Here is a 72,089-nt window from a genome sequence, read left to right on the forward strand (position 1 = left end):
ATGCATTTCACAGGGAGAGAAAAGAGAGTGAGCTCATTTCAGTCAGCGATGGAGAAAGATAAGAAAGACAGGACAGGAGAGGAAGGAGAAAGACTTGATAAATTGGAAATTTAAAGCTTACATGTAAGTCCTCATGTTTTTAAATCAGATATTGGGTCTGTATGTGTCACATTAAGTTTTTTCATATTGTGAAACATGCTGTAAATCAAACTGAGGTAGACTGACTGTGTTATATGAAGGTAGTAATACTCTGCAGGTTAGTGTAGGATAAACAGGTTAGTTTGCTGTACTGTGATGGATTTAAAGTAAGTGTGCAATTGGTGCACAGTGGCTGTGGTTTCATGGTCAGAGTTAGGTTACATCACGTTGCTTAGATTCGTTCATTGAATTCCATCTTCGGACCAGCTTTATTCAGTATAATGTTAATAAAAAGAATATTCTGTTAGTGTAGAGGATGGACAACTTATAACTTACATCTCCTTGAATTCAGTTGTGTAAATCTACAAAGAGCAGTAAACCTCAGACCAGCAGCAGCAGCAGGTCAGCTGATCTCAGTCTGTGCATTAAGAAAATCTACTGGAGTGCTGAATAGAAATGATCGTGAGCTGTGATTCTTTTCACCATAATGAGCCATTACAACTGATTTTAGGGTTCCCCCACCCCCACCGTCATTTAGACACAAAGTCACTCTCTACAGCGTAGGCAACAGAAAATAGAGTTACTTTTATTTTCCGTCTTTTTCTTTGCTCATGTTCTATTTAACAAGTTCAAGCTCAGTACAATTAGAAATAAAAATTAGTTTAAATTAAAATTTGTATTCCTATCTACTAATATTATTTTATTATTACATTAATATAACACAAGTTTCGGTTAGCTTTACACAAAAATAGCTGGTAGAAACGTCCTTCAAGGAGCTACTTTTTACTTTCTTTATTTTTAACATAGGTATCTGTACTTCTACTTAAGTACAGAATTTCTGTATTTTTGCCACCCCTGCTGCACACTATTACACAATCCACCAAGCAGTTTTGGTGCCTGTGGTGGAGACTAGTGCTCAATTGAGGTGATCAATGTTTGCTTTCTAAGTAGCTCTTTAACTTGCTTGGCACGTGAAGACCAAGAAGCAGCCATAAGGGTTGGTGAAATTTCCAACTTGATTTAACATACATTGTACAGCCATGGGGTGGCTGTAGCTCAGGAGGTAGAGCAGGTCACCTACTGATCGGAAGGTTGGTGGTTTGATCCCCTGGCTCCTCCTTGTGCAAGAAACATCAGTGAATGTGTGTGAATGTCGTCAGAAAAGCACTCAGTTTAGAGTCAGTGCTTGTGAGAATGGGTGTGATTGGGTGAATGTGACATGTTGTATAGTAGAGTAGAAAAGCAGTCCATTTACCATTGTGGCTAGACCTCTGCTTGATTATATGGTTAGGTATGTCACATTATATGAGGATATTTTGCCGACTATTTGACCATGACCAGAAACTTTGATCTATCGTGATCACATAATTCCCACCAAATTGCCACTGGAACACTTTTTTAGGAAGATTGATGTGGATAACAAGTTAAACGTGAATTCATAATATTTGATCTAATTACACTAATGCTATACAGTTATTGCAAAATCCCATGTCACATCTGGCCATTGGATTTTGGCCTCCTCCTCCAGGAAACTGTTTGGGAACCTCTGTTAGAGATATTATATATACTGGACCCTTAGCTTAAGGGCCACTCAGAAATGTCCTTACATTTGAGTGGCTAAAGACAAAGGAAAGATTGCTGTTTTTAAAGCTTTAAAATCTTACCTCCATGAGGAAATTATGGCTGTAATAATCATTTCAGCCTCTAGAGGGAGCCATTAGCACTTTACACCGACTGTGAGATTGTACCACTTGACTGGAGAGGATTTGTGACTCTCATTTTCAGGACCATTACATCATCACTGTTTCAAAAAAAAAAAAAAACAACAACAACACACACACACACACACACACACACACACACACACACCTCACTGTACAGTCTTTCTGGCAGGCACTGCGGGTGAGTGAGGGGAGGACAGATTAATGTGCCTCTTTGCTGTTTGTATCTGAATAGAGCGTAAAGTTATGTGCATTTGAATTTGGGAGGGGGTGAGGTGGAGGAGAAGGAGGAGGAGGAGGAGGAGGAGGAGGGCAGTCTGTCGGCTGCAGAATTCCATCACTCTTGGCAACCGTTGTTGGGTTACCACGGAAACGCACTGCAATGTTCTCTGCTTCTCTTTTGTACTCCTCCATCACTCCCCTCTCTCTCTCTCTCTCTCTCTCCCTCACTCTATCCCATCTTTATTGCTGGTCGGCTTCCTCCTTGCGTTGCTACGGCGATGCTCTGGGACATTCAGTGGGATCATTTTGTCACTGCAGTGTCGGCACACAGAGCTGGCACTGCGCTCCGAGATCTCTGTGAGACGTGTTTTGTTGTTTTTATGCTCCCTTCTCGTGACCTTTAACCCCTCCACTTCCCTTACCAATCAGTCCGAAATCAGTGATTTGGACTGGCCGGGCTCATCAGGTGACATCACAGAAAGTTGGCTGAAGTTTCGCTGAACTGAAGGCTCCGATCAGTGTTGATGTTTTCACGACTCTGTCGGACTGAGAGACGTCCGGACACTTCACAGAGACTGAACTCTGCTCGGTGAGCTCTGCCACAAACCGAGATGAACGAGGACGCGGAGGAGGCGCAGCTGCCTGAGAAGTTGCTGGAGGCTGAGGAGCAGGAGTTGCAGCAACAGGAGGGAGAACATGAGATGGAAGAAGAAGTGAAGGACCAGGAGGGAGAGGGAGAGAAGGAGCAGGAGGAGGTCCATCTGCTGGAGGAAGACCTGGAGGAAGAGAAAGTGCAGCAACAGGATGGAGATACTGAAGATGTGTATGGGCAGGAGGAAGAGCTAGAACAAGAGGAGGTTGCAGCGCATGAGTGGGAAATACAAGAGAAGGTGGAGGAGGTTCTGAAGCAGCAGGAGGACGGGCTGTCTGAGCAGATGCTAAAGCCAGAAGGGGAACAGGGGCATCAAGAGGAGCAGGTACAGGAAGAAGAGCAGGAGAAGGAGGAGGAAGAGGTAGAGATCAAAGAGGTGCAGGAAAGTGAGCTACAGCACCTTGAAAAGGAGGAGGAGGAAGAGACTGAGGAGATGCAACAAGAAAAGGAGGTGCAGCAAAGTGAGGTGTTACAACAAAAGGAGGAGGAGGAGGTAAAGCAGACTGAGGAGCTGCAGCAACAGCAGCAACCTCGAGAGCAGGAGGAGGAGGAGGAGGAGCAGGAGGAGCAGGAGGAGGTGCAGCGTGAGGAGATGTCACGGACTGAGGAAGAGCAGAAGGAGCAACAGCAGTCTGAGGAGGTGCAGGACTTTGGGGACGCTCTGGAGCAGAATCACAACAACCAGGTCCTGATCCGGCTCAGAGGAATGTGAGTAAACACAGATCACGCAGTCAGCTGGCTGATGATGTAATGTCAGTGTGTTGATGCAATAGCACTATCGATAATTGGTGATCACGCTGTGAGGATCCGTGAGCTGCTGTAAGACTGACAGCCTCAGGGACGGCATCAGTGCGGTCGACCGGTTGCCTTGGTGATGCTGGCACGGACCGACGATGGAGGGGAAGACAAATGACAGAAAATGAGCGGGGAACGGTGGGCATGCAACATCACTTAACACGGGAGAGAGCGCGTGCGTGTGTGTGTGTGTGTGTGTGTGTGTGTGTTTGATGAAGTCACAGCTTCTCGTCTGTCTGTCTGTCAGATTCTTTTTTAGCGGCTGACTCCTACGCTGCAGCGGAACAGCCTCGCCACATCTGTTTGAATTTGAGGCGATCACACACACACAAAAAACAAATCAAAAGCAGCAACAACAACAACAAAAAAGAGCCCAGCGTGGTTTTTTTTTTTTTTTGATTCTCCATTGTTGCCATGGTAACAACTGAGCGTTGCGATGCAGCAAACTCTCAGCAAAGAAAGACACATCAGCAGGGAGATGGACGAAAACAGTGACAGAGATGAAGGCAGGGCATGCGAACACAAAATGTTTGAATGTCCTGTTGATGCTTCAGTCTGTTTACATGTGAATTACAGCCTCATTCATCACACGACGCTCATCATCACTCGTGGATCCTTTCTTTGACAAATCTGACAACACACTTTGAAATGCTCCTAAACTGAGCATTTCAAACCAGTGAATGCCCTGTAGGCATGAAGCAATGAATCCTAGTAGTCCAAGTAAGGATTTTAAGTGACTGCTGTTTAAAGTTGCCAAATTGAAATATGTACACTTTTGTTTTAGATGTGTAAATCGTCCATATAACACACAATAAACATTTTTATTATTGTAATATATAAAAAAAGCTACGTGTTTAACCACATCTTTGCTATGGCAAGAACTGCAACTCACAACAGGAAGTTGCTGGTTTGAGCCTCCTGTTGAGCTGTGATGAGTTTGTATGTTCTCCCTGTGTGGCTTTTCCTCCTAGAGTTTATAGACAAGCACGTTAGGCTAACTGGTGACTGTAAATTGCACCCCTTGGTATGAACATAAGAGTTGGCAGTTATCTGTCAGTCTGTTTTTATGTATTACGGCATAAGATAAATTTTCTACTTCTTACTAGATGTTAAAATGAGGTAAATTCAAGCTCAAATGAACAGCAGCACAAAACATGTCACACAGTGTCGCTGCTGTTTTAACAAAAGCCAAAATTCAGTAGCTTTTAGAATTACTCTACTCTTTCAGTTCACTGAAGTTTGCTGGCACAGTTTTGATTATAACCCTTCTGCAGATGGTGGCTGAGTAGCCATTGCTATTATACTTTTTTTGAAGTCTGCCTCCACAGGCCCATGTGCAGTTGTCGCACTGTATTGTAAAGTCTATGTGGATGGGTACACATGGTCTCAAAAACAGTGGCAGGCATTCAGACATCGGCACAGACCTTCAAAGTGATTATCTGATGATGGAATTTCCGTCACTCTGACCTGAACGGACCCTTGTAGGCTCACGGATGCGGAAAGTATAATCAAAGCTTAACGCTTCAGCTGCAGGATTTCAATCAGGCTGAGCTCTGGACTTTGACCGAGTCTTTGCAACACCTTGATTCTTTTCATTTTCAGTCATTTTATTGTACATTTGCTGCTGTGCATGGGATGATTGTCATGCAGCATGATCCAGTGTAGGACAAGTTTTAGCTGTTGGACCGATGACCTCACATTTGACTCTAGAATACTTTGGTAAACAGAGGAGTTTGTAGAGTAACTGACTCAGTAACTGTAAGGTGCTCAGGTCCTGTAGCTCCACCACCACCTTGCTTGACCAGTGGTACGAGCTGTTTGTGTTGATATGCTGTGTTCTGCCCCGATGCTCCAGACCAGCAAACTACTGTCATGTTTTGTAGCTCATCTGGGGTTTTATTTGCCTAATTTTAAGATCTGCTGAAGACCAGATTATTTTTTATTGTTTTCTTGATATGTGTTTACTTTCTTTTTACCTTGAACGTGTCTTGATCAGCATTCACGGTGCCTTCACAGACATCCAAATATCTGTGACTGTTACCACTGATGCATAATCGTACCGTCAGATCAGGCTCTGATGCATGCTCTGGATAATCCTGCTCCCACCTTTTCCAAAAACACAGAAGGACATAATTTTCTGCTTAATTCATCCAAAATGTTCTTTTTAGTTGGATAGATGGCCAAAAAATCACAAGTATTCACATCCATTCAGCATTACTTTCCAACTTTGTAACTCCCACACAGAAACTCCTCAAGCTTCAGAGACTTAATGATTTATTGACTGCAGATTACAAAAGAAGTCGTCAAATTCTTCGCAGTTTAGTTGTGACATGCTCCGTCAAGAATTAGTTTGGGTGTTTTTTTTGTTTGTTTGTTTGTTTGTTTTTTTACATAACTTTCCCAGTCTTTTGTGTTTGTTTGCCTGCCGTCTTTAAAGGAAGAAAGCAGCACATAAATGTGTCTAAGACGAGTGTTCTTCTTGATTCTTTCAGTGACTTGCAGCTCACACGTTCAGTCTTCGACTGCAATTTCACCAGAAACATTTGTCACATACAAAATATCTGGACAGTGCTGTGTTCAGTTTAGTTATAGCTCTTCGTCTGGTTTGGTCCACTTAAATCTAAGAACTTTTTACACATTTAAAGTAATAGTATAGACTAAAAAGAGTACTAATGCATATGTTTTAAAAGCTGCTGTATCTCCAGAATGGCATGGCTACAAGTGAAAAAAACACAGGTGCGTTGTGCTCTGTGAGGTTTCATTCCAATAACGTAGGTCCCCAAGGAGGAATAAATAACAAATAAGGAGGAATGAGGAAATGATAGCTCTGTTTTTTTTTTTTGTTTAAACTGGCCATCAGTGTATACTCTAAAGCATACACTGATGTTTTAGTCAACAAATCTGTTTCCCAGCAGAGATCCTGACTTGTCACAGTAGGAAAAGCATTGATGGACCCGTTGTATTAAAGCATACCTTTACATCTCCCTGTTGTGACAAGTCTGTATGTCTGATTGAAGTGGTTTGTCCCTTTGTCTTGGTAGCATGACATGCCCATGACAGGCAGTCAGATCTTTTTCAACCAGGTCACCTTTTCCACCTTAAGCTAGTTAAAATTCTAAATCGTTTCAGTTTCAGATCTTCCTTTAGTCTAAATGGTAAATGGACATTTTCTTATATAGTACCTGAGCACTCAAAGCACTTTATACAGCATGTCTCTCACCCAGTCACACACAAAATCACTTTTTTCTATGTCTAAGTGCTTTCTATCTAACATTCACACACATTCAACCCCAGTGAACACAGCAGATGCAACTCAGGGTTCAGTATCTTGCCCAAGTTCATTTTGACTTGCAGACTGAAGCAGTCAGGGATTGAACTGATTAGTAGATGACCAGCTATACTTCCTGAAGCACAGCCACCGTCATTCTTTCTAAGAATTACTAAAACTGAAAATGCCAGTTTGTTTTTTTTCAGAGGCTTTCTGATATTTGTCAAAGAGGTTTGGAAATTAAAATAGGGATTTGTTAGGAAAAGCTAGCTAACTTATGATCCAAGTATCCACAAAAACATCCAAGCAGTGATGCAATCAAGAACAACCAGACTTCCAATATTTCCTGCATTGGTTGTCTTAACTTCACTGCGTGCAAATACCTATGTATGTCTGGAAAATGTAGTTTATTAAATAATTTCAGCAAATAAATAGCACATCGACCAGGGAGATGGACTGTCTGTTCCATCAGCAGCGTCCTGCCCCCCTGAGCAATGCTGGTGACTCTTCTGTCTTTAGCCTCTGGCAGTAACAGCGTGGATTGTGACTGAGCAGTGGTGCTTTGATCAAAAGTTGAATCATTTACGAACATGCTACAAGTGAGCATTTAAAAGATTAGATAAGATAGCCTGGTGCCAAGGAATTTGCTACATCTATTCAACAGAATAAATATATAGAACAGTAACAATAGACATTATTATCAAGAGATTATATAAAGAAGGAAACAGAATATGTACACATTTTACACATATACAGTGGTGAAATATTGCACAGATGACATTTGAATCATTATTAAATCACAAAACCTCACATTAACAGACACTGTTTGACATCTTCAGTTTAATAAATAGTAATCTAACAATTTTGAAATTGTAGGGAACACAAGGTAAAAAACAAGAACATTTTACACTTAGGTCTGTTTCTTTCTGACTTTTCCATTCTGTTCGCAAATTAGATTAGACAAAAAACATTTAACAACAAAAAGGGAAAATATATATCAAGGAAATACATTGTAATATGTCATCATTCAAACACAACGAAGAGGACATTACATAATAACCATGGTAGCTGCTTCATTCAAAATTTAACAGCCCATTATAGCTAATGGGCAAATACAGACTGATGCATTTGACTGGTCTGTTTTTCCAGCTTCTCACATATGGTGATAGTTACAGAACGCTAACTTAGCATTCTGTAATGCTATCGTAGCATTAGTGAAGCCACACTGGCATATTTTGAAACAGCTGACTTTTCATCTGCCGTTAGTGTTTGTTTCAAATGGGAAAATTATGTCCAGAAATAAAATTAATAGATTTAATGGTGTTAAGAGTACGTTTGCCATAGTATTTTTTTGACAGCTAAAGTTAAACTCTCCTTTATTTTATCAGCTTCTGTTCACAAAAACATTTAATAACAAGATGCCCAGTGTATTGTGTATGTCTGTGATACTTCTTCTAATTTACTATCTTATGGAAGACCAGGTCACCACCACTATTTGGTTTACTGACAGTATCTCTCATCAGCAGTTAAATGAAATGTGCACGGCATCATTACCATTAAATACACACATTTAATTTATGCCCCTTGGCTACTCTTGCTCTGTTTAACAGACCCTGCTTGCTATACAGCATCTTGTGTTGGTAACCGGCTGGCAACAGAGGAAAATATAACAGAAAAAAAAAGAAACAGAAATTTATCAGCAGAAGTTGGTGTGTTGGTTGAAGAAACTGACGCCAAGACAAGTGTTTCGTTTTTGCCAAATCCTCTAATAAACATTGGCAAGTGAATGTGTTCTCTGTCAACAGTGAGAGAATGAGAAACGCTAGAGGTGTAAAAATAAAGATGCAGAATTCAGCTTGTCTACTAACCTGACAAGACTGAACTCCGAGGTTAGGGGAACTCCGTCACGGGGAGTGAACACACTCCGAGGTTTGTTTAGTTTTCCGGAGTATTCTTCTGCTCAGTGAGAAAAGGTCTTAGATAAAACAACAAAGCTGGTTTTATTTTGGGTAGTGAGTAATGGCAACAGGCATCTGTAGTTTGACAGTAATGTTGCTTGTGCGTAAGCAGAAGCTCTGCATGCCTGTGTGTCCCCCCTCAGTGCCTGTGCACCTAGTAAATAGATCCCCTGCTGCACCTGAATGCTAATCACACTCAAGAATTGTTGGCACCTCTGACCTAACAACTCGTGAGGCATAGTTGTAAATAAAGTAACACTCTGGGTTGCAAAGTAGCAGTGACTAAGGAGAGACCATCTGAATGAACAGTTCTCAATGATTTATTGAAATATGGAGCTTGATTAATAATTGTTTGGCAATTAGACTCCGATCAGTCTTTGTAGTAGAACAGAGTCCAACGATGGTAGGAAGGATGGCAGCGAGGTGAAGCAGGTGAAGACTTGGAGGATCTCTATTCTGGCGAGGATGAGGAGGAGATTTGGAGGAGGCTGGTTGCACGAATGAGGATCTGAAAGGCAGAAAAGTAGTAAGATTTAAAGCACACAGGACAGAGCTCGCAGAAGACGAGCAAGAAAATGTTTGGGCCAAAGTGATGACAACAAAATTAAGTTTGACACCACAGGAAAGTGGAAGTAATGTGAAGAATAGACTAGCAGCGCCAAACCCCGAGGGATGCAGGCAGACGAGTGGATATAGAGCTTCCCCATTGAAATTAGCATAATCATTATTATATGTTTCAGTCTGTTGAGTGGTGCACCACAAATGGAAATATCTCAATAAGTATGGGCTGAGAGGTTGTGAAAAACTCTATGGACATTCTCATGTCACATTCCTCCCTGAATAACAGTATCTCTGAACCTCCTGTCTCCCTCCCCTCAGCCCTAAACAGTCATGGCAGATGGATGCCCCTCACTTAGTCTGATTCTCCTGGAGGTTTTCTTCCTGCTAAAATGGAATTTTTCCTTCCCACTGTCACTAAGTGCTTGCTCATAGGGGGTCATGTGATTGTTGGGGTTTTCTCTTTACCTTACAATATAAAGCATGTTGCATATATATAAATAGAATAGAATTAAATTAAGTTTGAGTTAGTTCAGACAGACCACAAAGCCAAGCTTACCTGCAATCCATATGATGTAGGAAGGGTGGTGAGGTTCTCAGACAAGAGCCATGCAACCGAATATAAACAAACGAAAAGACAATCTGCTTTTGAATATAGTCGTTCTGACTGAGCCAAGGCTCACCCAGACTTTGAGTCTCTTCATATGTGCAGTTACCAAAAATGAAAAGAAAAAAATAAAATAAAGAGAAGCCTTGTTGTTACATTTCTTTTTCATAGACTGCAAATTTTTGTTTGATTAAAAAAAAAAAAAGCATTAAGGTTACTTCATCATATTACTGCCGAGTACATTTGTATCGCTATCATCAGAGCAGAGCTGCTGTTCCATTTATAGACATTCTGCCTGCCACTGTTGACCTTTCCAGGCACAACCCTCCCTAAGTTTGGGGACTCTGTATTTAGAAAGGCCTTGTGACATTGACTTCTCTATTATAACCTGTGACACCTGTTAAAGCAAGTTTCTGAAATGTACAAATTATCATGAACTTTGTCTAAATTAAATAGAGCAAGCATGAATGAATACAAGATTAAGACCCATTCAAGTGGTCACAAAACCAGCTGTTTCCTTTGTGTGAGCGATTGTGTCTTTGTGTTCATTACAATATTATTTCTTCCTGGCAGACATAAAGTTCATCCATAAATTAATCACAGAGCTTAAAGCTGTTTGACAAGAAAACAAAAAAGTGTGGAGATATTTATTTATTCGTTTATTTTTGAAAATTTCCCCCAGTTTCCGTGGTAACAGCAGAACATTTCGATGCAGTAAACTAGAAAAGGACAAAAAGAGAATAGAACAGCTTTTCATTTACTTTTGTTTTTTTACACATTGAGATGCATAATTTTTATTATCAGTAGGCTTTGGTGAGAAGCTGAGTGGAATTACAGAGGAAGTGTAAAGTGTAAAAACAAAAGCAAAAAATAACGTTTTTTTTGACACATTAAAGAGCAGAAATCAGCTGAGAAAGCTCAGCTATGAAAAAAATGTTCTGCCATCTGAGGATGTATTAAAAGAAGTACCAGACTGTCCAGGTCAGATTAAGCAGAAACTAATCTTTATAATGGTTTTTGCATGTCTGGCTTGTTGTCATGCTTCAAAAATTAAATTTAGGACCAATCTGAAGCCACCCTGATGAGGTGGTTAAGAAACTAAACAACAAAAGGCTGATACTGTGTAGTGTGTGTGCACTGCTTCAATTTAATGGAGGTTCAGCTTTTTTCTCCAGGACACTTGGTCTAGACGTGGGCGGGTTAGATGGAGTTAACCATCAAACACACACACACACACACACACACACACACACACACACACACACACACACACACACACACACACACACACACACACACACCCTGCAGTGATGCATTGCAAACAGAACAGTGCACAAAATAAAATACATTCCACAAGCTCAGTGTTAATGATGCAGAGAAGAAAATGTGTAGGTGAAATCACAAAACAATTGGTACAAGGACAAAGAAAAAAAAAAAGAGGTAAAGACGCAAAATGCAAATTCTTTCGCTGAAGGCGTCACCCTGTAAAAGTCATGATAGGGGGGTGAGTCATTCTCCAGAAACTCTCTGTCCTCACCTGTCACTATTGCTGCTGCCGCGTGCTGGAGAGTTTTCTCTGACTAAGAAAACAATGCAGCGACCTGGCACTGATGAGCGTGCCTTATACAGCTTTGTAATTCAGCTCTGATCCGCCCACGCAGGCCGGCGTACAATTACCATTCGACCATGAAATAACAGGTCTCTACAGTCACATTTCAAAGCTGAGACGTGTCAGAGCTGTGATTAGCTGCTGGGGTCAGATTCCAGAGCTGTGACTGGCTAATTTCAGACCAAATGGAGCGTTTAGATCGTCGTCATCTACTTGTGGGGTAATCTGCTGTTCAAATTTACATTCCAATAGGTGTTTAGGTTCGGTGACGCATGATTTAATGCTTGCATTTTGGTGACATTGACTTTGTTTTGCATGGTTTTAATAGTAGCAAAATCAGGTCTATTTTGTCCCCTTTTTTCTGACCTCATAACATGTAATGAAGTGGTAACACTTTCCAAATTGGATTTGGGCATATTTATCAAAGGTGAGAAAACATGTAACCTAACATTAAAATCTTTCTACTTCACCAGTACCACCTCTTTGGCCTGATTTGGAAAGAGTGATGTTGTGTAAAAAGCCCAAGGATATTTGGCATGCAGACTGGGGGAGCCAGGGATCGAACCACAAACCTTCTGATCAGCAGATGAAGGATGTATGGGCACCTTTAGATTTATTAATCATGTAAATTTCCAAAATTGGAACACTTATCTATCGTTAGTAGACGCACAAAAAAGTCTATTATGGCCATGTCCTAAACACAACAGGAAGTCCGCCATTTTGGATTAAATGTCACATTTGGGCTCTGATTTTACCATTTCCACGCCTTGTACTTTCGCGAACTCCTCCTTGGGATTTGATCATACAAGCTTCATATTTGGTCAGTGTCAACTACACACCTGGGCCATGTTAAATTGTGGAGCTTTTGAGTTTTCACAATACGGTGAGGCCGTGGCGCCACGGCGAATTTCGATGACTCGCCATGAAAATCTTATTGCCTCTCATTCTGTCATACATTGTTCGATGTGGACCAAAGAGCACACATATGAAAAGGCTCCACCCCTGAACATATTTCAACTGCTATATTTGACATCAGGGAGAGCGCCACCTAGTGGGAACAGGAAATGTCATGTTTTACACTTTGGGGTACAGTATTGTGATGGGTGACATCTGCAGCCTCAAATTTCTCCAGGAAAGCCTTAAGGAGTTGGTCTTGGGTTACAGTGAAAACTGTGAGTTTTCGTGAAAGGGTGTGACCCCAGCAGCATGGCGAACTTTGATGTCTCGCCATGGAGAAACAAATAAGTATAACTCAATGAAATCCAGTCTGATCAGAACCAGACTTTACAGGCATGATGTCAGACCCGCCCTGAACAGATTGATGTGCCCATTGTCAGGAATACGCAGAGCGCCACCTAGTGGCAACAGGAAATGTCATGGCTTTCACTTTGTTGTACTGATTTTCACAGGTTCATCGTGGCCACCTCAAAAGCGCTGAATATCACCATCAGTGCCTCATGATGCTTCAGTGCGAAAATTGTGACTTTAAACTGAACGGCGCACCCTGGTGGGAAGGCGGTTCACCATGAAAAATGAAGTGGCTTTTGGAAAGTTTAAAAAGTCTTGAAATTTGGCCCACACCTCCAATGTGATGAGGGCTTTGTTGTTATGTGATCATTTTCATTGAATAGCGCAAAATGGCTCCACAGCGCCCCCTACAAAATTTTAAAACATCAGCCCCTGCTCTGTGTTTCATCTATGAGTCTGAAACCTGGTAAGCTTATAGGAGATATCAAGATGTACAAAAAAGTCTCTTGGAGCAATATCCCAAATCCAACAGGAAGTCAGCCATTTTAAAATTAATGTGTAATTTTGGCGACATTTTCCCCTCTTTTCAGGCACCGTACTTTGACAAACTCCTCCAAGGATTTTCATCAGATTGACCGGATCTCCAGTGTGTGGAATTTAAAGATCTTTGTGATGTTAAATTGCGAAGCTTTTTACGTTCAGGGAAACGGGGTGGTCATGGCGGCACGTGGTTTCAATCACTCGCCAAAAAGCAGTAATCTGCTGTCACTCAAAAACACAATGTCCAGTCTCTCCCAAAGGTCGCAGGTGTGATGAGATTCGAGCTCGGAAATGTTTGTTATGCCATTTGTCAGTAATGGTTAGAGCGCCACCTAGTGGGACGAGTATAATCATGATTGAATGAGATGAATTGTTAGCTGGTGGTTAAATGCATGAATTCCATCAATGTGACATCAGATCGGACGTGCTAGTTGTAGGAGTTGGGCGTGGCACGACACGCCAGGGTGCGAGGGCCCTCATAACGCTGCTTGCAGCTTTAATTTATGAGTTTTTTTTACTCAGAAGTACCACTGCAGGACTTGGTTGTGCATTAGCAACAAAAAGTTTAATTTGAGCCTGAGAGGGTTAAAATGGTGGCAAAAAATATCTGCAGACTCACGAGACATCAAAGACAAACTTTAAAGAGAAGGGAACCGACCACAAAGAGATATATAATAAAAAATGAGACAAAAATGACTGCAAAAAGACACAAAATAAGCAGAAAAATGACAACAAACAAACAGCAAAATAGCTAAGAGAGGCGAAAAAGAAAGAAAAGGAACCTTAAACTTCTTTTTAAAAAGTCAATATTTATTTAATATGTGTTTCCATCCCATCATGTCAAATACTGCTTGTGTTCTGTTTTCTCTCCCTGCTCCGTGAGCTTTAGTCAGCAACAAGTACTTGGTTTAATTTAGGCAGCAAAAAAACTTAAAATTTGTCCCCTATACATCATTGACCTTGTGTGGTGAAAATGTAACAAAGGTGATCTTCCATACATGACACATTAGTTGTAAGAGAGCTTTTTTATTATTAACAGAAATGTGTGTATCTGTCAGATGTCAGCATTTGCATCCCTAGGAATTTGGTCATTTACTTGAAAATCCATCCCAGACACGCATACAACATATCATATGTTTCTTTACATGTGACACAGCTTTAACCTGCACGCCCAATATCACGATTGGAATGTCAGATTCTTTAACCTTTCATCGCTGCAAAAATCTGCAGACTAATATTTCATCCAGCAAATCATTTGTCAGTACAAAGTTATATTTAGGCACCCTGTTCATTAATTTGGCCTCTGTCTTTATCAGAGAACAGTCTGCATGGACTGGCTTTGCTTTGCATCCTTCACCACATAACAGCGGTAAAATGTAATCATGTGCAACAGCTTCACAGTTTCACAAAATTAACAATAAAAAATCATTTAACAGGTGCTGCTTCCCCAGATTGGACCTTACTATGAGGCATCTGTGTTTTAGAGGGAAAGGGAAAGGTTGTCTGCACTAGCACATTTAGAAGCTTCCAACCATTTTATTGATGCAACTTTGTTGGGAAAATATTCCCGCCGCCTTTGGCGTAAGACAGGAATCAACCTCAGTGAATTCAAATGTTGAGCTGGAGGCAGTGACATCATTGTCAGCCATCACGCTCAGAGAAATTAATGAGAAAAATGGAGTCTGAAATGGAGTGTGACACTAGAAATATATTCAAAGAAAAAAAAAAACTTGATAGGGTATGTGCGATCCCTGGTTGATGTAGGACAGAAAAAGCTGACAGTAAACCCCTGAACTCCTTTTAAGTCATGATTATTCTTTGTGTAGGGTTCTAATAATTTGGTTTTTTTGGTGATATAAACATGAATTGTGTTGTAACACAGAGTCAGTCATTCACTTAAACTGCTGTAGTTTTTTTCATTGTTAGCAGTCTATCTGCAGTTCTTCTTTGGCATGTGCCTATTATAAAAGGAAACATAGAAATGTGAGGATTCTCAGGCTGCTTATCAAGAACATATTCATTTATGATGCCTGCAGAATATGCTACTATCCTCTGTACACTGAATCTAAAAGGAGGTGTATCATATCTGTGTGTTCATATTTGGCTGTGTTATGACTCATAGGAAGCTCCATGTTTGATGCAAATTGCTGCAATCTGCTACTAACGGGTTTAAAGTACCTAAATTACCTCCATGAGCCACTGCTGTTGCTGGAACCTCTGACAGTGTTGAAAAGCAACCAAATCAGCCACCAATCTCCACAAAATACCCAGCATTCATGGGTTCCTTTCACCTCCGCTCTCCATGTTCAACTCTTTGACACCCTGCTGGGACGGCTCAATTCCCAGAACGAAAACCTCTGCTCCAGTGCTTTGGAGTGCTTGTCTGAGCCACCCTTGCACACAAAATGGGTAGAAAACATGATTTACTAACCGGTCTCTTTCAGACTTTTCAGATTTTATTGGAATGAGGGACATTTTAAAAGACTTAACACAGAGGACAAACAGTTTTTGAGTATGTTGGCCATGTATCATGTATGTATGGTTTAGCTTTACGTGTCTTCTAAGCCTTTCGAGGCAACAGCAGTTGCCATTTTTGTTGTGTAACGCTCCCGTGGTTGCATGTCATTCTCATCTGTCTCGAGGTTAATGGAAATGACAGTTTGCTTTTCGCATGCAGTGTTTGAGTTTGCTCTCTGTAATGCAGCCCCCTGACTCACTTCAGTAAATCCAAGCAGCATTTCCACCTAACCCACTGACATTAGTGCAGGTAGCTTTGGTGTACACTCATAAACTGTATATAAATGATGGACGTGCCATCAAAGTCTAAAACGTGAATCCAGTGTGCCAAAGTACCTTAAGTACCTTCTGATGGCCACTATAGGAGCAATCTGGTCTCATAAAAAGTCTTTTAAAATACATCATGTTGTTAATTTAATGAGTAGTTCAGTACAAATGAAATATATCTCTGTATACCAATATAGATATTTATTCAAGCTTCTGAATACTCTATGATTTATTTATTAGTTCCAATGTGAAGATGTGTTTTTGTTGATGAAGATAAGACTTTATTCAGAAAAGAAATATCTTTGTTAATCTGTCATGTTTGTTTCAAGGTGTGCCTTCTAACCTAGCCTGAAACTCACCATGTGAGTGGCCGATTTGATTAACTCTTGTTTGTTCTTGTTTGTTTACAGGCAGAAATATAAAAGTACATCGCAAAGGTGAGGCACGCACTGGCACACACATACACGTACAATTGTTTTTATGGAGAGTTGAAACAATTAGTTGTATTCTTGTGTATTTGTTTAGCGGAAAATCATTGTGACAACTGACAAGCATGAATGAAAAATGAAAAATACAAAATAGAGAAAAAAATCAGCTTCTCTAAACTGTAGATATTTAATAACATTCCCTTGGTCTTTTGGTCTATGAAACTTACACTACCAGTCAAAAGCTTGGACACATCTTCTATTTTATAGGTTTTTCTTTATTTCCATGACTATTTAGATTGTAGATTCTCATTGAAGGCATCAGAACTATGAATGAGCACATTTGGAATTATGTAGTAAACAAAAAACTGTGAATTAACTCAAAACAAGTTTTATATTTTAGATTCTTCAAAATAGCTACCCTTTGCTTTGATTGATGCTTTGCACACTCTCCATGGGCTTCATGAGGTCGTCACCTCAAATGGTTTTCAACAGTCTTGAAGGAGTTCTCAGAGATGCTGAGCACTTGTTGGTCCTTTTGCCTTCTCTCTGCGGTCCATCTCATCCCAAACTATCTCGACTGGGTTTAGGTCAGATGACTGTGAAAGCCGAGCTATCTGGCACAGCACTCCATCACTCTCCTTCTTCTTCTTCAGTATGTATCTATGTATGTTGAAAGTAGTCAAAAATAAAGAAAAAATATTAAATGAGAAGATGTTTCCAAACTTTTGACTGGCAGTCTATATTTTTTCCGATTCATGATTAAATCCTTTCTGCAGTTGTTTTGAGTAAGTCTTTGATAATTAAGTGCACAAAGATTTTTTTCACCATAAAAGCACACTGAGCTCATTATGCATCATAAAAATATGAAAATGAATTAGCATGTTATTTTAGAATTGTTGGAAACCATCATCGACACATAAAAGGTGCTACTTGCTTTACCCTGAAATTTAAAAGAAAAAATAACTTTGTCTTTGTCTAAAACAGATGTTTGACGTGCAACACTAAAACATGTTTCAGCTCTTTAAAAAGACCCTCCCTATTTCTTTACGTATTTTGTGTAATTTTAAAACAAATCTCACTGTAAATGTGTGTGTTCTCAGGGGATATTGCTTTTAGCTTTGTGACTGTAGACTGTAAACTTAGGCTACGTTCACACTGCAGGCGAAAGCGCGTCAAATCCGATTTTTTTGACCCTATGCGACCCATATCCGATCATGGTGTGACAGTGTGAACGGCATAAATCCGATATTTTCAAATCCGATCTGGGTCACTTTCGTATGTGGTACTGAATCCGATACATATCCGATGTTTTAGAAAGCGACTGCTGTTTGATGGTCATGTCGCATTAAATCCGTCTTTTACGTCACTGACACAAGACAGACGCCAATTATCAGCTCCGGAGAAGCGCCCGATAAGACATCGCGAACGCTTCCTGGCCATCCAGTGTAGATGTCAGTGAAACTGTTGGGAAGACAACGTTGGAGAAACGTGAACATTTTATTTGTACTGTATAATCTGTAGATTCTGACAGGAATCTGCAACTATCCTTTGAAGCACCGCTCCTCTCTAAAACAGCAATAAGGATAATTATTAGATTATCTACATTTTTATGTAAATAACAAAATAACTTAAAGCAAAAATTGGGAAACGTAAAGTCCGAAGTCTTTATATTAAGGGCCATCAGTCAAACAATATTGTTTGGTCTGGGTCTAAACAGATCGCGTTGTGTGTGACATCTTCTTTTGCGCATGCGGGCCGCTTTGAGCGTTCACACTAGAGCGCGTTTGCTGTCGCATTTTATTTGTAGTGTGAACAAGCAGACAAAAAAATCGGATTTGATAAAAAAAAAATCGGAATTGAGCATTAAGACCTGCAGTGTGAACGTAGCCATAGACATCTTGGATCCAGAACTCTTGAAGTCATTCTTTCTAATTACCAGCAGGGGGTGTCTTCCATTTGTCCAGTTAAATAGATGTCACTTGGAAAACAACCCTACGGCTGCTTTGCTCCATCCATCCATTTTATTCCACTTATCCTTATCAGGGTTGCTGGGAAGCTGGAGCCTATTCCAACTACCATAGGCCGAGAGGGGGGGTACATCCTAAAAAGATTGCCACTGTGACACATGCCTAACACAGAGGGACAGACAAACATTCGCATGAGCAATTTAGAAATCACCAGTTAACCTAACCTAACCTAACCTAACCTAACCACTAATTACCTGTCTTTTATCTGTGGGAGGAAGCCGGAGTACCTGGAGAGAACCCATAGAAAACATGGGGAGAACATGCAAACTCCACACAGAAAGGCCTCCGTATGACCTGTATTCTTACTGAATACAGGGACTTCACCTTTGTGGTTGGGGTTGTGTCTTTTACTGAAACAGTTCTAAACGCACTGCATTAGAAACCTCTAACCTACAGTGACATTTGTAAAACTCAGCAGCTACTACTACTAATAACTAATAATAACATGGAATATTTCAAGTTATTAAAAAAGAAAACAGATGGTGTTTTGTTGACACCTGAAAATGACGCACCTGAATCACAATCTCTCTAGTCTTGAAGTTATCTTTCTCACCATCTCCTACTCTGATTTCAGCTGTTACCATGGCAACTAAAACAAATTTCATCCAGTTTACAGGGTGGTGGTAGGTCACCATGGCAATGTTAAAAGGCTTGGACACAGCAGAGTCTTTAAATCACCCTGTCGACAGTCCGCTACATAAAAAATATCACTTTATACTGCAGTTAAAGATGACCAACATTTCCATCCATCCTTCCAGATTAAACATTCTTGCTGGCCATAATACCTCTTCTAGGTTATCTGGACAAACTTTTTAGAATTTCCTTTAGATCGTTTACCTCAGTAAAAATACAAATACCACCCTGCAAAAAATTTAAAAGTCAAGTCATTCAAGCTTAAATAAGAAACCTACCTCAAGGAATGAACCAGTGTCTCAGCAAAGACCCAATTTAAATCAAGTGATCACATTGTTTGTAGATGGGGAAAAACATGTAATTTCTTCTCATTTCTTTAATTGAATGTATGAAAAATGTGAATAATAATAATTTGACAGGTATAAAATAGTATTTGTTTACCAACATGATGATTCCCAGAGAGCTATTTGCTGTAAACTTGTACAAGTGGAGGACAAAAGAATAAGTATCAAACAGCATCCTGGTTCTCTTGGCTCATCTGTTCACCTAAGCCTCAGGTACCTTGGTGTGATCTTTGATTCTGCTATGTCCCTAGAACAACACTCTCGCCACTTGATTAGGAATTGCCTAACATCTCTAAACTGGGAACTTTGCTGTCTGAGTTAGAAATGGTTATTCATGCTTTTATTTCATCTCGATTAGATTATTGTAACAGTCCTTTTCTTTGTTTGAGCAAAAGGAATCTTGACCGTCTCCAGTTAGTCCAGAATGCTGCTGCAAGGCTTTTAACTAAGACACGAAAAAGAGAGCACATTACACCAGTGTTACGTTCATTACACTGGCTTCCAGTACATTTCAGAATTCATTTTAAAATCTTGGTACTGACTTTTAAAGCTTTGAATTGTGATGCCCCTGCCTACATTTCTGATCTTTTAGAACCCCACGTTCCCTCTCGCAGTCTGAGATCATCTAATCAAAGGCTGTTGTTAGTCCCACAAACTCGTTTTAAGACCAGAGGTGATAGATCTTTTAGAGCGGTGGCCCCCAGGTTGTGGAATGCTCTCCCTCCATCATTACGTTGCCTTGATTGTATTTATTCTTTTAAAAAGCAGCTTAAGACTCATTTATTTAGATTGGCTTTTAATTAGATTTGTGCTGTATGTTTGATTATTAATGTATTTAATGTATTTCTGTTTTATATTACTGTGAAGAACTTTGTGGTTTTTATCCTGTGAAAAGTGCTATATAAATAAATTGATTTGATTTGATTTGAAGTAGCAGGCCTAAAAAAACTACAGCAAATCTACAGCAAATGAACTGTATCTGAGAGTCATGTCCTTGGGCAAAGACCTAATACACGACCCGACAGATGCATCTGGCCTGGCCTTTCAGTTGATCTACTGATTGCCAAAGGCTCATCAGATCTCAGTGGAAAGGTGGCTGTCAAAACTTGGAATTATGAATGCAGAATAGTAGATTTTGATCCACCAGGCAATACCATCTGGAAAACTTGATGATTAGTATCAACTACTGCCAGTGGAGTAAAAGCATAACTGGATAGAAAACCACACATTAGAACAGTATCAGTCATGGATTGGCCTCCCCAGAGACAGGACGTCAACATTACTGAACCACTTCTCTTGACAGAAAATAGAAGAAAAGGCAGACAACATCCAAACAAGAGCACTAATTGTCTTTCATGAAGCCTGGAGAGCTTATAAGTGCTTATAAATGCTTATAATTAACCTCTAATGACTCAAACAGTTTGTACAAACTCTGTTTCAATGAAGCCATTAGTTTGTAATATGTAACTTAATCTGATTTCATCATTTAAAAGTAAGTCATAGGTCATCCCATCTGAGAACTTTTCAAACTGGCATAAGGGCGCTGTTGGCTGGCAAAGACGCAAGGAAGATGCACTCTACAAGGCAGCGTGTTTATTTCCTGGAGGAGACTCCAGTCGTTTTCTGTGGGTGTCAGCTGACTGACAGGAGGCAGCGTGTCATGTGTCCATCTGGAGGAAGCAGATTTTCATGTTCTGGTTCTGTGGTGTGAACAGGACAGCAGCTGTGTGGGTGCTAAGAATGAAAATCCACCAGTTAGCAGGTGTGTGAAGACTGCAGGCAGACTAAAAGCATATCACTGATGTTGTGAGGTGAAGGATATCATACACATATACATTATATGTACATTTAAATCCAGTGAAGTACAGTATTTAGTATAGTAAAGCAGACGGAGCGTTACACGGGTTTTGAGTGATGCACTTCACGTTAACAGACAGTTTATTAGCGAAAGTCATTCTGTATCATTCACAATACTGTTATAATGTAGGAACTACATATCTGACACCACAAACAAAATTCACTCTGATTTATGGCATACAGTTCAATTCATTTTGATTAAGTTTTGTTTAAATGACACCAATTAACAACTACAATCACCTCCAGGGGCTTTATATTGTAAGGTAAAGATCCTATAGTTTTAGAAAGAATCCTAACTATCACACAGCCCGCTATGTTCATGCCCTTGGTGACAGCAGGAAAGAAAAATTCCCTTTTAACAGAAAGAAACCTCCGGTAGACCCAGGCTCAAGGAGGGGCGGCCATCTGCTGCAACCAATTGGGGGTGATGGGATGGTAGACGGGATTAAAGATATGCTGTGGAAGAAACCAGAGATTAATACTAACTGATAATCAAATACAGACTAGTGTCACTCCTGGCCCTTCATATATAAAACACACGGTGAGTGAAAAAGGTGAATGAAGCACTTTGTAAGTGTGCATGCGCTATTAGTGTGCTGCCTGCTGTAACCTATAATTTCCTTCGGGAATAATAAAGTATTCTGATTCTGATTCTGAAGAAGAAACGCTCAGTGCTTCACAGGAATCCCTCAGCAGCCTAAACTTATTGCAGCATAACTAAGGGAGGATTTAGGGTCACCTGGTCCAACAATAACTATAAACTTTATCAAAAAGGACATATCAACATTTTTTTAAACCAAATCTTAAAAGTAGAGATAGTGTCTGTCTCTTGAATCCAAACTGGAAGCTGGTTCCACAAAAGAGGGGCCTGAAAGCTAGAGGCACTGACTTGCATACTACTTATAAATAATCTAGGAACAACAAGTAAGCCTGCAGTGCGAGAGCGAAGTGCTGTAATGGGGTGATATGGTACTATAAGGTCATTAAGATAAGATGTGGCCTGATTATTTAAGACCTTGAACAGGATTTTCAATTTGATTCTGGATTTAATATGGAGCCTATGAAGAGAAGCCAATATAGAAGAAATCTGCTCTCTCTTTCTAGTCCCTGTCAGTACTCTTGCTGCAGCATTTTGGATTAACTTAAGTTCTTTTCAGGGAGTTTTCAGGACATCCTGATAATAAGAAATCGCTAGTAGAACCAGACTCAGGGAGGAGAAGGGGAAACAATTCCAGAATCAAACATATAGAGAAACATGGTAATTGCAGCTGGACATCTGCACCCTGAACAAAGAGAAGTACCACACCTTTCACTGAGACACTTTGGAACTAGGCCTGAATGATTGGGTATTTAAAAAAAAAAAAAAAGTCATGATGACACATAATTTCTGATTTCAGCTGAGAACAGACATACTGAAAACTACCTCCTAGCTGACAAATTTAGCTCCACAGTGATAAAAATAACTCAAGTTGACACTGAGGGAAACAAAAAAGCAAAAATACTTGAAAAGAGGCAAGAGTACTTTGACAGTTCTGCAGCACAAACTACATTAATACAAGCTGTAAATATGAGGGATGATATCCACAGCAGCCATGAAGAAAAAGAAGATACCTGACTATATTAAAGTATAAAATCAATGCCATATAACGGAATTAAAAGTGCTTGTTGTGTTTGTGACTAAACTGCATCTAACAGAAAATTGAGCATAACTTTAGTTCTGTCAGGCTGGACAGTAAAGCTCAGCCTGCAGTTCCATCAGATCAGCTGATGCCCAGGCTGACATTCTTCAATTTATTCTACTCTCTCATATTTAAGATGCTTCACCTTCCATACAGATACTGCTGCCTCTGCAAGCTGCTTCGCAACCCAGATTCCCTCCAGCCAGCCGTTAATTAATGCCATATGTTTTCTAACTGATGCCTGCTCTGCTGTGTTAGGGGCCTTTGTTGCATTCTTTTTACCTTTTATCTTTCAGTGTATGCACATGGAAATACAGAACAGAACTGTACAGACAAATATGAGTTACTGCAGATATAGACAACAATCTCCTTTCAAATAAAGTGGTCCTGACAGGATTTTAAATGTTACCTAGCCCTTTAACACTGGGCTTCCAACTTCTGAATAACTGACAACAGTGTCAAATTGTTAAAAAAGAGTGGAAAAAAAGGAAAACAAATACTACACAGTCTGTAGCTTTTGCATCATTTACTTGTTCTTCTACTGTGTTTGCTCAATTAGTGTAATGCACTGTATATTTGTTTGTGCTGTCAGGCTGAAGGCGGTCTTGGAGCAGATGGACCGTGGTATGGTGGACCTGCAGGAACTCCGGAGGCACTTGGAGCTTGCAGCTGCCATGCTGGATGCTGTTTACACCGATGAGACCAGGTGAGCCTGAGCAGGCTGTTGAATGAATGGCTGTATAGAAAATAAAGCTTTATCAGCAGTTGCCAAAAATGTGACTGTTTCTCTCTGCAGGCGCCTGCTGGACACTGAAGATGAGCTCAGTGACTTGCAGGCGGAGTCGGTGCCAAGCGAGGTGCGTGACTGGCTGGCGTGCACCTTCAGCAGGAAGATGGGTGTGGCCAAGCGTCGCCCTGAAGAGAAGCCAAGATTCAGGAGCATTGTTCATGCAGTGCAGGCTGGGATATTTGTAGAGAGGTAAATGTTGCTCTGATCAGCTAAACAGAAAGCTTGTATTCACTAATAAGCATGCTAGAAATACTGCACGGAGTGGTAGTGTGAAGAAAAGAAATTCACAAATTGTTTCAGTCCCATAATTTCTCCAAAAGCCTGCATTCAGGTTTTGTGAATTCAAAATAAATGCTCATGAATAGAGAAAGTGTCTTCGCAACTGCACCAGCAATGAGATTCTCACTCTAACTGCTGCTAATGGCCATTAAACATAGCAGGCATTAGTTAAGCTTTGTAAATCTCATTTTAAATCATTGTTCAGTGTGTATAAAACTGCAGACAACTCTAAGTACCTCTGCTTCACACTCCATTAGCTGTTAACAGACCTATTCAAGGATTAAAATGGCTGCAGAGCTTGGAACGAATTTATATACTGACTCACTTTTTTCCTGTATGTCCTCCCAGGTGCTCTGACCTAGAAAATAATGAAGTAACTTTGACCTTGCCCATTATCTCCTTATATAATAAGACTGTTACAAAAAACAAACAAACAAACAAAAAAACATGTTATGAACATGAACTGAGTCCTGCAGGACAATTCACAAACCTTTACAATAATAATAATTTGCTGCAACTTCTCAACTGATATATTGATATTCTGGTTTTATGTAAGCATAATAACCCACAATCCACCCATTTATTCATCGGTTTTCATCCACATATCCAATTTAGGGTCACAGGGGAGGAGTGAGTCAATTCAGAGTCAAAAATGACTGTTGAATTGTAAATAACTATAAGTTTTATACTTTCTCAGGAAGAGACTAGCAATGTGAAAAGAGCCTGGAATGTCAATGCTGCCATTAAAATTCACCATTAGCAACGTGAAGTGCAAGGGACTCAGGCTTTCACGTTTGGTTGACCCATCAGTCCACCCTTACCTCCTCCCTGATTTCCAGAAAAATAATTACTATGAACAGTATGCCACTCTCCACAAATGAACTTCCGATAACTGTACTCTCCACTTGGGTGTTTTTGTGTGTTTGCTTGTTTTTTATAATGATCTTACTTTACTCTTAACCCTCTCAGGCTCAAATTAAACTTTTTGTTGCTAATGCACAACCAAGTCCTGCAGTGGTACTTCTGAGTAAAAAAAAACCCATAAAAAATGTATGTGGGGTAATCAGGTTGTTAGTTTTTAACTGTTGCAAATCGGCAACGCCTGCCTCGAGAGGGTTAAGACCTCAACATACAACCACACTGTAGACAATACTGATCTTCTAGTTGCACTCGCCCCTCGCTAGAACCTGATCATCTTTTTGCACACAAAGCCAGCTCCAAAGTGAAGTGGCTTTCCTAGCTTGGTTTATAGGTCCTGAACACCAGGGGATGAGTTCCAGCACTGACTGTGACTCAAATCCAGTTCCACAGCTGGACCTTGTGAATGCTCTTGCAGGTACATGTGGACCAGATTCAATGTTGAGGCATTCACATGATTACATTTCATAAATGTTGGGTCTGACTTAGAAACTGAGGAATTCTACACTCACCCTCATACTGCAGCAACTCGTCAATCACACAGTAAGGCATACCCCATTTTATCCTGCTGTGTGACTCTAATGGGGACCATAATATTGTGCAGGCGGAAACTATCCATAGAGCTAAATGAACTAAAAACAGCTTACCATGACAGGTAATTATTAATAATTGTAGGAGCACAGAACTGTGCACACTTTGCCTTTTTCTTGCTATTGACATTTTTCTTTTGTAGTCCAGCATTTGGAGAGAGTTTTCTGGAATATTCTGACCCTGAAGGTAGAAACGATTGCGGCTGTCTCGCTGGCAGGAGGTGACATTTTATTGTATTAAACCGACATTTGATCAGAAGTTAAAACAAATAAAAACCTTTTCAGTCAGAGCTCATTTTTTCACAGCTCAGAACCTTAAACAGAAATTGAGAAAAAAACAAAAACAAAATAAAAATTGAAAAAAGGCTGTAGAAATGTAGACAGGTACCAAAGGAAGGGAAAGAGCAATCTGAGAAGAAAAACAGTAAGGTGGTAAAGGAAGATAAAACAGTCAGATGACAATTTATCCTGCTGTTTGACACTAAAGACTTTTGTACTTTTGCACAAATATTTTGTGCATGAAAATATTTTTTGTACTCACCTGTACTTACTGCAACCTTTCACACTGACCTTATCATTTCACTGAATATAGAGTATTTTAGCATTTATTTTTTCAAACCAAGCTTGATTCTTGCTATTTCTCAGCTCCAAAATAACCGATCTGACCCAATCAGACCACTGTATGTGGTAACAAGTGTGCTCGTCGCTCAAAGTAGGCACAGGTACAATTATATGGTAATAGTAAAATAATACTAACCATAGACATACAGCTAGACACTACTCTGGCCAGTCGGCTCTCTGAAATGATTTCTCTGCCTCCTCAGAAGTTGTTTCCAACTCTGCCAACAAGAGTTCAAACTTCCCCACTTACATCCTGAAATATGTGTGAATGATGATACAGCTTCAAATCCTGGATCAAACCATTAAATTCTCCCTCTTGCTGCCTTCTTGTGAGACTTGGATGAACCCAGAATCTTTCTTTCTTTGTTTTCTTCCTCAAAATTTAACACTTTCAGTGTGTAACATGTGGACATATTACATTACATATCTTCCTAGTTTTGTCATTTCTATTTCTAGTTCTTAGATTTGTGTTCATTTAGTCTCCTCCCTTTCATGCTGTGGTCATCTTGGTCTTGTCTGTGTTCTCCCCAGTCCGTCATGTCTCTCATCCTCTCTGTGTCCTCATTCTGTCTTGTTCTCTGCTTCTGTTTCTCCCCCGGTCCCAGTGTCAAGCCCTTGTCTCTTATTCTGCGTCTCAGTGTCTTTCCTGTTTTATTTTGACAGTCTCTCGTCCTGTGTTCAGTGAGTTCAGTTTCCCTTCTCCCTGTCTCATTGTGCCTGATTACTACCAGCCGTGTTTCCTCCTGTTTCCTAGCCCCTCATTATTCTTTGTGCATTCAAGTCCCCTGTCTTCCTCTGCTTGTTGTTGTGTTGTCCATGTTGCTGTATGTTCTCCTGGGCTCCTCGTGTCCATCACTTCCCAGAGTTTTCTTCCAGTTTCGTGTTTTCATTTTCCAGCGTTAGGTTTTGTTTTTGTGAATTTAGTATCTGAGTATTTTGATACAACATATAAAAGCTGCCTCTTTTAGTTATCCCTTTGTGTTTGAGTCCTGCGTTTAGGTCCTACTCCTGCCTGTCACACAGCCAGCATTGACAGATCTGACCATTCAGATCATTATTTGGCAACAAGTGTGCTTGTAGTTCCAAGTCTGTAGGATAAATTTTTCACAAAAGCGCAGCACATTGGTGTGCACATACTTTACAAGACAAGTTTGTGATGTGAGCAGGAGGTCAGGCAATTGAGAACAGTGAGTAGTTGCATTTCTGGGGAAAGAGTTTGCAAGAGGACTTGGTGGATTTTACCATGACCCAGCGTCTAGGGCAGGAGTAGGCAACTTCAGGCCTCGAGTGCTGGTGTCCTGCAGGTTTTAGATATCACCCTGGGTTAACGCACCTTAATCAAATGATTAGTTCATTACCAGGAGAACTTCAAGACATGTTGAGGAGGTCATTTAGCCATTTAAATCAGCTGTGTTGCATCAAGGACACCGGCACTTGAGGCCTGGAGTTGCCTACCCCAAGGAGATTGCACTGCAGGTATGTTTAATCAGAGGCTTGGCAGGAGAACAAGAGCCACAATGGACTGTAGTGGACGGGCATGACCTGGGAGATGTGGAATGTGGGATGGATATGCATGGATGCTTGAAGCTTGAGTTTAACCACTGAAAGGCTGATGACAATCTCGATCTCATATCATCCAATAAAACAGGGAGCGAGCTTGCAAGAGATGGCCTTAAGATGAATATCTTTAGTGGCTAGTCAAATCTTTTGTCCTAGTTCATATCTGAGAGTGGGTGTTTGGAGGCAATCTGCATAGTGGCAGTGCTGATCGACTGTTCAGAGTACGGCCTCTGGGCCTAAATGCGCTATCTGCAGGTGGTGCTAGATGGAAGGAACAGTGAGATCTGCTTCTACTTCCGGGAACACAGGCAGGTGGTAACCTAAGGATACGTTGAAAGGTGAGAGACAGTAGCAGATAAGGTGAGTGAGTTGTTCTGTACTCTACTCATGGGAACTGTGAGGACCAGATGGCTGAGTTTTGTGTCATAACAAAACGGAGCCAATTCCAACTCTTGATTGAGCCTCTTGGTCAGGCCGTCGGTCCACAGGTGAAACCTGGAACTGAGGCTGACGTTGGCTCCCACTGCAGTGAAGATCTTCCAGACCTGGGAGGTGAACTGAGGACCCCTGTCCAAAACGATCTTCAGCGGAATGCCATGGAGCCTGAAACATGATCAATGAGCAGTTGGGTGGTTTTGGTAGCAGTGGGTAATTTCTCAAGAGCAACAAAATGAGCGAACTTTGAGAACCGGTCTATTATGGAGAGGATTATGATCTTCCTGGAGGAGATGGGTAGCCTGGTAATGAAGTCCAAAGCTACTTGGGACCAGGGCCTGTGAGGTGTAGCTAGCGGTTTGAGTAAACCTGAGGGTTGCTGGGAGTTACTCTGACTGCGTGCAGAGATGGAACAGTTGGCTACATAATCCCTAACATCTCTTTCCAGAGATGTTAGATTGAAGATGAGAGAAGGAGGTGAGCAATCAGAGCACATGGGTGGACACAGGAGAACACAGGACCCAAACAGAAAAACACCAGACATCACTCAGATCATGACAATATTTAGTCAGTGATTTTTATTCTGTCACTGATAAATTAACAAACTTCTGTGAAAAAGTAGCAGGAAATGCACATTAGGAATTTGAACAGGCCAATCACAATATTTAGTTACATTTCTAGGGAGGTGCATGCCAAGTTATGCCATAGGTTACAGTGCAGGGTTTCAGAGTGCTTGCAATTACAGCTAAACATGTGAGTCTATGAGGATTGACTCACTTTTGGTTATTTAGAAGATCTGCAGTTTATGACATGTTGAATTTACTTCATTTTTCAGCCCTTAAATGAACTAAAAACAGGAACCCAAGCTTGCCATGACAGACCTTTATTGATAAAAGACTGCTGAGAAAACAGGGCTGTGCAGACTTTAGCCTTTTCTTGCTATTGACATTTTTCTTCCATAGTCCAGCACCTGCAAAAGAGTTTTCTTGGATATGTGAATTGTTTTTATATAATGTTGAAGAACCATAAACAACATGAAAAGTATACTTTTTAATGTAACTGTATCTTATCTTTACAGTAACGTCATAAATGTATTTCCTGCCACTGCATTGACATGCAGAGGTTTCTCTTAACCTCTGAGCCTAGTGCTCTATATGTTAATTTATCTTAAAACTTGTTATACATGTGCAGAAAAGCAGTGAGGCGTCGCAGAATTCTGTCAAATGATTGTTTCAAATGAACACTTTCAGATGTTTAGTCATTTCAGTTATTTTTATCTGCAGCAGAAATCTGGAACACCTGCAGACAGAACAGAGAACAGTCATAGATTTTCTTCAAAATAAACGGCAGAACATCCGGCTGACTCCACCACAGATGTGATTAAAGGGTCCAACATGAAGTGTAACAATGTTAGCCTGCAAGAGAGCTGGGGATGGAGATCATATAGGGAAACTGTGAAGTCCACTATTATTATATTGTAAATGACTTGCAGTGATAGAACGGTATCAGTTCATCTGCTGCAGCTTAATGACGCATGAAATCAAAAAATATCTGCTGCACCAAAGCAGTGCTCATTGTGTGTCTGTGAGTGTTTGAGTGTGTGTGTCTGTGTTTAGAATACGGTTACCATGACAACAAACAATCCATCCTGGTCACAAACTGTGGAGGAGGGTGGCTGGAGGGGGTCTGTGCGGGGAGTGTTTATATGCATGCCACTGCCTGTATCAATGTGTGAAATTAGTGCGTGATATTTTTATCTGTGTGTGTGTGACAACAGGATGTACAGACGGACGTCCAACATGGCTGGTCTGACCTATCCTCCCACAGCTTTGACAGCTCTGAAGGTAAAAATTACTGCTGCGTTCCCTCTGGCAGCAGGTGACATTTTATTGTATTAAACCTGCGTTTGATTAGCAATTGAAAAAAAAATAAAACCTTTTCAGTAAGAGTTCTGAGTTCAGAGCCTTAAAAGGAAATGAAGGGAGAGAAAAACAAAAAATGAAACAAAATAAAGAATGACAAAAAGACTGTAAGAGGTAAGAAAGTGTGTAAGAAGGTAGGAAATGCAGGGAAAAGCAATCCAGGATGATGAAAAGAGGAATGTGAGAATGACAAGGAGGGTAAAAAAGTAAGGTAGTTGAAATGGAAAGGAGGCAATGTGAAAAGAAAAGAGGAATGAATGAGTGAATGAGTCAGGGAGGACTTGGGAATGGGAAATAAGAAATAGGCAAAAAGGGGAAGAAAGTGAGAGGAAAACAAGAGGAAGAACAGGAAGTAGGAAAGAAAAGAATGAAGAAAAGGCTATAGGTAGGATAGAAAAGAAGACAAGGAAAGGAAAGAAGGCATGGAAGGAAATACGAATTGCAAAAAGGAAAGGAGAAACTAGAGAGAGACTGAGAGGGGTAATGATAAAGGAGACAGAAGGAAGTGAGGACCTGGTTGGGAGGAAAGGAATGAAGTAAAGATATAGCAATGAAAGGAGATAAGAGAGGACATTTGGAAGAGAAGAAAAAGTGGGATTTGGGAAGAGGATGAGGGGAAGCACAGGAAAAAGGAAAAGCTGTAAAGGGAAGGTGGAAATAAAAGGAGCTAATAAAACATCCATCCATCCATCCATCCCGCCAGCCAACCAGCCTTTTTAACCCCTTGTCCAAGTCAGGATTGGGGGAGGGTGTTGGAGCCTATGTCCTAGCTGTCAAAGGACAAAAGGCGAGGTACAGCCTGGATAGCTTACCAGGGAAAAAAGAAAGTAAGATAAAGAAAAGAAGGGTGGAAAAACCAAAAACAGTGACTGAAAGGAGGAAACAGAAGTGCTTTGGATAGTAAGAGGTTATTAGGAAGGAAGGCATGAAAATGAAATATAGACAAAAAAATGAAGAAAAGAGGAAATAAACAATAAATGAAGGAAGCGGAGAAAGGCAAGACACTGTGGTGAAGGACAATGTAGATTTAGTACATTAATGATATGTTTCCTCCTCTGCACTTCCTGTTGTCTACAAACTTAGAAAAAAATTTAATTATTCTAGTCCACGCTTCTTGCATGATGCAAAGCACGACCCAATGAGAGGCTTTAAATGTAATTGTGTAAGTAAATGTGATAATTAATCTGAGTTTTAGATCCTTCCTGTTTGAGCAAACATTATCAGGACAGTGCCCTCTACTGGCAGAAATCTTCATTTCACTAAGGTCTCACCAGCTTTATGTCACACCCCCCTGCTGTAATCATACCTTACATGTGAAATGGTATTTGTTGATGCATTTCTCAGGAGGTGGATCAGTGGTCCTTTGATGTCTTTGCCTTCCATGAGGCCACAGGAGAGCACGCCCTCAAGTTCCTAGTCTACGACCTTCTGACCCGCTATGACCTCATCAACAGGTTCAGGGTACTCGCAGTTTAATTTTGTTCAAATCTGGTGGTGGGCAGACTTAATACTGAGGAAAGTACATTTAGTCCTTGTGCTAACTTACAGTTTTGTGTTCAGATTCCTGTGCAGGCTCTGGTGCAGTTTGTTGAAGCGCTTGAGAACGGTTACAGCAAACACAGGAACCCCTACCACAACCTTATTCATGCCGCTGATGTCACTCAGACTGCCCACTTTCTGATGCTACACACTGGACTGATGGTAACACACACACACGTGCACATCTTTTTGTGGGGAACCTCTGGCATCCCTTTACACTGCTGTTAACCTAAACCAGATTTTTAAAAGCTGAATCCTCAAACAGTCTTTCCTAGGACCACACAGCATGTCCTCATTTTCCAAAACGTTGCTGATGTCCAAACCTTAAATTAGCCCACACAAAGACAGAAGTAGATTTTCAAAAACACCTATGTGGACATCATTTTGTCACAATCTTGTTGTGCAACTGTGCTTGCCTGCACATGGCTTGCAAAGACAGTTGTCTATAGAAGCTAACTAATGATGTGTGTGTATGTGTGCAGCACTGGCTGAGCGAGTTGGAAATTCTTGCAATGGTTTTTGCCGCAGCAATTCACGACTTTGAACACACAGGAACCACCAACAACTTCCACATCCACACCAGGTAATGTAGATGGTAACACTTCATGTAGGTTATCAGGGGATCTGATTTGACAGGGACAGTTTTTCTCAAGATAATTAACTTAAGATAATTGATATTTGACATTTAACACTAAACACAATATAAAGTTAACAATATAAAGTTTGTCACGTTGTACACAACATATGAATTAGGCCTGTGTTTAAAGATTCATGAAAAACATCTTTATCTTACATAATAAAACAATGGGAATCTGCCAGTTCATTGGGTGAGTTGTGAATTCATCCAACAGAGTTCCAGATGCTTGATTCAAAAGCATGGTGACAGGTTTAAGGAGGCGCTAGGAAAAACACAGTGGGATTCATCTGGAGTCCCCCCACCCTTCTTATTTTTTCAAAATTTTCAGCAACTGTGGTTTAAAATATTAAAAGAATAGATGTGAATCTTAAGTAGGGGAACAACAGGAAACCTGCTGATGTTGCGGCTTCTGTATACAAACTGCAGAAGATATCTGATTGGATGTTGTGTCTGTCTGTCAGGTCGGAAGTGGCCATTCTGTACAATGACAGGTCAGTGCTGGAGAACTATCATGTCAGCGCTGCCTACAGGCTGATGGCTGAAGAAGACATGAATATCCTGGTCAGCCTGAACAAAGATGACTGGAGGTTTGCCCTTACTGCCAATTCTTGATGTTTGTGCTTCCATCTCAATGCACCTAAATGCCCTTACCCTGAGCTTTGACATCACAACTACATACAAAACTCCACTTTGTGTCCTTTGTGTTGATGTACAGAACTCATTCTCTAAGAGACAAAGAAAGGGCTATTTTAAAATACTTACTGTTCTGATGATATTTACAGAATTCCCAGCAGATTCTGTAAAAATCAGGTGACTGAAAATATTTTAAATATGTTTCCTTGGTTAAAGTGTTTTCTATACAGCTAGTATTGTTTTCAGAAACAGAGTTTTCATCACATGATGACACAGATCCTCATGTGTTAGTGTGAAGTCTGGTTAGTGCCCCAACCTGGCATGATATATGTGAACACACACACACACACACACACACACACAGACACACACACACGCGCACTGTGTGTACTCATATCCTTGTGGGGACATCTCATTGACATAATGCTTTCCCTAGCCGTTTACCCAACCCTAACCAAAAATCAATGCCTAATCCTAAACTTTAATTATTTACTTGACTTGTTTTTTGAACCCAAAAGAAGTTGAGTTCCCACAGCGTCTCGACAATGTCAAGTTGACAAACTTTCAGAGGTGTGGGCTCTTTGATGAGAACTGATTGGTGATTACTGGATGTGTTTGTTTATTTATTTATTTTTCATAGGGAGCTGAGGTCTCTGGTGATAGAGATGGTGATGTCAACAGACATGTCCTGTCATTTCCAGCAGATCAAGACCATGAGGAATGCCCTAACACAGACACACAGGTCAGAACTCTAGCCATTATTAGTGTCATTTGACCTTTGTAACTGGCTATCATTAGATCAGTGATAGCCAATGATACATTATGTTTTGTTAACAAAACATAATGTATCCATGCCTTTGTGTACTTTTCATATTTTCCACAACTTTATTTAATAACTAAATATATTATTTTGCATAAATGTATCATTGTGACCAAACTTTTCCAGTTCAGATGGAAAAGTAAAAAGAAATAGATTCATTCTATCAGTTTATTTCCACCACGTGAAAATAGCATGTCATGTCCTGCTGTGGCCACAAATGTTGTGTAACTGGCAAACTGGAAAAAGTCAATTTATTGTATTATTAAACAGGATATTTGCAGATCCTTAATTTCTCCCACATGCAAAATTGAGGCCTTGATTGCCAATAAAATCGAGAGGGTCCTGCTAGCAGATAAGATATTATAGATAATGTTTTTGGTTAGTTTGTACAACATATTGGTGACTCCAGATAATGTTGGCTCATATCACTTTAGAATGTCTGCAGTCTGTCATTGGAAGAAACGATAAACCTGAAAGCCTTTAGTTATAAAATCGTGCTGTGAAAAATATCACTTATTTGTTGGCTTAGGTTTGGTGGAGGAAAGCTCATGATAAGGGTCGGCTTACAGCTGTGAAAGCTAACACTGCAACAGATGTAGCAGCTAATTATGTTTAAGATGGTGCTGTGTCGATGGCATGAAATTAGTTCCTGTGTTAGCAAACAGCCATAGACTATAGCTTAGATGGTGCCACCATCATGTCACCCATTTGTTAGTGAGGTCCCGTCTTAAAACCTCCAGCTGAGCATAGTAACCAAGACATACTGGGCACACATGGTGTAGTAGCTAGTACCAGTCAATCACTGGGAAGTCACACTGGGAAGTAAGGCATACTCTCCTTCATCCCCCTTTCCCCTCTGATGAAGTTGATAATTTACAAAATGAACATCATGTTGTATTCAATATGTTGCTAAACTATCAAGCTGAGACTGTAGACTGATAAAGTGAATAGGAGAACTCATCTTTTTCTCAGAGATTTCCTTTTGTGACCAGATTTATGCCCTGAGCTGGAGATTAGAAAGATTAAGTAAGGCTTGTTGCACATTGCTTTGAAGCTGACAGCTGGTCGCCTGCAGATGCTCCGGCTGATGTATGTCAGTCAACAATATTTTTCACTCTCACTGGTAGTCACTTTAGTGGCTCACTGTAGAGGTGTAGAAAAGGTTTTTCTCCAGTAGGCCCACTTCTTGTACACTGATGGTTGTTTCGGCCGTTGTGTCTTGAAGTTGTCGTTCGCTTTCTATTGTCTCAGGTCACCACATTGTTTTATATCGAGCCTCTGGCTAATTTAACCCTGAACTTTGTAAGACTTCTAAGAACCTTTTAGGTTAATAAAATTCTCTAAGTGAAAACATGTCTTTCTGTCTTTCTTATGTAAATAGAGTTCTTCAATTTCATCTTAAAAATCTAATATTTACCATTTCTAAACCTGCTGATACTCTGAACTACGAATACTTTTCATTCTTCACACAAAAATGACTTTTCCCACTCAAACATGTAAAATTAGATTCCTCTGCAGTTTCATAAAAGATTTTCCGGCAGACTGTGCAAGGCTAGTCTATCTGACAGAGACGACCAGATCATCTGTGGGAGTGTGGTGAAAAGGCCCAACATAAGCTCCTGCAGGCTGCTGGACCAGATTGCCCTGTGCGTTCCTGTAGGAGCTATCACAGGAATAGTACCAGAGTCCAGTATCTCCTCTATGTTTGTCAGTCCTGCTGGACCTGCGGAGGTGTGTCCATGTGTATCTGTGTGTCTCTCTGTGTAAGCGTGTCTGAGTGTGTATGGACGGGGTGCTGGCAGCTGTCGTGATTCTCAGCTCACGCTTGGATGGATTTTGGGGTAAGACGCTGTCATCAGCCTGTCAACACGCTGGTTCTGCTTTTGTTGCTGCAGCAGCGGGCAGAACTGTACAGTCTGCACAATATGATCAAAATACAAAAAGGCACAGCACTGTTCACATAACATATGGGAAGCTGTAGCAGAGCAGTTTCTTTCCTTCACAAGTCATTCTCAAAAGACATTTTCACTGATCTTCTACAGGTCCAAAAATGTAGATGCTCAGTTTTTAGTCAAGGTAATATAGTTTCTTTTTGATTGATGGATATTAATGAAATGATTTTGTTTCCTTTTTCTTTCCAGTATAGACAAAGTGAAGGTTTTGTCTCTGATGCTTCATGCTGCAGACATCAGCCATCCAGCCAAAGCATGGCCACTGCACTACCGCTGGACCCACAGTCTGATGGAGGAATTTTTTAGACAGGTACAAACATCTGTCAGTGAGGATTCTCATTTGTGAGGATGCTCGTGGACTTTAAAATCAACTATCAAATCAAGCCAAGGAATCATCCTCTGTAAATCAATAAAACACTAAAAATCAGTGTAACACAGGCACTGTCACTGGTTGTATACTTTGTAAAAGTGTTTTAGTAAACCTTTCCCATCATGGCTTAGCAACAATTTAGAAGGTTCTTTAAAACAGGATTTCTCCATATAATAACACAGAATTGTGATACCCTTCTCTTTGTAATGCCTACTGCAAAATTAATTTTTCCAGACTTACAAGTAAACCAGTTTCACTTGACTCCTAATATACAGTGATGTGAAAAAGTGTTTGCCCCCTTCCAGATTTCCTTTTTTTTTTTTTTTTTGCATGTTTCTTACACTTAAATGTTTCAGATCGTCAAACAAATGTAAATATTAGACAATAACACAAGTAAACACAAAATGCAGTTTCTAAATTGAGGTGTTTTTTATTAAGGGGAAAAAAATCACTGCGTGAAAAAGTGATTGCTACCTAAAACTAATTTAACTGGTTGGGTCGACCTTAACAGCAACAACTGCAATCAAGCATTTCCGATATGTGTCAGTGAGTCTTTTACAGTGCTGTGGGGAAAGTTTGGCCCAATCATCTTTGCAGAATCTGGCGAATGTGAGATGAGCCTTTGTGTTCTTTTTGGACAGCAGTGTCTTTCTTCTTGGAACTGTGACATGCAGGCCATTTTTGCCCTGTGTCTTGCTTATCTTGGAGTCGTTCACACTGACTTTAACTGAGACAAGTAAGACCTGCAGCCTTTGGATGTTGTTCTGGGCTATTTTGTGACCCCTTGGATAAGTTGCTGCTGTCGGTTGGCCACTCCTGGGAAGGTTCATCACTATTCCAAGTTTTCGCCATTTATGTGGTTCAGTGGAGTCCCACAGCTTTAGAAATTACTTAATAACCTTTTCCAGACTGAGAGATTTCAATGACTTTGTTTCTCATTTGTTCCTGAATTTCTTTGGATTGTGGCAGATGTCTACCTTTTGGTCAGCTCCACTTTGTCAGCCAAGTCCTACTTAAGTGATTTATTGATTGAGAACAGGTGTGGCTAGAGAAATTGAACTCCAAACTTGTGATACGGCACAGTAAATCTTGTTATAATCTGGCGGAGGGAAAATCACTTTTTCACAAAGAGCCATGGAGTTTTGGATTCCCCTCCACCCCAATAATAAACACCTTCATTTAGAAACAGCATTTTGTGTTTACCTGTGTTAGTAGCCAGTTGCATTACTATTTGTTCTTGCCTCAATCTATTTGGGAAATCATGTTGCCACAAGGACCAATTTAATTTCTTTGGTTCTTGTTAAAAATAAATCAACCAGTAAACAAAAATTAGCTAATTGTTGCTGCATTAACAAATAAAGGCGATGTTAGCCTAATTAGCCATTCAGAATTAATAAAATCTTTTTCAGTTGTCATAGCCGACATAATTGACATTATTACTAGAAACTGTATGAGCTCTGTAACAGTTACAGGCGAGATGACCTGGGTGCTGCATAGCTGTTTGTTTTGTTATAAAACACTTAACTTTTTTGAGTCCACCCAACGAATTTCAGTCAACTTGTATCAGTAAGAATACATTTTTGTGTTATCACTGAAGCACTCTGAAACACTGAAAGACTCTATTGCCCATGTTGTAATGATGAAGATATTTTAGCTTGTTTCCATGAGGAGGATGTCTCCATTGTGTTTTATTGTTTAAGGCTCAAGCAGAAAGTGAATGCAAATCCCATAAAGTTAACTTGAGTACTTGAAGACACAGTGTTATATTGTCCCACTTTCTACATTGTTTCCAGGGAGATAAAGAGGTTGAACTTGGGCTCCCGTTTTCTCCTCTCTGTGACCGTAAAGCTACCATGATTGCCCAGTCTCAGATAGGTAAGAGTCACAATGAGAAAGGACTTCATAAACTTGTGCTGGATTTGCAAACAGCTGGTGAAACTTTATTCTCATGTTTACTATCTGGTAGTGATTTATTATAAGAAAAAGAACCAGTATTAAGTTATTATTAGTAATGACGCTGTTACGTCTCCTCGAGGGCAGGAGGGGATAACACAACAACTCTGGAAACCTGGTACAGGTGTTATAAAAAAAAAAGTTTAATGGCAGCGCTCTCACAAAATAAATAACCCAAATTCAAACAACAAATGTGGGGGAGAAAGGGACAGTTAGGTTGTGCCAAAAAACCCCACCAAAAAGACAAAACCAAAACTTAGCTGAGCTATTATCCTAGAAAAACAAAAACAGGGGGGAAAGACCCTAAACCTCAACTCAAAACAAGCTCAAAATTACATGGGTGGCACCAACCTGCTTACCTAGTGTTGCTAACAAAAAGACTCTACATGAGTAAGTGTATGGGGTCCCCAAACTTACCTAGTCCACTTTACTCCCACTACAACCATCAAACAAAAGAAATACAGCAGAGGCGTTTTACACACATGCCAAACCATTCAAAGGAGGGAAGAGAGCCACGCCCAGCCACAGGTGAGTCTCCTTATCAAGGTGTGCCCTCCTGGTTCGTCCAATCAGGGTCTCCCTCCTCTAATTAGTTGGAGATCCCCAAATTGACATCAGCCTGCAGTCTGCGTACCTAAGGGAATGGCAAACAAAAGGAGAGGGAAAGAAAACATGCAGCCTGCAGACACGTAACAGATGCGCTTGTTATATATTTTGCTCTCTCTTCTTCTATTATCCTAACATTTCTCTTGGGATTCAGGTTTCATAGACTTCATTGTGGAGCCAACCTTCAGTGTACTGATTGACACGACAGAGAAGGTGATTGGTCCTCTAATAGAAGAGGACAGGAAGGCCAGAGAGACTGGAAACAGGAGATCCAGGTACTGCTGCTATTACTGCTGTAAGTTCAGTGACTTGTGTATTAGACACAAGGTTTTTAACATGAACGATTCCTCAGTGAATAACCACAACAAAAGAGAAGCAACAGGCTTGATAACAGCTGAAACTCTTAATCCACATCAGAACAAGTCTTTGGAAGTCCAGACCTCAGCCCGATTGAAATCTGTGGTGGCACTGTGCATAAACAGATGCCCACAAACCTCAGTCAACTAAAGCAATGTTATAAAGTATAGTGGACTCAAATACATTAACAGCAATGTGAGAAACTGATAAAGTCATACAGATAATTATTACTGTAAGTTACTGCTGCAGAAGCTGGTTGTACAAACTTGTAATTTTTTTACAACACTGCATAAAGTCATTTTTATTCATACTTGATGATTTTGGATGAAAAATCATTGAAAATAGGCTGGTCTTAGACCAGAAACTGTGAAACCCAGTATAATCACTCAATTGTACAACTACTTTATTCTTTTCTTAAAAAAAAAAAAAAAAAAAAAGATTTATTTGGGTTTTTTTTGTTTTGCCATTTTTGTCTTTATTATACAATCTTTATTAGTACAGAGAACTGACAGGAAACTAGGGAGAGAGTTGCATGCAGGACATGGATGCACACCTGTACATAGCACGATGTACAGATACATGACACAAATAGTAATTGGTGTTCTTCAAGACCACATAGTGGGCAAAGAGGGTAAAATATAACTTGTTGGTACAACAACCAGTAACAGTCCCAACCTTAAATCAGCTAAATGTCCACAGGAAATGCCTCGACTACAGCATATGTTGATCGGTGTGTGAGGGCAGGTCGTCACTGCACAAAATCAAGTAACATTGTTTTTCTCATAGAAATGTAAAGTTTTTGGCCATGTAGAAAAAAAGTATTGCTCATTCACCAGGTTTTATTCAATCAATGCAATATGGAATTTTCCTTAATACATTAATACATCCAAAGTGGAAAAGGCAGTCCCTCTCATCGCTTTACACCTCTCTCTCTGTTTCAGTCTAACAGGAAGCGGTTCGGTTACCGTGGAGTCAGTGCAGAGACACAGTAGTGTTCGCCATGGGAACAGTGATGATGGACAGATGGACTTTTCCCTGACAGCCATTGATCTGCTGGCACTGAAGCTGCACCTCTCTGGTGTCATTACCAGCAACAAGGACAGATGGAAAGAACTATCTGTGCACGGTACACATACAGTCAAAAACAAATATTCAAGAAACTCAGAATCATTCGAGGTAAAGTTTCTACAACCAAATTTAGAAAAAAATTGTTTTATTTGGAGTGTTATTATTTTGTTTTGCACTTTTGGACTATTATAACACAAAGCATCCAACAATCTATAAGTGATTTCTCAAAAAACGAGATGTTTTTCAGTGTAACAAAGAGAAATATATAAATGTCAATTGTTAAATTCTCCCAATTCTTTTGAACTTGAAAGGAAGGACAATACTCTGTGTATAAATGCTCAATCAACAATCTTTTATTCCATACAATTCAACACTTTATGAGCATAAACCATCCGGAGGGGAGATGAGCGCGGGAGGGTGTCCGCCTGATCTCGAAGTGTCTGAGCGTTCCTCACATACTTATAGCTTCAGCCCCCCTCCACCTAGTCATAAAACCTAAACATCCACATTCTTTCTCTCTCTCAGTGAGCCTAAGTTATGACCTTGGCTTCCTGTGCAGTATGTTCTGTTCTTTTCTAATCAGACAAATAAAGCGATGACTCTCTGAAAACAGTATTTCTTATAACTCAGCAGTATAATGCATCATAAAACAATATCATTCATTCACAATAAATCAGCAGTCTAATGTAATACAAATCAGTTTAATAACTGTAATAATTATCACCTTCTTCTAAGTCAGGAGAATAATGCAAACTAAAACTACATAATGATTTCACAATCTTTAATTAGGGGTCTAACGTGGCATAAGATAATATAATAATCTCACATATGTTTGTCTGCAATCTGATAAAACATGCTCTTGAGATGCTCTGTCAAAGAAAATTGTACCCTTTAATTTAATATAAGCTACCATCTTTGTGCTTTTAGCCTTGTTGTGCTTGTTTCACACACTCAGCTGTGGACTGCTGTAATTTGTAAGACAAAAAAATTTAATAACGGTGCTGCCGATAAATATCCCAACAAAATCAATATGCTTTTTTCCACTGCAAAGTCATTTTTTCCTTGTTGACATGACCACAATACAGTGAGAGGTTAAATTATCGAACTGAGATTTGTCCACCTTTTTCTAAAGTTTTGTGCAAGTGCCACCTGTTTACCTTTGGGTAGTCAACATTTGAGTTAAGTATGATTTTTGGCTTAGCACCACATATCATATCTAATATACTGGGAATGTAATATAGTGGGAAAGTGTCTCATCTTCTGAGATAGATTCTGATATTGGAAACATTTGCCAGTCAGGTTGTTGTGGTGATGTATCCACACACAAGCTTTGCCATTAATGTAAATATCCACCAAATATCAGATGCAAAAAACACTGAACTGAGTGTAAACTTCTCCAACACTAGTCCTAGAAACAGCTAAGAGTCTCAAACCATCAAGGGCCCAGGCTTGAAGAAGATCCCCAGATTTGATGGAACAATTTTTTTTTTTTCCAAGTTGGAAATTTATGTATTTTCCTGTGTTTGCCTATTGTGAACAGAGCTAGCCTGCAAGGCGCAAGAAGAAAAAGAAAGTGTGGACCTCCAATCACATGCCTCAACCAGCCATCGTACTCCTGATGGACCCGCTGCCGATCAGCCACAGAACTCTGACTGCTCACCTCCTGGTGAATCTCATGACAAGTCACCAGACCAAATGTTGAATGGTAAGAACTTGACAACAAACGTAACAACTTCCTGACATTTAACCCTCAAACTCACCTTTAGCTGTGGTAACCTTTACAGGGGAGGCCCCAGAGGAGGAGAAAGAAGATGATGAAGTGCCTGAAAACGCCTGACTGCCCTCTGCCAAACGTACCACTGTATTTGACTGTGGCAGACGACCCTGGCAAGAGGGCGTTGCCGTGCAGAGTTCACACTCTCTGTTTAAACACAGCAGCTGACTAAGTGGTCCTTCAGTGACTTTGAAAAGGGCCACTATACCTTTGTTTTTTGTTTTTTTTTTACAACTGACCATGAAAATATCACATTCAGAGTGAAAAGATTCATTAGATAACAGCTTCTTAGCAGCTTCATGGCCCATTAACAGTGGTGAAAATGTGTTGTGATTTTATTAGAGATTCAGAGGAATGCTGTCTGTGAAATAGATGTCATCATTTAAATAAAAACAGAGGCAGGTAGGTCAAAACCAAAGAGTGTGGAGTGGCTTAAAAACCCTATTCAGGGAGATGGGAGACTGAATGTCTGTTAGGAATAATAATTAACTGAGCTGTTAAGAAGCAGTTGTCAAGGTTTTGTTAATGCAGCTGAGCACAACAACAGGTGTGATGTTTTAAACTTATAATATGAGCGTGAAAAGTGATTGCTGCTCTGTTCTTTGTTCCTACTCCTTTTTATCTCACACTTCTACCCATGATGTCAAACAAAAACATGTTGGATGATGTTGCAGCAGTTGTTTATCGTACAGCCTAAGTAGCAAGCTAAATGGGGCCAATTGCAAATTGGCATAATTGACTATGCTGAGATTATTAATACCATACAGAATTATTTCTTCTGGCATGTACGACTTAAGCTATTTTTTGGGGCTAAACCATACCTGGCCATTACTAACGCTTTTGGGGCAAAAATGTTAGCAGTTATTCAGTAAACTGGAACCTCTAACTTTTGGTCTTGCACTAGCATCGGCCGAGAAACTTTCCAAAATGTGTGCCAGGTGGTTGATGCCCAGTACCCCTCTGCAAGTTGTGCTTAGTGCTAATTAGCAAATGTTAGAGAGCGAAACTAAGATAAACCATAAATGCCATAAACCTTAAGCATTACACAAACAAAACTTATGTATATTACCACTATCACTGAGAGCATATTAGCATTCTGATAGCATAGCTGATGGCTATTAGAGATGCTGTAGACTATCAGGTGTGTAAAATATCCCAGCACTTTGTACAGAAGACATTACAAATGTTACATTGTAGAAAGTGATGTACAAGTTATGAAATTTTTCAGTTTATTTGCAAAGGAAAAATCCATGGACCTACTTGCATTGGCCAATTTACAGTGCTAACAAGTTAGCAATATATACCAAATGGAGGTCTCCTGTATGCAGTCTTTTAACGTAACATAAAAGGAGGCAACTACAGACCTGGATATAGTGAATATTTGCAGTCCTGGTTACACTGTAATATTTGTCCTAAATACTAACATGCGACAGAGACGGGAAGTGTTGTCAGTCACGATGCTTTTTAAATGCACAGTATAAAAATTTAATCTCAAATGTCAGTTATTTATGTTTTGTCAAGCTCAGTTTGGTTATAAAAATCATACCACTAGCTTAATTAGCTTAGTGTTAAATGTAGCTAAGCAAAAAAACCATATAGCCATTGTGTAGAAGGACAGTCTGGATGTTATTCACAGCTTGTTTACACCATCAGTGGTGTATTTGATTCAAGAGCATTTTATTGAAACCGAATCACTCTTTCAATTCATCTTCTTATCAAATCTCAATTACAACGTGATGAATATTATGATATAATATTCATTAACCCCGCCCTGACTATTTCTGCTGCTGTCTAACATGCCTCCTCAAAGTAATACAAATTAAATTAAACTTTGTATTATATGCATAACTAATGTTTGCGTGCACAATGTAGTGAACATTACCTGCAGGTGACCTAGTTGCTGCTCTGCTGCAGTTCACAGATCTCACAGATCACAGAATATGGTTTGACAGCTGTCATGAGCTGCTGCTCAACACTCGAATAATCTAAAATATCACATGTTCTTGCTTTCACATTTGACAGTATACATTTCAACAAATTCTAGTTTAACATTAAACAATATGCTATTAATACACTACATGGAAACAGCATGTAATTTATTTCTTTTCCACTTTTGACATGAGGCTGATATTGAATTTGCTTATTTAATTAGTATCTTTTTAAATGTTTACTGGTAGAAGGTGAAGGGGGAGCTGTACTTAAGAAAGCTAATAGAAAGGATTAGCTCCAAGGCAAGAGGCTTGGTAACTAAAGATTAACAAAGATTTAATAAGGGATTTGCTGGCTGCTGAGCCTAACCAAGTATTTTGCAATCTCCAAAAAAGACATCAGAGCTCATCTGTAGGATCAAATCAGAGTCAGTTCTGTGTTACAACTGATTGTAATAAACGGTTGATCCCAAATCTGTATCTGAGCCCTGACTGAAGAGTCTGTTTCAAAAATGTTACATACGGGAGCTAAAAAACTATGACTGCCATTCAGCTGGCTTTACCTTTTCCATGGCTAATAGCAGTAAAAATCAAAACAAAACACAGTGGCAGTTTGAACGCACAGAGAGCAGAGCAGCAGCAGTGAATCGGTGTGAATTTCTGTACATGTTTACATGTGACCTTTTTTTTTTTTTTAAAAATAAAAACAAAACATGGGCCATCTTATCGTATTCTGGGCCAATATACCCATAGGATAGCATTACACTGTACTCTCCATCATTGTAGAGATTGTGGAGATGAGCATCTGATGGAAAATGATAATGAACACTGAGTCCAAGGAAGTGTGATCATGAGTAAATAAATAAGATTTACCTTTAAATCGACAGGAGCCCAGAGTTCAGGCAGCTCTTGTTGTTCCTGTGCTGGGCCCCTGTCGCTCCACCTGGCTGTGAATAAAGAAAAGTGCCATAGAATCAACATGGTGACAAGAGAAACACCAGTTTCTATAGCAATGGACAATGAGTCAAAGGCCGGAGCCAAAATGGCCGAAAGTCAAAGCTCTAGATTCTGTGAGCACTGTGTTTGTTAATGCAATGTGTGCTATAGTTATTGTGTGCTCTTTGACTCTGTGTGTGGGTGAGATTTTGAGTGTGAGTTTGTGTGAGAGAAAGTGTGAGAGTGTGCACTGTATACTGTACAGCTGTTTTCTGTATTATTGTATTAAACATTCACAAATCTGGCTCTGTCTTTGATTTTATTCAGTCTTGTTGTTTACATTTGGTGGTCAACAGACCTGTATCTGAACTTCTGGTATCTGCTTTCACTATATGGACATTCTACAGGAATGTCATTTCTGTCCAGTGCATGCATATTAAGTGACTTCAAAGACAAAAAAAACAAAACAAAACAAAAGATTTTAAACTAAAGATCCACTAAATCAACCTATTATACTTTCCCTTATTTTCTACTGTGCTGTGAAAATTTTCACCATTCTCATTTCTTAGTCTTTTGTCAAACTTAAATGTTAAAACCAAATTTTAACATTAGACAAAGATAACCTGAGTAAATAGAAAGTTAAAAAGTAAAAAAAAAAAGAGTAAAAAAAAATGCAGTTCATTTGGTGTAAAACTACCATTTCACCATTTCATAAAAATAACATCATACCAACAGTCTAACATGATGTGGTAGTGTGATGGTCTGTGGTTGGTTTGCTGCTCCAGGACCTGGACAACTAGCTAAAAGAAAAACCTTATGGAGACCATCCAGCCACCAGTTTGTGTCCTGAATTTCAGGTACAGTTGGATGTTGTTGCAGGACAATAATGTGAAACACAGCAGTGAGTCCACAGGTCAAAAAATCGGTCAAAAAATAAAGTAAAATGAGGGTTTTTGGAGTGGCCTAGCCAAAGTGTGGACTCAAATCCAATGGAAATTCTTTGCCATGCCCTTAAACAGGCCGTTCCCCCGTATCGAGATGGCGCCTCTCACAGGGCTTGGGGTCCTTTCCTGCCAGAGAGGTGACGTTTCATGATCCAGGACCTAATTTCAGTAACTGAGGACTGGAACATCAGACCACTGGTTGCTGTCTGAGCCACGTTGCACCCCACCCCTACAGCATCTTCTGTGGGTGTGGACCCACAGGATAGCTGTACCTGGCTTGGCCCAATGGGGTAAGACCTGGCCAACAAGTGTTCTCCTTTGAGGTGAGGGGCCTCTTCAGGGAGTGGCCGCGGTAACCCTTTTCTGGGTATAGGTTAATCATGTACCATGGTGTATTCTTCATAGAGCTACTGGGATTTGCTCTCATCTAGGGCAGCATAGCTCCCGGGACAACAACAGTGCCCCTGTACTAAGACTCGATACATAAAAATTAAAACAGATGTACACTATAATGAAATGCATTTATTACCAGTGTTGGGTAAGTTACTTTAAATTAGTAACTTAGTTACATTACTAGTTACTTCTATCAAAAGTAACTCAGTTACTTCAAGTTACTCGTTACTTTCAGAGTAACAACTCATTCATGTCACCTAAAAGGTAAACCTGTTTCTCCATCACCTGTTCAGCTCTGATGATTCAGTAAGGACATCTCCTGGTTTCATCTTCATGTTTCCCTCTCACCACATATCCAAACCGACATCATGACCAGCAGCTTTACAGCTGTGGCTCCAGCAAACATCAGCTGATAGTAGAAAGTAATATTAAATAAATTCTAACAACAGCTGATCAAGCTTAAACGTGCGCGACACCCGCTGGTTTCCTCTTTCTGGCGCAAAGTAGGCGATAAATAAACAAGAGAGAAAAGCCGATCAGCTGATCATTGATCAGTTTCATGATTGAAGTAGAAACAGGAGAGGGAGAGAATGAGAGGAGAAGAGGCAGCTGTGCAGTGTAAACACAGAATAAATCCAGCTTTGTGTCTTTTTCATTGTAGCTGAAGTCCGGGACAAAATGTTCCTTTTCACCTCAATACGAAACCCGTAATATTTTCTCTGAATACGAGACGATTCTGTTTTTTACGGGACAGTTGGCAACTCTAATAATTAACCTATGAACAAAATAAAGTTCAACATCAGTAACATAGCACCCACCCAGCTGTATAGAAACTCCGTCATGCTAGCTAGTACGCAGTACGAAAAAGTCAGCATAACGAAAATAAACTCCACCTAAACTTGATTTATATGTGACTCAGATACACTGCAGGTCATAACGTCTTACCTGAAGTTCAGTTCACCTGATACTCGGACCGGCAGCTGCTTCGGGTCTCTCCTCTTGGCCCCCTTTTCCTTCATCCACCTGCTGGCTTCCACCACTTGCTAATGTTATTGAATCTGTGGAAGCTCCGCGATAGCCACCACACGAAGTAACGAATAACGAGCCTATTTGAATCCCAGTAACGAGTAACGCGTTCCTAGTTTTGGCATAATAACTAGTTACCGTGCTCGTTACCACAATAATAACGTAGTTACTGTAACGCGTTACTTAATAACGCGTTAAGTAACGCGTTACTTAATAACGCGTTAGTCCCTACACTGTTTATTACCTAATCTTCTTTTGTAAAAAGTGTGCACCTTTGCCTTGAACACAAAGTTTTGGACCAGTCCAGAAACCTTTTAAGAACTTGAATTTGATAGCATTTATTAGAAAGCAGCACTCATGACCTTACTCAGGTAAATATTGCTGAAAATGTCGCAATGCAATCTTTCAATTTGATGCACTAAATTTGTGCTGCCAGCAGAGAGCACTGTGACTAAACCAACATTTGTGATGTTGTGGGGATCTCATTCTATTGTTGCACAACAAATACCGGCCACCAGAGGGTAGCAGAGAACCACTGTCATTAACAAGCAGTCACACTAACACTTACTGCTCTTTATTCATTGATTAGTGTTGTGTAGAGACACTTAAGGTGTCTTCAATCACATCCAATCAGATCTCTGACTAACAGCACCACAAGAAGCTACAGAACATGCTATTCTTGCACAAAAAGTGGCACGACTAAACCGTAACAATACATTGTGTTTCAAGTTAATGTATGACTAACGGGACGCCTTAAAATGTTAGCTAAAAATCTGCAAATTGCACTCTCAGCACCACAAAATGTTGCTGAGATCTTCTTTTTACTTTTTCTTTCAGCAACTTTAGAATTTTTTTGAACACTTGCAGCTCTTGTTAGTTGGATTGTAGACAGCAATATGGCATCCAACAGGAGACAGACAGAGACAACATGGGAAACATTTTGCAGAAGAGACTGATATTTTTCAGAGCTAAAATAGATTTAGTAATGCCATTCTGCTTTTCATATCACCTAATACAGGGGTGGGGGAACTCCAGGCCACACAGGCTGGTGTCCTGCAGGTTTTAGGTGTGTCCTGGATCCAACACAGCTCAACATGTCTTGAAGTTCTCCAGAGGCCTAGTAATGAACTAATCATTTGATTCAGGCGTGTTGACCCAGGGTGAGATCTAAAAACTGCAGGACACCGGCCCTTGAGGCCTGGAGTTCCCCACCCCTGACCTGATAAGACTGCTTGCAACTTTTCTTTCTTTTTTTTTTGCAGGTTCACACAATTTATAGCAGATAGGTGTAAGAACACATGACTGTCATAGTCAAAGATGATTCACATTGAGACTCTGGCTTGATCAAAGCTGATAGTTAGCCTATTTATCATAATAACTGTACCGTTAGAGTCTGTTAGTTATTTGGTGGTGTAATAAATGTCGACCTGAATCAGCAGAATTTCCCCAAAAAGCTTCTGTGAATAAGTAAGTTTCACTTTCTGAGTTCAAAGGGTCAATTTGATGGTTTACAACAGCCTTTGAAGTCTGGCCAAGTTCATTCTAATTGGGAGTACAATTCTGATGGCAGCGGTTGCCAGCAGAGGGGCCTGTATCAGACCATACTTTTGCCAACTTAATTTAAGCAAGTGGCATAGGGTCTATCAGAGGGCGCGTCTCAGATCGCTTTTTGAAATTCCTAAATTTACTGTATGTTTTGGCAGACTTGCACTGATGCGTTGACTGGTTTTACTGATCCCAGAGTGGAAATTAGGTTACTGCAGCATCCAACATGCAGGGATGTAGTTTGTGACAAAGTCAAAAATAAGAGTGATGGAAAAAGACGCATAATAAAATACACTTGCTATCTAATCTCCGTAGATAGTAATGTACATCATTTCCCTATATCCAGATCATTGGGTCCAGTTCACTTCACCTCACCTAATGACATAAAGCAGCAGTTCCTCTGTTGAAAGAGTAATCAGTTCCATAACTGCCATGGCAGGAATGAGAAGAGGAAAAAAGCAGAAGATGGGGAGAAACAACAAAACTCAAACTTTAAGAGAGAGGAGACAAAAGTTAATGAATGTTGTAGTGGAGCATGAACACATGGGAGTGAAAACACTACAGTGGACAGAAGTGCTCAGGAAGCCACACAGCCTGCAGCAACTAAGAGATGGTTCAAGGGTCATCTGATCCAACTAAGTGTTATCAAAACTAACTGTGAGCCTTATCAAAAAAAGTTTTAAGACTAATCTTAAAATTAGACCAGTACCTTCATCACATCACATGTGATGCCATGGCAGGACCACAGGTGAAAATACCAACCTCATCTTTTAAGTGGATGATGTAATCATCTGCATGCTTGGATGTATTAGTGATGGGCTGGAGGAGAAGTACAGAACAGTATTTGATTATTATTTTTTGAGTAGTCTTGAAGAACTCATGACATGGTGATCAATTTCAGAAAGAAGAGGATGCCTCTGAGGTCTGTACTTTGGGCCATTGCAGCACCTTGGCTCTTCTCTTTTTCAGCTTGTTGCTGTGCTTGGGATCTTTGTTCTGCTACGTGAGCCAGCTTAGGCCAAACTTCAGCTGTCAAACAGCTAAATATTGTATTGAAATAAAGAGGAGTTCATTGTTGACTCAGTAACTGTGAGGTTCCCAGGCCACGAGGCTGCAAAATAAAAAGAACCCAAATTAAACTACTGTGCCTAACAGCTGGTATGAGGTGCTGATGTTGGTTTGGTTTTCTCCACATGCAGTGTTATGGATTATGTCCAAACATCTCCATTTTGGTCTCATTTGTCCAAAGGACACGGTAAATGGTAAATGGAGCGGTTTTTAGCTACTCTTAGCACTTAAAACACTTCATTGTCTCACCCATTCACACTAATTCATACAAGAACTTTTTTCTGAGCTTTTTCTATGTAAGTGTTTTCTATTTACCATTCACAAACATTTATACTCCAATGATGCATTAAAGAACAACTTGGGGTTAGTATCTTGCTCAGCGATATTTGCCATGCAGACTGGAGCAGATGGGGATTGAGCCATCAACCTTTTGATAACCTACTCTGCCTCCCGAGCTACAGCCATCCCTCGTTTACCAATATGTGTGTGGAAACATTTTTAGTCTGTGCAAAAAACGAGTTTTCATGAAAAATTACTGTCAGATTTATGACGTATGCACCAGGCAATTTTGTTCTTACCGCAGTGCATACGTTGGCAACTCAGACTCATTTTAAATCAGCAGGCTCATGCTTGCTGCCTTCAATTCAAATACCACCACCTCCATACATCCATTTTTCTGTATAAGGAAACACGTTTACCTCCAGGTGAGTGAGAAAAAGTGGTGAAGTTACAAAAATGTGGTGAGTAAAAGAAAGCAAAATTTTAAACAAGTTTACTACTGAAGAAATCGAAACAATCATCTCTGAGGTGGAAACAAAAAAAAGTTTTCCATATTTTTCAAAAGTGTTTCTGCAGGTGTGACGATGGTAAAGAAAAATGAAGCTTGGGCTACAATAACAGAGACAGTTACCATTGTATCCTCTGAGATGCAGACTGTGGCTCAAGTTAAAAAGAAATGGTTTAACGTTAAAGCCAATTCAAAACAGACACAGCTAGAGTACAAGGGCCATCTGATCTGTCAGACATAAATGAGAGACCTCCAGCATTTATTGGGCAATCACACACAGTGGGATATCACCCAGACATAAGGAGGAAAGTGATGACAAAGACTTTCATCCACAGGCAACTTTTTCCTCATTTGCGATCTCCAATTATTATTTTTTGTGTAAATAATGATCAAAATTCAAAGACATGCAGTCAGTGGGGACAGGTTAATTGGTAACTCTAAATTGCCCATCGGTGTGAATGTGAATGCAAATGGCTTTCTGTCTCTATGTGTTAGCCCTGTGGCAGATTGGCAGCCTGTCCAGGGTGTATCCTGCCTCTCAGTCTGTTAGGAAACATATTTTCCAGCGCTTATTTGCTGTGTATTTTGTTTTATGCATTTAATAACAGGCCAGTATATTAAAGGCCACCTTTGAGTTATAAACTGTGTCATAGGTCATTAGATTGTTTCGCAAGACTGAAAACTGAAAACATTTAAAGGATTTAAGATATCTCTCAGTTCTTTGTTTGCAGGATTATCTTTCTGTCACTTTATGTCCTTTACATGACTGAAGTGACGTTGGGGGAACACATGCCTACAAATGGCTGTCCTTCAGTGTGACGTGGATAATGTCAACTTGGGTATTTCACACAGGCTGTTATTCATGTTTAGCTTTCGTCTGCTAACCTCAGAGGTCACTTGTCCAAATGAAACCACTTGATGTAGTTAAAACTTGACAGCTGAGGACGGACAAATGACATCTGAGTGGTAGGAACTTGGTAGAAAGCCTGGTAGAGCCTGGTAGAAAACTTGATTAAACCCAAAGGGACTTTACCATCAAAAGGGGAAAAAACAAAAAAGTCCACAGTGAGTCCAGTTTATAGTGTACAATTAAAGACTAATGCCCTCAAACTCACATTCATTGAGCTGGAATATCGACTGAGGTACCTCTGAACGGTCTGAGAAACAGCTAAGAAAAAACCTCAAAAACGTTCAGCTCCACTGCGCAAACATCTTTCGTCTAAAAGAGAACTATCACTCCTCACTCCATACAATAAAACTTATAAATATTTCAGCAATGCTGGATTAATTGTTCCTTCATGAATTTTTGAGTTAAACATCATATCGATCCAGAAACTATTTTAACAATGACCTGATGGATTTCTGTGAAATTTGTTTCTCACAGGGTAACACACTGCTAACTTATAACGCTCTGTTGCTTATTCATATTTTGAGTTTAACGTGTTGTATTGATCTGTATCACAGTGAGTATGATTTGCCATTTCTGTTTTCTTTTCCCCAGAAGTAGATTAACCAGTGTGTCTAAACCGGCATATTAGTCACTCTTCTCATTTTTAGGTTTGATTCCATTTGAACAGCAAATATTAAAATTTCTTTGATCAAAAAAGCAATGAAACTGGCCATGAAGAGATTATAGTTGCTGGGTGGAGTGGTAGGATATTTACACAAGTACTTTTGGCTGTGCTCTTATTTCCCCACAGGTTTTCACGGTAGATGGATGCAGGCAGTTGATGTGGCACAGATTTTATGCTGGATGCCTTTCCTGATGTTACCCTGACGTTTCTATGAGCTTGTGGTCAGTACTGGGAACACACTAGCTTATGACCCCCCAAGGCTGGCTTTGTGTCTCTGAACCAGGGATCTTCTGCATGTAAGTGATAAATAAATTCTGCATGAAATCCAGATATTCAGAATCTTCTTATGTTTACATGTAGACTCAAAGGGATAAGTACTCCGTTGAACAAATCAAATCAAACTCATGGATATATGGTCAAGTTAGTTCTATTGAATGTGCACATTAAAAAAAAATCATATTAACAGATGAAAGATGTTGACTCTGTCTGTTTCCATTAAATGGACCTTCTTAGACGTCCTACACAGTGTGTGATGCTGAGACATGGCAAACTAGGATAGTAAGATTTTAACTGTTGCTTCAATTATTTAAGTGAGCTGGCCTTGAGAATGAAACTCAGGGTAAAAACTGGCTCCGGTTCCTTCCACATAGCAGTTTTTACAGCCTCCAAATGAAGACACGTATACATATGCAACACATTCTCACATCCGGTGTTATGACTGTGCTAATGCTGGATGGCCATTGTGGAAACAACTATGCAAGAAGAAAGTAGTTTAAAAAGATCATCAGGAGCTATCAGAGAATGACTCCTGCTGGTTATGTGAATGAAGGGCCTGTCTCACTGTTGACGCTCACCATTTCTGTTCTTTATATGGGCTAATGGTGTGACTAATGCCATCAAACTGAGAGGGAGGAAAAGGGCCTGCCACACTGAGGTTCATAATAATTGGATTTTGAATAGAGTCTTCTGGTTTGTTGCTGAAAGAGAATGTTATTCACTGTTTCATCACCCATACTTAATCCTCATTGCTCACAAACAAAGTGGTGCACCTGCACAGAAATTACGCTCATCAGGGTAAAATGGGAATAGGAAAGCGTTGAACTGGAATTCATAGAAAATTAATGTACTTTTGCTCAAAAACAAATTGTGTATTTTTCATCACTTCTCAGTGGAAAATCTACCTAATGAAGATTTAGGGACCTCAGCCAGAATGAGCTGTACTACAAGAAAGACTCCCGTACATATTCTTGTATTGATACATTTATTTATGTCCTGCACAGTAAGCACAACTAGTTTACATAGAATGGACACTGGGCTGATTTATATTCCTTGTCCTCCAGCCTGTTTTATTATCTTCTGGCATGACACTCTTTTCTTTTGACATCAGCTATACTGGTGTTTCAAACAAACAAGAAAGACAACGATGCCAATACAGAAATAACCAACTGGTGGATCCAGTATCTAATAAGAATAGGGAAACCACGAATGAGTATTCCCTTTTCTGACACTTAAAATCATTAAAATTTACAAAATGGGTTAATTGTTTTTAATTCGACTTGACCCAAAATGAGTGATCTAGCCCAAAAACTAATGAAACTATTTGAAACTCTAAAGAAAGTGTTTCCTGAATTCAGGGCTGACAGTTGTTTCCCCATAGATTTCTATTTCATAGATGTCTTATTGCAACTACAGCCATCACCCCCTGGTGGCTACTAAAGAGAATGCTGCCTTGTCTTCACATTTCAGACCTGCAAGTTATATTTATCTTTTATACTGTCTATGCTCATCATACTCTGTTTCAAAATCCCAAGATAGTGTGTGTAAAAATTCTTATTGCAAGGCTTCATAATGGGACATAACCAACAGATTGCTACATCTTTACTGTCTGTGGCTGGGAAAGATGCTGTTTACCAGTAATATAGAGTGTGGGTGCCGGGGTATTAATCAGACTGGATCATAGTTGATGTCAAATCAGAAGCTCAACAGAAGATTTGTAGGAAAGTAAGCCACAGTGTTGGGAAGGTTACTTTTAAAATGTATTCCATTACAGATTACAGAATACATGCCCCAAAATGTATTCTGTAACGTATTCCGTTACGTTACTCAATGACAGTAACGTATTCTGAATACTTTGGATTACTTAATATAGTATCATGCTTTTTACAACTACGTGAATGTACTATTGCTGTGATTTATGACTGTTACTGAAGGTCCGCGGCTCCGAACCATATTAAAGGGACCTCTGGCTAATATGTCGGGCTCCGAGTTGGGCTCGTAGCCGAAAAATAGCTTTACTTCGTTGTCTGGGTCAACTTTGCTAGCGAGAGACAGAGAGAGGCGTTGAAAGGCTGCTCCAACGGAACTTATTGTTTTGGAGGAAAACACGAACAAAGCGTACAGTCGAGTCTTAATAGCTTACTTACAACTGGGCTCGTCAGGCACTCTTCTTGGCTGCAGTGGTTATTATTATTATATTTACATGCTTCCAGCTCCTGGTTCTGCTCGATGATAAGTCGTAGTTTTCCACTCGCCTTTTTCTCCCTCCTCGCGCTCACAGACACATAACGGGTATGGCAGTCCATTCTCCCTGCAGCACGGACTACACTGCCCATGAGGCTACATTCTTTAGAGCATGTAGCATTCTGCCTATTAGCTTAGCACAACAACAACAAAAAGCCGCTCTCTCACCCAGGAAACACGCAGAGAAAGAGCGTCACCCTGTAACCATGGCAACCGTAACGCTGCCACCTGGAACAACAGAACGTAGCTGTCAAACAAAACCCAAACAGTCCTGACCCGCCACAATATGAAACAGGAAAGTACCGCAGTGTAATCCATTTATTTCAACAAAGTAACTGTATTGTAAATACCACCTTTTTAAACGGTAACTGTAACGGAATACAGTTACTCATATTTTGTATTTTAAATACGTAACGGCGGTACATGTATTCCGTTACTCCCCAACACTGGTAAGCCATCAGTAAGTATTATGACACTGGCAGTAGTGATGACATATCAAAGCTAGGCTAATTGTCTGCCTGCCACCCTAACGTTAATCAGAACAAGAAGCCTTTTCTGCAAAGTTAGTAGCCTGATGTGGTTGTTATTTAATTAGTTTCAGTCTGTTTATACTGAGCTTTTGCAGACATGTTACCGCTAATCATGTGACGTTAACTTGTCTGCCATTTTGGATGAGTGACAATCGTGGTGACATTGTAGGATCAAGTGAATAAAGCCCCAGTCATGCAGACCTACGGACTGATCTGTGGAAACCACATGAGTGGAAAATGAGTGCTCCCCAACCTGTTGCGATTGGTTGCTGGAGGTTAATCGTGGTCACTGAGAAAATCATTTTCAAAGCCCATAAAACCACCTGCAGACTAGTCACTGACCCATTGTAACCACCTGCTGGTTGGAAAAAGACTCCTTGTGACTGCTTTGGTCACCAGCATATGTTGTCATAGTTTGAATGGAAGTGATGGACTTGTCTACAAACACTGGCCAGCTACTGTGACACACACTGGAAATGGAGACCGTTTGCCTTCAAAGTAACAATTGTGCCCTTTGAAACCTGTGGGATGCAAAGCTGAGGTACCAGTCTTTCTATGAAGGTGAATCATTTCTGGTTTACATCATACTTTAATCAAGATGTATTAGTGCTCAGTAGTAGGTAGGGAGTATTTGCTGATTTCATCCAGCAAGAGTTAGCAACCTCCAAGAACCATTGCCAACCAGTGGGGAAAGACACAAATTTTCTCTAGCAGCTGGTGGTTGTATCACTTCCACTATGGCAGACAACTTTCGAGCAATGTGCCTCAATATAAGGTTCCATTAGAGTATTTTATCTTATTATCTTATGCTAAGAATTTGTAAAGACACATTCAGTCGTACCAAATCGAGACCTTAACTCAAATGTGTGTCATATTGTCCTCCTTTATTTTGAGGTGCATTTAGAGTAGTGCCTTTTGGCTACCTGGGCTACAAATGTCTTGTTGTCTTTTAAGAGAAACAGAAACATCAGCATGTCTGTGAGGATATGTTGCCATGTTTGTGATTGAATGTGCACAGCATGCAAGCAGAAATGCATTTGTGCACACACGTGTGTCTGAGCATACCTGTTGTGTTCAGAGGAGAGAAAGAAAAAGAATCTGTCTCTGTCTCCGCTGAGAGCACTTGAACTCCGGGGCTTTCTGTTGCTTTTCAGATTCACCTGTGAGCTGAATTTTAATGCTTTGCAGTCTGGTGCTAAGCTCCCAGGCATGTGTCATATCACCATTCAGCATGCTTATAAGTTTAGAATGAAGAGATTCTTGTGGGAATAGTGGCTGTAATGGGTATATGATGGATACAGAAGATATGTGCATTTACAGACAGACTGAGATTTTATATTGAGGGTCATGTTGAATTGCATTTCTGATGGGAATAGATGACACTTTCATGACAGAGAAGTCTGACATTAACATGCTGCAAAGCCCATCTGTTTTATGCTCCAAGAATACAGTGGATTTTCTCATTAATCTCCTTAATCAAATATTTATTATCTTTCTCTTACTTGCTCAAGTCCCTCGCGAAATGGAGAGAAGGAGTCATAAGCAGCTGATTGAATTTGTAATTTAGTTTCTATCTTGAAAATTCGATAAGCCTGTGCAGTATTTCGGACTGTGTTAATGCAATGAAAATATGGAGCATCTCCCCCAGAGTGTTTGCAAGTTCTCCTAATAGATGATCTGTTTGTTTCTGCCGTGCATGTGTGGACAAAATAACTGAATACATCTTTATGGTGACAGGGCAAGATGTGGTCGTCAAACCTGCTATTTCTTTAGATTTTCTGATTCCCTGTTTCGTGTTCTTATGCTGATCATAAATCAATACTTTTTCCCAACATTTATGGGTGAAAAAAGTTTATGAGCTCAATTTCGGTAGATTTCCTGACAATTTCCTTTCACCTCAAGGGTTAGGGTTAAACCTGGACAAGGATTTGGGTAATGAATCAAATCAAGAGAAAAGTCAACCTAGTGTTTGCTACTTACTTATCTGCACTGTGTAGGACAGTAGCATGCTTCCTTGCCTTGCATCTTTGCACCCTTCAGAACAGGTTTGAGCAGCCACCCAGCCTAAGTGACCAGCATAAGTCCTGTTATTTACACATTTGGCCCTATAGTATACTTTAAAGAATTTTTAAAGAAATGCAAACATTTTTTTTTCTCAAAAAACATCAACAGTTTTTAATGTGCCATAGAACAGCGGTCCCCAACTCCCGGGCCTCGGACCGGTACCGGGCCGCGAGAGTTGAGGCTCAGGTGTGAAATGTATAGTTTTCAGGGTTTTTATCGGTTTTCAGCGTTATTTTGTTATCGTTTTTATCGTTAACTCGGTTTTCCTGGGTCTTTTCACGTGTGTTATGAATAAATCTTCTTTTTTTCGGTACCGGTACTAGTTTTATATTGTTGTATTTATCCGCGACACCTTAAAGGCCGGTCCGTGAAAATAATGTCGGGCATAAACCGGTCCGTGGCGCAAAAAAGGTTGGGGACCGCTGCCATAGAATGATTGCAAGTTTTTATTTTCTAATTAAAAACGTTTATTTTCTCACCAGTTATTATTTTTATTTCATTCTGACTTTTTGTTAGTTAAGTTTCATTTACTTTCCACAGTGAGTTCACTTGTTTCAGTTTAGTTTTACTTTAGTTTTTGTTAGCTTTAGTGTTAGTTTTAACATTTTTTATTATCATAACTTTGACTCACAAATTTGTAGACATCCAGGTCTCAAAAAAGCATCCATCAATTCCTTTTTAGCTACAAGTTAACCAAATGTTTTTCACCCTGTTTAACAGGCTAATGAGGTATCGGATACCCAACTTTGTAAATGCAATAACTCGAGAACGAGCCGACGTAGGATTTTGAAATTGATACCATACTCAAAATCTTGGACAAGGTCAAGGTCAGAGGTCAAGTTTTCTTAAAATCTTGTGAATGTTATATGTCGAGTAGAAACTTACATAGGTTCTTTTCACATTTATACCATGGGTAGATCTACTGGGAGGCTGCTGGGTAGTTAAGTTTTAGTTAACTGTAACAATCTCGCTGAGAGGTCAGCAATGTGGTGATGACCACAGACAAGGGTCAGGATTACAGAAGTGGCAGTTTTTACATCTATAGTGTATTTCATTATATGTAAACTCAGTGTGCTTACAATAGAAAATGTAAATATAAAAACCTGTGTAGGTTTACAAGTCCAAGCAAAATAAAACTTTACACACACACCTGTGCGAACAAACAGATTTTTAGTGCGTTTTTGAGAGCTGGCACAGAATTATTCCACACATGCACGAGAGGGAAAAACCGACAGAAGCTGGCAGCGGACAGAAAAGAAAGATGGTGTTTTCTCCTGAAGCATGGGGAGAGCTATGACAGAAATAAATACCCTAAAGTTTTCAAAAATTACACACTGTCAGGTTGGATTTTAGGGCAGTGCGCAAAACACAACAAGGCATTCAGAATATGAATGATGCAGCCATAAAACAAATCTCAGGGGGCAACAGGATGATACTGTGCACTGATGTTATTGCACATGATGATTTTTCTCATCTTCAAGCTGCAAAAGAAGGAATTAAAGAAAGTACCTGGATACAACAGTGAGGGGTTAATTGCGGAGAAGTGCAAGTCAACTGCACTTTAAACTAATCAAACAGTGATTTCTCTGCCTGTTTTCTGTGTGCAGACGTGGGCCACTGCTGAAAGAGGAGACCTTAAACTGAATGCTGAACAAGACAGATGCCTGCTGCTTCTTCAGGTGGTGTTTGGTTGTAAGCAGTGGGTGTTTTCTGTCTCCTGTCTGATGGCGAGGACAGAATATCAATCATTTGGTTGAGGAGTGAAGCAGCGTGTTTGATAAGCTACAGAAAAGGTGATGTATGAAATGCAAAAAAAGGTGAAACCAGCAGCTAGAATATACAGAGAAGAGAAGGAGAGCTTCATCTCTGCTTTACAAGAGTAAAACATAGCTGTGAAATAAGTGGGAAAAATCTACAACGTAGCAGTCGTTTTTGTGATTGCTGAGGTGCCCTTGTACAAAGTCCTGAAATGTTCAGCAGGTTTCTTTATTAAACTTTATTTTTGTGATATTTTTATTTCCGAAATTCTCATTTAAAAAATAAAACAAATAGCAAAAAGAACTAAAAAGTAAAAAATTGAGAATCTAATAATAATTTTGCAAAGACTGGGACCCAACACACAGTTTTAGGAGTGTTTATTAACGCTGCACACATATAGTTTTCATGTTCATGCTCATGTTTCATGTTCATGGCACCTCGTCCACCAACGTTCCAGCTGACTGTACACACGCACTCCTCCTATCTGGTCTCCGGCTTCACTATAAAACAGCAAAAGCCCCCTTGAGCTCATTGCACCACCCCTCCCCTGCAGCTGAGTCAGGGACCACACCTCCGCCACAAATTTATACCCAGATAATTCACATTTACTCTGTTAGTTCTTCCTCATTAAAAATAAATAAATAACTAAATGCCTTAATCCTCTGAGTTGGCGATGGCCCTAACCTCCTAACCTTCACTCTAACCGTATATTTTGGAGAAAGGGAAAACTGGCCATGGGAAAGAGTTTTTGATCTATTTCAGTTATAATAATTTTCTTTGTGCTCTTGTTTAAAAAACCATTAATGAATAATCTAAAAAACATAAATTACATATTATGATAGTTTATGGTTAGAGTTCTTTTTCCAAGTGTTTGTTCTGGAAAACCACCTTCAGGCATGTTTTAGAAATGTAGCATTGTCTTCTCTGCTTTTGAGATTTTTACATTGATCAAAGAGCTGATGCTTCTGGTAGCATTTACATTTGTGTTGTTCAGGCTGTAAGCATGATAGCTTGAGAAATTTTGAATGAATTCTAATAAAACTGTAGGGGTGTGGAGTGGGGTCATGTTAGCAATCCATTCAAATTTGCCTTAAATCCACCAAAGTCTTTAAGGTCCACTTTACAATTTATTGGATAAAAATGGCAAAAAGCCATAGAAGTGTGGTGTGTACTGTCAACATATAGAAAGTACTTATAAAGATTTAAAATATCATGCCATATTTTTCCTCTGACCTCTCCTTAAACATTAATAAATTGATCTGAAGGCCAAAGTGATAATGCGATATAGAGATAATCAAAACTATGTTACTTACTACCGTTGATTGTATTGACAACACATAGGGAATGATATGTGTGGACTCTAAATATCTTTGCATTATGCCTTTGTTATGTACATTAAGAGGCTATGACCATTTATAGCAAAGAAAAATGTTCACTTTATAATTATTACTAAACATTTAAACAATGAAATTAATGCCACTCATGTAGTGTATACACATATATTAAAAAAAACCTAACTATACTTTATACTAATACGACGTATCTTAAGAACTTTCGTTTCTCTAAAGATAAGCTGAGGATATAATACAGCACCAAGTGATGCCCTTACTCGGCCAGTGTTTAAATTATAGATTCAGCTGAGCTTGTTTAAAGCTGATGTGAATTCTGTTACAGAGTTCTTTGCACGAGATGCCTAAAGACACAACAGCCCAACTAGCTCATTTATCCAAATAATTATTTGAAGCTTTTTATCTCCCAAATATTGTTTGGCTCACAGGCCTTTGTTTTGACACATATAGTTTATGGTATAGATGGATGTATCCTCGAAGATGGAACGGTGAAGCCGGAACAGTACCACTAAGGTCCTGGCTGCAGTGGTTTCATATTCAAACAGCATCTGCGTCTCTCAGGAAAATAAGTTTTTAAGATTGTTTCCTAGCCTGATGAGAGATCGGGCTAGGGTTCGTTTTTGAAAAGAAAGCCCCACCAATTAAATATTAGTATTCAAATGGAGGTTTCCCAAATCAGCGTTGGAGTTATACTCATGAGACCCACACTTTTGTCCAAACAAGGTGGCGAGGCCAAGGGCTTTTTTTGTTGCAGTGCAGTGAACCACCACTGGGACAAATCTCCCAGAGGGGCATTTTAAAGATGTTTTTTTGTCCTTTTAGAGTAACACGTTCACTGGGCCTAATTACTGAGGCACAGTGGATGTGTGTTCAGCAAGAAAACACTTAAATGTTCCACAGAATGTACTGCATTTGTGCAGCATCAGTCCCCGCAAGGGAAGAAATTTACATTGCTATTCATCATTATCTCTCCCTAACTTAAAACCAAAGGCTGAGACTGATCGACCTTCAAGTCAGGCTGATTTCACCGTCTTTTAGGCCCATTATCAGCGGTTTTAAAATACCAACTTGGCTCTTATCTCCAACTTTCACAAGCACTGCAGCTCCGTGTACACTTATAATTGGTATTTTTTGATGTCATACAGTAACTGTTGCGCAAGCATTTTTTTTCTGGAAGCTGCATAAATCTTAAGCATGACTGCATACATTACAAGAAGAGACAATATGAAAGCAGGGCTGTAATTTTGCTCTCTGACACCAGACTCTGACACCACGGGGATGATTGCTTGTGCCGGTTGACCTGAGAGACCATCTAATTTGGTGCAGTACAGTTCAGAGTAAACAGCAGCGTGGTCAGCTAGACTACATGCTTTGAACACTTTGGTATGAGACACAGAGGTTTTTTGGGTTTTTTTTTTGTTACAGCACACATTTGGATTTGTCATGCACAGGTATAACTAACACTATCAATGACTGCTTTCTCTTTTCACCTTACACTTTCAAGGACATTGCATTGTACCAGCTGGCTCAGTGTTATCAGTGCTTACACCTGTGCTTCAGCTGCTGGGGTAAGTCAGCATGTGTGCTGTGAGAATTCATGGCAATTTTAGCGATTTCCAGGAAAAATGATTCAATTTGAAAGTTTGTTCAGCAGTCAGAGCCAATGTTTAGCATCAGCGCACCAAAGAGGACTTTGCATCCAAGCAGCTTGTTTTCTTTCGCAGCTTTTGTCCCCATCCCCCGTCCCCCGGGCTTTGCATTCCTCCAGCAAATCTCCAGTTTAAACGAATGTTTTAGCATCCATGTGGTATATGGCTCTAGGGATGGGAGCACATGTTTGTCAGCCAGTTAATTTGGTCTCCATTGATAATGATAATTAGCAGCTTTAAGTAAATAAATATATATATATATATAGTCCTCAGTGTTGGGAAGGTTACTTTTAAAATGTATTCCATTACAGAATACAGAATACATGCCCCAAAATGTATTCTGTAACGTATTCCGTTACGTTACTCAATGACAGTAACGTATTCTGAATACTTTGGAATACTTAATATATTATCATGCTTTTTACAACAACGTGAATGTACTATTGCTGTGTGATTTATTACTATTACTGAAGGTCCGCGACTCCGAACTGTAGTAAAGGGACCTCTGACTAATACGGCGGGGTCCCTGTCGGCTCGTAGCCGAAAAATAGCTTTACTTTGTTGTGTGGGTCAACTTTTCTTGCGAGAGACAGAGAGAGGCGTTGAAAGACTGCTGCAACGGAACTTATTGTTTTCGGAGGAAAACACGAACACAGTGTACAGTCGAGTCTTAATAGCTTACTTACAGCTGGGCTCGTCAGGCTCTCTTCTTGGCTACAGTGGTTATTATTATATTTACATGCTTCCAGCTCCCGTTTTTGCTCGATGACAACTCGTACCTTTCCACTCCCCTTTTTCTCCCTCCTCGCGCTCACAGACCCATAACGTGTATGGCAGTCCATTCTCCCTGCAACACGGACTACACTGCCCATGATGCTACATTCTTTAGAGCTATGCTTGTAGCATTCTGCCTGTTAGCTTAGCACAACAACAACAACAACGAAAAGGCGCTCTCTCACCCAGGAAACACACAGTCGCAGAGAGAGAGAGAGAGCGTCGCCCTGTAACCATGGCAACCGTAACGCTGCCGCCTGGAACAACAGAACGTAGCTGTCAAACAAAACCCAAACAGTCCTGACCCGCGACAAAATGAAACAGGAAAGTACCGCAGTGTAATCCATTTATTTCAACAAAGTAACTGTATTCTGAATACCACCTTTTTAAACGGTAACTGTAACGGAATACAGTTACTCATATTTTGTATTTTAAATACGTAACGGCGGTACATGTATTCCGCTACTCCCCAACACTGATAGTCCTGTCTATCTTACAGTATACAAACACAGCCACACAGAGCATGGTGATATACCCTTACTGACTTGATTCATTAACAATCTGAATCTTACAAGCCTCATAGTGCAGGAAAAAGCTCAAGCCTTATTGTTGTCATGCAACCTTCAAGAACTAATGAGGATTAAAAACAAAGCTATGCTGTACTTGTTAAACAACCCAAAAGGAAAGGAAGTAATTCCTTTTTGTGACTGCTTCATTCAGAAAACAGCTGTCAGACAAACTGACACAAGTCATGCAACATTTCCACAGAGCTTCATGGGAATCCAGAGGCTGCTCTCCGGTGTCTCTTGTTGGTTTGTGTCAACAAAATAAAAGATGGAGTTCTGTCTGTTGATTATTAAGGTCATTTGTTATTTATTTCCTTTAGCTCTTCCAAAGTGTAATGAATCCAACACTTTTCAAAAGATGTAACTTTTTCTCTGAAAGCACACTGTGTCTGTTTCCAGCTTGCATTATGCTTTTTCAGTTTTCATTGCACACATTGGATAACGGGACAATGAATAATTAAATCGCTGTTTTCACCAAAGGTGACCCAAAGAAGGTGTTTTAACTTTGTTATTGAAGAATGACTGTTGTCAGTATTTATATTTGCATAAGTAGCCATTATACAACTGCAAACCAACAGTGGACCAGGAGAAGAATTTACCTACAGGTCGGTCCATAGGCTTTTTTATTTATTTGTAAAATGACATTTTTTAATAATAATTTTTGCCTCTGCACACCAACACAAAGGATTTTTAACCAGCACGCAGGATGTGATTGCAGATCATCAGTTTTAATTCAAAGGGATTAACAAAAGCCTTTTTTTTAAAAATGAAATACCCACATTTTTATACATAGCCCCCACTGTCAGAGGCTCAAAAGTAGGGGCTGCCCCCTCATTATTTCATGGGAAATTAAGCAATTCAAAGATCTGGAGCTGATTCCAAGTGAATCATTAAGTTGTATTTGTTGGTAGTTGTTCACTGGAGCTCTCAATAAGAGATGTCAGTGCAAGTGAAGGAGAGCACCGTAATACTGAAAGACCAGAATAAACCTATCAGACAGGAAAACTTTAGAAGCGACCAAATCAATAGTCTGATACTTTGTTAAAAAGAACGAATGCACTGACCAGCTCACAGACGACAACTAAAGTTTGAAATGAATTATTTCAGTTGAAGAACAATCTTGTGTAGGTGCGCACATCCTTTTCAAGGTCTGCAATCAAGAGATGTCTTCACGAATGCAACAAGGTCCAAACAAAAGGTTACGCTCAAGCCCAGAAAGGCCTGATTAGATTGTACCAGAAAACATCTAACACAGCCTGCACAGTTGGGCAGATGAAATAAAGATGAACTTGTACCAGACGGGAAAAGAAAAGTGCGGAGAAGGAGAGAAAGGGTTCATGATCATATCGCAGGCAGTATTATGGCTCAGTGGAACCAAGCCACTGGTGTTTATAGATGATGTGACTGCTGACAGAAGTAGCAGGATTCAGCAGTGTAAAGGGCTGTACTCTCTGCATAATGACCCAAAGCATACTGCAAAACCAGGCCAAGGGTTTCAAAAGGAAAAGAAATGAGATATTCTTCAATGGTGGTCTGACCACCTCTTCATCCAAGTATCAAAAACAATACAATTTTTTTTTTTTTTAGTTAGTTTCACCAATTAATTTTGAGCCTCTGACAGTGACTGACTATGTATAAACGTGGGTAATTCATAAACAATTAATGTAATACTTCTGTTAAACTGAACATCGGCATGCCAGTCACATCTTGCTTGTCTGGTTTAAGATCTGCTGTGTTAGTGTACAGATGCAAAATTAGAGAAACATAACAAAAATGTATGTAGATCATCCACGTGTTGCTCTTTCTTTCTGTGTCTACCCAGATCTTATGATCATAGGTGACAACAGAACAAAACTGGTAAAGTGAGACACTCTTTATAAAAATCAACCTGACTCTTCGTGTCGGTCAACCCAATAAGAGATTCGTAAATTTGAGCCTAATCTGCTGGTGTTTTTTTCTTAATTTGTCAAAAATACAAACATTAATAATTAGTCAGACTTTCTGTTTTGACAACAGTGTGTGGTCGACTTCAATCAAAACATTAATCGGATCTTTAGAGAGAGAAAAAAAGTCTTTAGGCCTGTTCTTCACCCACGCTGTGAGTGAACGGGAGTCTCAGAGTGTGTTTACACTTCCTTTACCCGACAACAGCACGACTGATGGCTCAAAGATGATTTGTTAAATATTTGATGCTGCTTTCAGAACGTTCCCTTTCATGCAGACATGCCGGCTGTACTTGCCGCTGTGATGAGAAGTTCATCTGTGGAGTCCTGTCTCAATTAAAGTTTTTACACAGCCTCCCAACTGCAGGGTTATTACAGTCTAAGTTTTTCCTCACAGGAATCACTGCTTTGATCCAGAGTATGTACTTGCACTCCTGTCTGTCCTACAGCTGTGCTAGTTTGTCTCTTAACTTAGTGTGAGAATTTAAACCCAATGCTACCATCAAGTCAGCTGATATTAGTATTTCAGAGTCATTTTTTTCTAATTGAGCTGAAGAGAAGAATTTCTCCTTTATAGTCAGAAAAAATTGCAGTCTTACGTACAACAAGGTGCCTTCAACATTAGATGTAGATGGCAGATTACTTTTTGATCTTAAAAGTTAAACTGAATTCTCTGATAGAGTAAATTTCACATAAAGGATCTTTGCTGTGCCCTATTTACTGTGCAGGAAACTGTTCTGACAGGTGAAGAGCTGGTGAGCCAGAGGCAAAATCTTCTTCCTGGACAGGGACTGAAGAAAACCACAGAGCCCTGGAAGGGACATAGAGGAAATAATTATAAATGTCAAGAAAAAGAAAAGCACTCTTTATCTCACAACAATATAATAACAACTCTCTAAAGTCAGGTGCCATATGGTAGGGCTACACAGCCCAGTATAATGAGACAGGGTGTGAATGTGGAGCTGCAACTCTTTCATATCCATCCATCAGCCCAGTGTTCATTTCCTGGACAAAAGCTGACCCACATGAAGCCAAGAGTAAATACAAACGGATGTTGTAGTTTCTCAAGAAGCCGAAGGACGGCTTAACAATCTCTATTGGTGACACCATTCGAACAGCAGACACAAGTTAGGAAATGAGCTCTAATTCAGGTTTGGTGGGAAGTGGAGGTAAACAAAGTTTGTTACATGTCAATAGTTGCTCAGAGGTTGGTTTTCCTTCTTTTGTTCAGCTACTTCCAGCATTTCTTCTAGAGCGACAGCTGGAATTAACATCTCATGGAGAGTAGGAGCTGAGCTGTGCTGCACTCTGGTGAACCGCAGATTAATTTGCTTGTAATGACTGGGTTAAATGACTTACTTAGTTTAATGTTCATCTCTTAGTAATAGTCAGACTCCAGACGTTTAAGACCCCTAACCCTAAATGGAGCCATGAGACACCAAGAGGAAACAAACAGGCTTTCCAACAGTATGAGATTTATTGCCAAGAAGCACTGTTACAACAAAGAAATAAACCACCAAACACAGTTTTCCTTACTTTTGGTATTACGTTTAGACCAAGGATAGTTACCTCTACATACCACAAGATAAAACTCATATTGTGCCGTGTGGTTCAGGATAAATGAGTTTATGGATAAACCTCAAACAGGTCTTGTAACCAAACTTGCAATAATCAGAAAATAAATAGTTATATTGCACCCTGTATCTTTGAAAGTGCACTACTTCACCTCAGTGCACTTTGCAATATAAAATGAATAAATGATCAGACACCTCCTCTATGGTATTAGTAACGGCTATGAATTTAAACATCCAAAGTGCCCAAAACTTTTGCACAGCAAGTTCTGTATATAATAAAGCTAATGCATTTTTTCAGTTCTACCACTGAATATAATTAAAGGGTTTTTTTGGTTTTACTCTTGCTGCTCACTCATAGTGAAGCTGTTTGTGTGTTTGCGGAGATAGAAGTCCGCTTATTTTCAGGTCTGTGAAACATAGCACAATTTGTTAGGTGTTGTTAGCGATTATGTAGATCAGCTGTCAGCTCTATCGCGCTGAGTGTAATGTAATCTACTTTCATAGGCATGCTTTGGCTGCCTGCGTTTGTCAGGATGTGGCAACAGATAGGAACCCAGACTTTGATATATTGCAGACTTGAGCCTTACATTTCCACTTTGTCTTTAATCGCATTAATTGAAAGACTTATATTGACAATAAATACGTTATTTTTTAAAGCATAATAATAATAGCACTATTTTAGGGATGGCAGTGTTGGTCTGCTGTTGGTCCAGACAGAAACCTCTGTCGAAGCTAAAGTAAAGATTTCTCACCTTTTCTCCTCCAATCATAAATTATTCTTTCAGGCTTTTGGAATCTGTATCTGTACTTAGTGTCAATGTCAGACTTCCTTACAATTCTGTACAATGTGATGGTACTACAGTATATGGCTAACAATCAGGCTTGTCTGCTTTGTGCATTATGTCAATTAAAGTCATAGATGCTGATATTTTTTGTCCCCTCCAATTTTGTTGAGTTCTTCACATTCCTGTTGCTTGATGTTTTTGTTTTTTTTATGGAACAGAGAGGAATCTGATTTACATTCTAATCTAGAAGGTGGCAGTTATGTCCCAAAAAGCTGTCCACCACTACCAAAAACAGACAGGCTGTTGACATTTTTCCTATTTTCCTGCTTTAGCCAGGTGGAAACCTCCTGGGCTGACAAATGACACCAAGTGGCTCCTTAAAACCATCGACAGACACTTTTTATTGGGGGAAGTGCTCCAGTAAAATCTTCACTTTGAATTTTAACAAGAGTTGATTAATTTAGATTTCTTGTACTGGGAGAAGAACAGTTCACCTCTAATGCACAATGTGAAAGCAATGCAATTGAACTTAAGATACAAGCTGCAGTGCACCTTACAGTCTAGACTGTGATCTGTGGACTGGCACACTGTACGAAACATGATGCCAATAAGTTTTTAAACCATGGGACTGATCAACTTTTGATTTTTATTTGAATCTGTGCTGGCCATTCCATGTTTTCAAGCTTACCATCTTGTTCTTTTTTCCTGATGCAGTTCTGGCATAGCTGGGACTTGTGTTTTAGGTCATTATCCTGCTGTAGGATGAACCCCTGACCAACTAGGCGCATACTAGAGGGTATTGCATGGCGCTGCAGAATGCTGTGGTAGCCATTTTGGTTCAGGGTGCCTCTCACTCTGTAAAAGTCACTGATCCCGGATCCAGTAAAACAGACACAGACCACCACACTTTCCTCCATGTTTGACAGTTGATGGCACACACTCTGGAACCATCCTTTCGCCTACTCAACTGCGTAAAAAGATCCTGAACCAAAGATTTCAAATTTTGATTCATCAGTCCATAATACTAGGCTTCAGTAGTCCAATGGTGGTGTTTCATGGTCCGGGCAAGCCTCTTTGTCTTATTCTGATGTCTTAGTAATGACTTTCTTGCTGCAACTAGTCCTGTCAAACCTGCAGCTCGAAGTCTTCTCTTCACAGTCGAAGCTTAGACTTTCTTACTAAGACCACTATTAAGCAGTGATTGAAGCTGTTGTCCTGTGAGCCGCCTATCAGGCAAATTGTTAACTCTCAGAAACTTGACCTCTGATTCAGTTGTGGCTTTGGACCTGCCAAACCTCTTCCTGTCAGCGTTTGCTCCAGTTTCTGAGTGCCTTGTGATATAGTGAAGGAAACTGTACTCACTGACACCTTGACTTTCTTTCCAATTTCTTTGTAGGAAAGACCTACGTTTTTAAGTGTCATGATGATCTGTCTTTCTCCCATTGTTAATTGCCCTTTTCTCACCATTTTTGTGGCAACCCACTACTTTCTGCAGTACAATACTGTTCAACTGATGCTCACAACTGTATGGTACCACAGTGTTTTACAACACTGCTTTTATGCAGACAGCGGGGGTTGTAAGTAGTCCAGAAACGCTGGAACACCTGTAGGAATTAGTAGCACCAGTTTTCAAGGCTTGATCAACCTCCATTGCTGCAGAACAGTTTTAAATTGTTAACCCATTTTGTGGTCCCTGAGAAAGGCCTTCTTGTTCATTCTGAAATGTACGTTATTTTTCTGTTTTAGATAACCTTACCCTTTTTTAACCTCTGGCAGTTCACCATTTACCTTTTTACCATTTCAAGCTATTCATTGGACTTAAATGACTTGAATTGCAATAAATAACTGGGAAAATTGGGGTTTTCTGAAACATTTGACCGCTAGTCTGTATATATATTTTAGTTGCGTCCTACTTAAAATGATTATTTCATGTTTATTGAGGGTGAAAATCATATTTGAGTGCAATTATGGACGGTGAATTTGTCACTGCTGCGCTGGCAGCCCATGGGGATGAGGGAAAGGAGCACCCAAATGCAGGACTCTTCAATGCAAGCAGTACGTTTATTTACAGTGACGTAAATAATACACAACAATAAATCCCCATGTGCCCCAGACTCCCATGCCGTGTCTTCCTCCCAGTGTCCGTGCCCTGTGTCCTCGTTTCCAAGTGTCCATGCACCCCGTGCTTGCTGCCCTTTCGTTTCCAGGCTCCTCCTGGGAAATAACGTTAGACACTTTCAAACTGCGGCAGGATTGCACTTACTGATATGTTGAAAACACTGACGGGTAGTCACATAATGAACCAGCGTCGGCGAGAGCTCCACCACACTCCTAAGAAGCTCCTCCGATGAGGCTTGATCAGCTGTGGTGTGTGATGATCTTCAGGTGTGGCCAACCACCTGGCAGGGCCACACCCACCAGGCCTGAAGGTGCCTGTCACAGCCGCACCCACACAAGCACACACCTGCCTATATACACACAAGCGTGGACAACAGGGACAGCAGCACAGAGCAGCAAAAACACATATAATGTGATACAAGTCCATAAGTGCTCAGTGACCCTGGGTCGCTCAGATCCAGGGTCACTGACAGAGATAAAGAACAAAAATTAATTGCTACTATCACGTTTAGATGCATATAATTTTTTTCTAATCTTTTTAATTCATCTGAATTAATTTAAACCTCTGAATAGGTTATAGGTGATCAGTTTGAGTCTTGTTTGAGTCTAGCTTATACTTTGCTTGCCTTTTGGCAAAAGCACAAAGAGGAATTCAAATTAGGTCAATTCAATTCCAATCACAACAACAGTCACCTCAAGGCAATAATAGTAAAGGACCTGCAAGTGAGGAGGAGGGATGGATAGAGAGAATAGGAGAGAAAGAGGCCAGATCACATGTGGATGGATCTCCAGCTTCCTCTTACAGTGGCTTGCAAAAGTATTTGGCCCCCTTGAACTTTCCCACATTTTGTCACATTACAGCCACAAACATGAATCAATTTTATTGGAATTCCATGTGAAAGACCAACACAAAGTGGTGTACACGTGAGAAGTGGGACGAAATCATACATGATTCCAACATTATTTACAAATAAATAACTGCAAAGTGGGGTGTGTGTAATTATTCAGCCCCCTTTGGTCTGAGTGCAGTCAGTTGCCCATAGACATTGCCTGATGAGTGCTAATGACTAAATAGAGTGCACCTGTGTGTAATCTAATGTCAGTACAAATACAGCTGCTCTGTGACGGCCTCAGAGGTTGTCTAAGAGAATATTGGGAGCAACAACACCATGAAGTCCAAAGAACACACCAGACAGGTCAGGGATAAAGTTATTGAGAAATTTAAAGCAGGCTTAGGCTACAACAAGATTTCCCAAGCCTTGAACATCCCACGGAGCACTGTTCAAGCGATCATTCAGAAATGGAAGGAGTATGTAAACCTACCAAGACAAGGCCATCCACCTAAACTCACAGGCTGAACAAGGAGAGCGCTGATCAGAAATGCAGCCAAGAGGCCCATGGTGACTCTGGACGAGCTGCAGAGATCTACAGCTCAGGTGGGGGAATCTGTCCATAGGACAACTATTAGTCCTGCACTGCACAAAGTTGGCCTTTATGGAAGAGTGGCAAGAAGAAAGCCATTGTTAACAGAAAACCATAAGAAGTCCCGTTTGCAGTTTGCCAAAAGCCATGTGGGGACACAGCAAACATGTGGAAGAAGGTGCTCTGGTCAGATGAGACCAAAATGGAACGTTTTGGCCAAAATGCAAAACGCTATGTGTGGCGGAAAACTGACACCCTCACATCACTCTGAACACACCATCCCCACTGTCAAATATGGTGGTGGCAGCATCATACTCTGGGGGTGCTTCTCTTCAGCAGGGACAGGGAAGCTGGTCAGAGTTGATGGGAAGATGGATGGAGCCAAATACAGGACAATCTTGGAGGAAAACCTCTTGGAGTCTGCAAAAGACTTGAGACTGGGGCGGAGGTTCACCTTCCAGCAGGACAACGACCCTAAACATAAAGCCAGGGCAACAATGGAATGGTTTAAAACAAAACATATCCATGTGTTAGAATGGCCCAGTCAAAGCCCAGATCTAAATCCAATCGAGAATCTGTGGCAAGATCTGAAAACTGCAAAACAGCTCCAGCTCAGTCAGATTAGATGGACAGCGTTTGTGAACAGCAAAGAAGAATGGGCAAGGATTTCAGTCCCTAGATGTGCAAAGCTGGTAGAGACATACCCTAAAAGACTGGCAGCTGTAATTGCAGCAAAAGGTGGTTCTACAAAGTATTGACTCAGGGGGCTGAATAACTACGCACACCCCACTTTGCAGTTATTTATTTGTAAAAAATATTTGGAATCATGTATGATTTTCGTTCCACTTCTCACGTGTACATCACTTTGTATTGGTCTTTCACGTGGAATTCCAATAAAATCGATTCATGCTTGTGGCTGTAATGTGGAAAAGTTCAAGGGGGCC

General features: G+C 40.1%; 1 protein-coding gene across 1 annotated transcript; it reads left to right on the forward strand.

The window, feature by feature from the left end:
• The first annotated feature begins 2,222 nt into the window (after nucleotides 1–2,222).
• On the forward strand, nucleotides 2,223–45,060 carry LOC146371045 (dual specificity calcium/calmodulin-dependent 3',5'-cyclic nucleotide phosphodiesterase 1A-like). Its single transcript, XM_084954676.1, has 16 exons — nucleotides 2,223–3,441; nucleotides 16,511–16,537; nucleotides 23,661–23,774; nucleotides 23,865–24,047; nucleotides 30,039–30,105; nucleotides 31,528–31,644; nucleotides 31,744–31,884; nucleotides 32,205–32,305; nucleotides 32,821–32,946; nucleotides 33,633–33,734; nucleotides 35,954–36,074; nucleotides 37,928–38,009; nucleotides 38,848–38,968; nucleotides 39,992–40,176; nucleotides 41,659–41,823; nucleotides 41,903–45,060. The coding sequence occupies exons 1-16, from the start codon at nucleotides 2,693–2,695 to the stop codon at nucleotides 41,953–41,955; spliced, it is 2,454 nt and encodes an 817-aa protein (XP_084810802.1). The 5' UTR covers nucleotides 2,223–2,692; the 3' UTR covers nucleotides 41,956–45,060.
• Nucleotides 45,061–72,089: the final 27,029 nt, after the last annotated feature.

This window comes from Perissodus microlepis, chromosome 16 (assembly GCF_051167445.1).
Source record: "Perissodus microlepis isolate ML-2025 ecotype Zambia chromosome 16, ASM5116744v1, whole genome shotgun sequence".
Classification (NCBI taxonomy): Eukaryota; Metazoa; Chordata; class Actinopteri; order Cichliformes; family Cichlidae; genus Perissodus; species Perissodus microlepis.

Excerpts from the sequence above, each read along its gene's own strand:
- LOC146371045 (XM_084954676.1), top strand. The coding sequence starts at position 2,693 with ATGAACGAGGACGCGGAGGAGGCGCAGCTGCCTGAGAAGTTGCTGGAG. Across the intron at positions 16,538-23,660 it reads TATAAAAGTACATCGCAAAG|GCTGAAGGCGGTCTTGGAGC; the intron begins GTGAGGCACGCA and ends TTGTGCTGTCAG. Across the intron at positions 32,947-33,632 it reads CTGAACAAAGATGACTGGAG|GGAGCTGAGGTCTCTGGTGA; the intron begins GTTTGCCCTTAC and ends TATTTTTCATAG.